At 43.1% G+C, this 72089-nt stretch overlaps 2 pseudogenes; one reads left to right on the top strand and one right to left on the bottom strand.

Moving 5' to 3' along the window:
* The first annotated feature begins 37368 nt into the window (after window positions 1-37368).
* LOC131816216 (ATP-sensitive inward rectifier potassium channel 12-like) lies at window positions 37369-41093 on the top strand (annotated as a pseudogene).
* Window positions 41094-59035: 17942 nt separating this feature from the next.
* LOC131815642 (cAMP-dependent protein kinase type II-beta regulatory subunit-like) lies at window positions 59036-61763 on the bottom strand (annotated as a pseudogene).
* Window positions 61764-72089: the final 10326 nt, after the last annotated feature.

The raw sequence follows: 72089 nt of genomic DNA, 5'->3' as shown, positions 1-72089 counted from the left end.
AATGAGTGTTAGTGCCTCTCCCTGTGTCAGGGGACAATGAATGAGTGAATTGTGTCAAGTAGATAATTGAGAAATGACACAAAAGGAAAGTATACACGTGATTTTTTATATGCTTTGACCAAATTATATAACCACCCCTTTATACTTGCTGGCATTCACATTCAAGATCTTGCCTTGAATACAGCAAACCAAACTCAACACGCCTGACACCATGAGCTACTATGGCAACTACTATGGATGCCTGGGCTACAGCTGTGGAGGTTTTGGTGGCCTGGGCTGTGGCTGTGGTTGGGGATGTGGCAGTTTCCTCAGGCTGGGCTGGGGCTGGGGAGGTTACAGATGTGGCTGCTTCTGCCCTCGGTGCTATGGAGGATATGGATTCTCTAACTTCTACTGAAATCCTGCCCTGGAAGTCCAACGTCTGAGGCCATAATGTGCTTAACTTAAATTAACCAAAATATGAACGAAGCAACATCAGCTGGGACCAAGCCAAGATGAAAAGTATTTCGCATCTTAGATTCTAGGAATATGTATCATCTTTTATTTGCCTGTTTCTTGTATCCCATACATGCACTTTCATAACTGTAGAATTTCTTAGTTTCCTTTGTAATAAATTATCCTAATTTAAAATGGAACATGCAGCTTAATTTATTCATTTATTTATTTATTTATTGACTGAATTCTGACTTTATCTTTCACAGTGCATTTCCCATCTTGCGTCCTTTCAAAGAAATAGTCCTGACATTCTGGTTACATGTTCCTGCAATTATCATAGCAATATAAACACAGAGTTTATGAGGATGCATCTGCTTTCCACATAACCACCTAATTTTGGTTAGTGGTATTAGTTTTGATTTAGAATCTTGAAGCTATTAATCTCTAGTTTATCTGGATCTGAAAAAAAAAATTAGCAAGCAATGCTAAGATCAAATGCTATTTAAAATAATTAAGGTAGATTTGAAAGACTCAAATTTGTTTAATAAACATAAAAATAGTTTTGTTTAGCCAGATAGTAAGGTCTACCCTTTCAGTCAAACTACTCTTAGCTTATTAGCTTTACACTGGCTAGATCAGGGAAAGTAATAGCTTGATGACTTCACTGCATGACTATACTATTTAGCTTGACAGAGTAAAACAATAGCTATTCTATTTTCTTAATGCTTAATAATAGTTCTCCAGATTTTAGATAAATGCCTTCTGTAGCTATAAAGAAGAATAATCAATACCATTACTTGGAGCGGATATTTGACATTCCTAGTATTATACTACATTATTAGTATTTGAAATGACTGTTTTTATGTTTCTCTGCTAGATTTGGAGAAATGCTCCAGCCCATCTTTATTTCCAGGGAAAAGCTATTGCTTATGTTAAAGAGAACACCTCACAGCTTGTTCACCAATCCCAAAAGTGAGGCATATTTTCAGAGTCAAATAGGCAGAGTGTCACATAGAGAATGAAACCTGTTTGACTTATTTATAATTTTATTGCTTCAGCTTGGCTGAATGGGCATGAAATATTCAAATTATCAACTATTTTTATTTTTAGATTGACCAATGGGAATGAAAAAATTCTGGAAAAAAGGAGACAAAAATAATTAACTAACTTTGTGTGAGGTCGTCAAAAATTTTATTAGAACCAAAAACATTAAACATTAAAAAGATGAATAAATTAGATGTTATTATGTTACAACATTATGTTTATATAGAGAGAGAATTTAAAGTGGAAAAATTCCAAGTCATATGCTAAGTGGAAATAATTTTAATATATAAATCTGACAAAATGCCAACACCCAAAAATGTAATGAGTTCCTAACAAATTATAAAATATTGATTAATTGATTAATAGCAAACAAACCCACTTAAAAATGAACAAAATACTTGAACAGGCATTTCAAAAGAGAGGATATTTAAGTGGCTTATAAGCTTATGTAAAATTCTCAATGTCATCATTGATCAGGAAAACCAAATTAAAATAATATTCAGATATCACTATGTTCCCTAAAGATGATCAAATTAAGATGTTGAAATGGCCAATGTGGGTAAGGTTGTGGAACAACTAGAACTTTCATAAGCTGCTGGTGGTATTGTGAATTTAACAACTGTATTGGAAAACTATTTAGTAGAATCTGCTGAAGCTAAATATATATAGTATAAATTAGCAATGTATGTCCCATGCATACCCAAAGTAAAGGAACACCTAGGTCTACAAAAAAACCACTAGTAAAAGGTATATAGCAGCTTTATTCATACTAGGAAGGAAAGAAGGAAGGAAGGAAGGAGAGCAGGCAGGCGGGAAGGGAGGAAGGAAGGAAGGAAGGAAGGAAAGGAAACTACACAAATATAGATTTACCAGAGCAAAATAGTATTTTTTATACTATAAATATAGTATAATATATTTAATTTATATATAATATAAATTTATAGTATAAATTGTGCTTTAGTCATACAATGGGCTACTTTGCAGCAATGAATACAACAAAACTAAAGTTATATGCAACAACAATTTATCTCACAGAGACAGTGAGGTACAAAATCATTCAGGAGAGAAAAGCTGCCAGTATACCATCTGATGCCATTCATGTGATGTCAAGATGGGACAAACTTCTAGAGAGTAATACTAACTTGGTAGGGCCAAGAGAAAATTTGGGAAGCTTGAGTGTGATCAATGTAGGTGGTCTGTCAATAAAAGCAAAATATCACTAACTTGTACACTTGGGACTTGTGTATTTTATACTATATTTTAAACAACAACAACAAAAGCAAATGAAATGATGGCTTTATGTTCCTCTAAATCAGGAAATCTATTTGAGACAATTCCTCCTTTAAACCCTCAGATGCATTTATAGAGATATTCATGTCTATGGAAGACATGATCTTTACCTGTAAGAACCTTAGAGTGCATTCACCCATTTAACTCACCTTTACTGGTTTTCTGCAGCATGCTAGTAGTTGTTCAGCAGTCAACGAGTCCAACTGGGAGAATACATAATTTCATAACTGCTTATAATCTCCAAAAAGCTGGATGGCATATTTGAAGCCATGAGAGTTTGAAATTTAGATTTTAACTCAAATTAAAAATGTATCTAAATGGACTGGGGAGACAAGATGGCGGGGAAGTAGGAGGAGGTGCCTTTTCAACCTGTACCCTAAAGTGAGCTGATTACCTACCAAAGAATTCTTATCACCCATGAAAATAGCCTGAGATCAGAATTATACACGTCTGGATCTCTACAGGGGCAGAAGACGCCAGTGGGCAGGTAAAGCAGAGTGGGAACTTCAGACTTATATTGGAAGATAAACAAAAGGGGGAGGGAGCCACCAGAGGCAACTGATTGGAAAGTAATACCCCAATCCAAGAGTGCCCTGCGTCTGGGGACCAGCATTAACTTGGAGTCTGGTTGAAAGCACTCAAAGAGAACAAAGGATTGCAGGGGAAATTGCAGGAATTGGGGCAGCTAGGGACAGGGGCTTAAGTCCCCAGGCACAGGACAGCCTCCCCTGGTTCTGAGCCAGAGAAAGTGTGGCAGAGAAACCAGGTCTTGGTCCTGAGCTGCCAGCACACAGGAGATCACGTGGGGTCTGGTTCCTGTGAGGGGCTGGGAACCTCGCCAGAAGGCAGAGGCTCCAGAGCCAGAAGGAAGCTGCTAGAGAGCCTGAGATGCGCCCCCCCCCCCCACCCCGCGTGCTCTTAGACCCATGCCATTCCACCAGAGCCTGAGATGCACGCACGTGCGGGTGCACCCCACACACTCCCCTGACAGAGGTGCGCGCGCAAGCTCAGTGCTCTTAGAGCCAGAAAGACCAGTCACTCCCAGCCTGGGCCAGCGGGAAAATCTCAGCATGCAATCGCTGCTTGGAACCTCTCTGGAAGTCTGGAGCTGCCCAGACAGCCACTGTTGCCGTGTGGTTTTGGGTACAAACAGAAGATCCTGCATCCCCAGGGACCGCAACTCAGAACCTGCTCTGCCAGCAGCCAAGGGGGAATTTATTTGGGCTCTGCAGCCAGACTGAGGCTTCTCTCTCAGAGGGAGGTCAGGGTGCAATTTGCTTTCCTCTAAACCTACAAAAACCATCAAAAGTGGTCAAGGCAAGGGGGAAAAAAAAGTGAACAAACATAAAAACTTCCAGAGAACAAAAGCCTGAAAAAAACAGTTTCCTCAGAGCCCAACCCCTTGAGGGGGGCAGGAGGACTTAACTCAGGGAACATCATTGGCTGAAAACCCACGTGGCAGGCCCCTCCCCCAGAAAACCAACCAGGAAAGGAAAAAATTTTAAAAAAAGACAAGAGAGCAACCACTACTACTTCATAGGACAACTTTTATTTTTAACTCATTCCCACTATTCTGGTTCATTTTTTTAATATATACATAATTTTTTAACCTATTTACCATCACAATGAGATGTCCAGTACATCAAATTCCATAATAACCTTCTAATCTGAACTTTTTGATTCATACACCTGTGTTTTTCTTTTGCATTTCTATTTTTTTATTTTTCTTTAAATTTTAGTTTAGTTTAGTTTAGTCTAGTTTATTCCTTTTTTATTTTTATTTTCTAATATTCATATACAGTTAAACATCAAGGTAATCCCATTTCCCCAATCAATGCTACCCCTATAGCTAAACCAATTTTTAATCCCCCTTTATCTTAGGAAAGTTGAGGCCTATAACAAAGATATCAAGATACATCCAGGAAGAATCAAAACAACCTTCCTCGCCCACACTGAGAATTTATTACCACTCTCCCATCTTTTTCTTCCGCTGGTGTTTCTGTGCTTTTGTGTTTGTCCTGATAGTATATAAATCTTATACTTGGGGTTCTTTTTGATGAGGTTCTTCCTCTATTTGCTTATATATATATATATTTTTCCTCTCTCTCTTGCCATATACTTTTATCAGTCTTTTGTTTGTCTGTTTTTGTTTGTATAATTCCTAAATCTTACCTTGGGGCCTATTTGGGCTGAAGCTTCTCTTTTATCTTCCCTTTTTTTCCTGTATTTCTCTATCTCTCTTTTTCTTTTCTTTTTTCTCTTGTTTGGGTGGGGAACTCTGATTGCTCAGAAATGTTCCAGGGTGCACCTTGACTGCACCACAGCCAATACATCCAGCTACATCCGTTCAGTCATCTCTCACCAAAATGGCTATCAGGAGGAATGCCCAACAGAAGAAAAATACAGAGGATGGGTCTTCTGCAACAGAGCTAATGGCTATCAACATAGACAATATGTCGGAAAGAGAATTCAGGCTAACAATTATCCAGGCAATAGCTAGGTTGGAGAAATCCATGGATGACCAAATGGAATTGATTAGGGCCGAACTGAAAGTGACCAGGGAAGATATTCACAATGTTAGGGCTGAGCTGAAAGCTACCAGGGAAGAGGTTCACAAAGCTCTCAATGAGTTCCAATCTAATCTAAATTCTCTCAAAGCTAGGGTAACTGAGACAGAAGATAGAATTAGTGATCTGGAGGACAAAAAGATAGAGAGAAAGGATCAGGAGGAAGCCTGGAACAAACAGCTTAGAGGCCACAAAAACAGAATAAGGGAAATAAATGATGCCATGAAACATTCCAATGTCAGAATTATTGGAATCCCTGAAGGGGAGGAAAATGAAAGAAGTCTGGAAGACATAGTGGAACAAGTTGTTCATGAAAATTTTCCCAATCTCACGAATGGATTCAGCGTTCATGTACTAGAGGCCAAACGGTCTCCACTCAAGATTATAGATTCCAGAAAAACATCAAGGCACCTGATAGTCATATTGAGGGATCATAATTGTAGATAAAATCTCTTGAAAGCCACTAGGACAAAAAGGATCCTTACTTACAGAGGAAAGCCCACCAGAATAACGTCAGACCTGTCCACAGAGACCTGGCAAGCCAGAAAGGGCTGGCGAGATATATTCAGGGCACTAAATGAGAAGAACATGCAGCCAAGAATACTTTATCCAACAAGACTGACATTCAAAATGGATGGAGAGATAAAGAGTTTCCAAGACCGGCAAGGCTTAAAAGGCTATGCAACCACCAAGACGACACTGCAGGAAATATTAAGGGGGTACTATAAAAGAGGAAAAATTTAAGAATAGCATTGAACAGAAATATAGAGACAATCTACAGAAAGAAAGAGTTCAAAGGTAACACGATGTCAATAAAACGTATCTATCAATAATCACTCTCAATGTGAAGAGGCCTAAATGTGCCCATAAAACGGCACAGGATTGCAGATTGGATCAAACTACAGGACCCATCCATATGTTGTCCATAAGAGACCCATTTTGAATCTAAAGATACACCCAGACTGAAAGTGAAGGGATGGAGAAGCATCTTTCATGCCAATGGGCCTCAAAAGAAGGCCAGGGTAGCAATTCTCATATCAGACAAATTAGATTTTAAACTAAAGACTGTAGTCAGAGATACAGAAGGACACTACATCATTCTTAAAGGGACTATTCACCAAGATGATCTAACAATTGTAAATATCTATGCCCCCAATATGGGAGCAGCCAATTACATAAGAAAACTGTTAATCAAGATAAAGAGTCATATTGATATGAATACATTAATAGTAGGAGATCTTAACACGCCTCTCTCAGAAATAGATCATCGAAGCAGAAAATCAATAAAGAAACAAGAGCATTGAATAACACACTGAACCAGATGGACCTCATAGATATATATAGAACATTCCACCCTAAAACAACAGAATTATCATTCTTCTCAAGTGCCACGGAACCTTCTCCAGAATAGACCATGTACTGGTCTATTCACAAATCAGGACTCAACGGATACCAAAAGACTGAGATCATTCCCTGCATATTCTCAGATCACAATGCTTTGAAACTGGAGCTCAATCACAAGGAAAAGTTCCGAAGGAACTCAAACACCTGGAAGCTAAAGCCCACCTTGCTTACGAATGCATTGATCTACCAGGAGATCAAAGAAGAACTGAAACAATTCATGGAAACCAATGAGAATGAAGACACTTCGGTCCAAAACCTATGGGATACAGCAAAGGTGGACCTACGGGGGAAATATATAGCCATCCAAGCCTTCCTCAACAAAATTGAAAAATCCAGAATACACCAGCTGTCTCTACACCTTAAAGAACTGGAGAATCAACAACAAATCAAACCAACTCCACACATAAGAAGGGAAATCATCAAGATTAGAGCAGAGATCAATGAAGTAGAAACCAGAGATAAAGTAGAACGTATCGATGAAACCAGAAGCTGGTTTTTTTTTTTTTTTGAAAGAATCAATAAGATCGATAAACCATTGGCCACACTAATCCAAAAGAAAAGAGAAAGCCCAAATTAATAAAATTATGAATGAAAAGGGAGAGATCACAACTAACACCAAGGAAGTAGAAACAATCATCAGAAGTTATTATCAACAGTTATATGCCAATAAGCTAAGCAACCTAGATGAAATGGATGCATTCTTGGAAAACTATAAACTCCCAAAATTGAACCAGGAAGAAATTGACAACCTGAATAGACTGATATCTAGTAATGAGATTGAAGCAGTGATCAAAAACCTCCCAAAAAACAAGAGCCCAGGTCCTGACGGATTCCCTGGGGAATTCTACCAAACTTTCAAAGAAGAAATAACACCTATTCTCCTGAAGCTGTTTCAAAAAATTGAAGCAGAAGGAAAATTTCCAGACTCTTTCTATGAAGCCAGCATTACCCTGATCCCCAAACTAGGCAAAGACCCTTCCAGAAAGGAGAATTTCAGACCAATATCACTGATGAATATGGATGCAAAGATTCTCAACAAGATCCTAGCAAACAGGATCCAACAGCCCATTAAAAAGATTATCCACCATGACTGGGTGGGATTCATCCCTGGGCTACAAGGATGGTTCAACAGTCACAAATCAATAAATGTGATAGAACAAATCAATAAGAGAAGAGAGAAGAACCACATGGTCCTCTCAATTGATGCAGAAAAAGCATTTGACAAAATCCAGAATCCGTTTCTGACTAAAACATTTCAAAGTACAGGGATAGAGGGAACATTCCTGAACTTCATCAAATCTATGTATGAAAGACCCACAGCAAATATCATCCTCAATGGGAAAAAGCTTGCACCCTTCCCGTTGAGATCAAGAACACGACAAGGATGCCCACTCTCACCACTCTTGTTCAACATAGTATTAGAAGTCCTAGCAACAGCAATCAGAAAACAAAGAGAAATAAATGGTATCCAAATTGGTAATGAAGAAGTCAAACTCTCTCTCTTCGCAGATGACATGATTCTTTATATGAAAAACCCAAGAGACTCCACCTCCCAAACTACTAGAACTCATACAGCAATTCAGTAATGTGGCAGGATACAAAGTTAATGTACACAAGTCAGTGGCTTTCTTATACACTAATAATGAAAATACAGAAAGGGAATTTAGAGAATCGATTCCATTTACTATAGCACCAAGAACCATAAGATACCTGGGAATAAACCATACCAAAGAGGTAAAGGATCTGTACTCGAGGAACTACAGAACACTCATGAAAGAAATTGAAGAAGACACAAAAAGATGGAAGACTACTCCATGCTCTTGGATCAGAAGAATAAACATTGTTAAAATGTCTCTACTGCCTAGAGCAATCTATACTTTTAATGCCATTCCAATCAAAATTCCACCAGTATTTCTCAAAGAGCTGGAGCAAATAATCTTAAGTTTTGTATGGAATCAGAAGAGACCCCACCTTTAATTGCTAAGGTAATGTTGAAAAACAAAAATAAAACTGGCAGCATCACATTGCCTGATTTCAAGCTTTACTACAAAGCCGCAATCACCACGACAGCATGGTACTGGCATAAAAACAGACACATAGACCAGTGGAACAGAGTAGAGAGCCCAGATATGGACCCTCAACTCTATGGTCAACTAATCTTCGACAAAGCAGGAAAAAACATACAGTGGATAAAAGACAGTCTCTTCAATAAATGGTGCTGGGAAAACTGGACAGCTATATGTAGAAGAATGAAACTCGACCATTCTCTTACACCGTACACAAAGATAAACTCAAAATGGATAAAAGATCTCAACATGAGACATCAGAATCCTAGAGGAGAACATAGGCAGTAATCTCTTCGATATCAGCCACAGCAACTTCTTTCAAGATATGTCTCCAAAGGCAAAGGAAACAAAAGTGAAGAGGAACTTTTGGGACTTCATCAAGATCAAAAGATTCTGCACAGCAAAGGAAACAGTCAAGAAAACAAAGAGGCAACCCACGGAATGGGAGAAGATATTTGCAAATGACAGTACAGACAAAAGGTTGATATCCAGGATCTATAAAGAACTCCTGAAACTTAACACACACAAAACAGACAATCATATCAAAAAATGGGCAGAAGATATGAACAGACACTTCTCCACTGAAGACATACAAATGGCCATCAGACACATGAAAAAATCTTCATCATCACTAGCCATCAGGGAGATTCAAATTAAAACCACGTTGAGATACCACCTTACACCAGGTAAAATGGCCAAATTTAGCAAGACAGGAAACAACATGTATTGGAGAGGATATGGAGAAAGGGGAAGCCTCTTACACTGTTGGTGGGAATGCATGTTGGTGCAACCACTTTGGAGAACAGTGTGGAGATTCCTCAAGAAATTAAAATCGAGCTTCCCTATGACCCTCCCATTGCACTACTAAGTATTTACCCCAAGGATACAGATGTAGTGAAACGAAGGGCCATCTGTACCCCAATGTTTATAGCTGCAATGGCCATGGTCACCAAACTGTGGAAAGAACCAAGATGCCCTTCAACTGATGAATGGATAAGGAAGATGTGGTCCATATACACTATGGAGTATTGTGCCTCCATCAGAAAGGATGAATACCCAACTTTTGTAGCAACATGGACGGGACTGGAAGAGATCATGCTGAGTGAAATCAGTCAAGCAGAGAGAGTGAATTATCATATAGTTTCACTTCTTTGTGGAGTATAACAAGCAAGGAGGACAAGGGGAGATGGAGAGGAGAAGGGAGTTGGGGGAAATTGAAAGGGGAGGTGAACCATGAGAGACTATGGACTCTGAAAAACAATCTGAGTGTTTTGAAGGGGCAGGGGGTGGGAGGTTGGGGGATCCACGTTGTGGGTATTGGAGATGGCACGGATTGCATGGAGCACTGGGTGTGGTGCAAAAATAATGAATACTGTTAGGCTGAAAAAAAAATTAAAAATGTATCTAAATGTATCTAGTGGGGCTCAAGTAGGATTCAGGTCAGTCTTGCATTTAAGGGATTAACTTCTTGGAGTGAGCTGAAGGACTTTTTGCCTTCAATGGTTCTTTTACTCTACCCTGCCTTTTTACATTATACTTATATTTTTGGAGATTCTGAAGACATTTCCAATGTTAAAACCTCTTTTTCACAGGGTATTAGGTATTTTTTATCAGTGTCTAAGATCTTAATAAGCATTTCATATATTAGTAGACAGTTAACTATTTTCTGAGACAGAAAACAAAACACAAAATAGGTAAAAAGATGTAATGAGTGCTGAGTATTATATGGAATTGGTGAATAACTGAACTCTACATCTGAAACTAATGATATACTATATATTAATTAATTGAATTTAAATAAAATAAGATAAAAACATAGGCAAAGAGAATACAAAGACAAAAATATCATGGTAAGAGTGAAGATATATATGGAAGAATTTAAGTATGAATTGTATAAATAATGGAGGGAAGCCAAAGAAAAATTGTATATATTTCATTATTTCCCCTATTTCCCAGACCCTACTGGGGACTGAGAGGAACTGAGACAAAGTGATATTTGAAAACTGATTGGATAAGGAGGTAAATAATGGATTAGGGAAAAGGGAGGAAAAAGTGCCTATACAACAGGAGGCAGATGTAATCTATTTTTGGATAGAAGATATGCCAGAAAGGGAGTCTAGGTGTGAAAAAAGGAAATTTTGAATAATCTTTAATGTTGCTTATGATTTTTGATTACTCTGATTTGTCTTTAATATTTATTACTTCATGTTGTTAATCCAAATGTTCATTTTCCAAACTAGTATGCAAAATCAGAAAAGAGAATATTTTTATGGTGGCCAATGTTATAAAATAAGAGAAAAATGATAGCTTTATTTTAACTTCTTTTTTTTTCCCCTGAAATTCTATACTGGTGTGCACCGTAGGTGAGCTGATGCCTCCAGACTTTCAAATGTTTCTTTAGCTTTGAAAAAAAGTAGTAGATGCCTTTGAAGGGATATAGTAAATTTTAACTCCTTGAATTTAACCAATTTCTTTCATTTAATCTTAAATGAAGCATAACAATTCAAGATAAGCCAGAGATGATGCAATATTTAATTTTAAAGCATAACACTTCCAAATGTGTTATTTAATATCCCTGGCTATAATGAATTTTATTTTGTCTGGGGTGTCCAGACTTTGAAAATACAACAATTCTTTCTCATAAAAAGGATGCAGTATGTTTAAGGGACACCGTGCCTAGGCAACAATGCAAATTCAAACACTTTCGTGAGTTTGAGGGGCTCTTCATATGTCAAGATTGTGTCAGACAGGGGTAACACATAGAATGACTCAAAAATAGGTGGTATGTATTTTACCACATGATCTGCTCAGGGGATATAAGCATCACTCTATACATGTTGCCATTGATACTCAAAATCTTCTTTGAACAGCAAAACAACTCACCACCCTTGATGCCAGGAGCCATTGCACCAACTACTATGGAGGCCTAGGTTGTGGCTGTGGAAGCTTTTATGACCTGGACTGAAGATATAGCTGGGGATGGGCCAATTTCCCCAGACTGGACCATGGCTGTGGCTGGAGGGGCCACAGATATGGCTGCTGTCTCCCACTATGCTATGGAGGATATGGATTCTCTGGCTTCTACCAAACTCCTGTGTCATCTAAAATTACAAGGGACTTGTAATTTTACCAAAACTGAGTGCAGTATCTGAACATTCAATATCATTCTGGGATTATTTCCACAAATATATTTATCTTTTCAGAATTTTGGACTTTTCAATATATTCCTACATCTTCCTCATAACTTCAGAATCCTCTTCTTTTGCTTTTATAACTGATTAGATTATCTGTTCCCCTTCTAATAAAATATCACCTTTGAAAATGAAATATAGTTTTTATTTTGTTCATGGAACTCAAGTGTATGAAAATGATATACTGCTATTATTTTTAGCCCTATAAGACACATCCACAGACTTTGGAACTATTACCCGATTAAGTGTGAAGTGATGGAGCCACATTATGGTTATTTAACTGCTCTGTATGTTGAGACTCCACAAGACCCAGATGGGATCGACTGAAAGGAAAATGCTACTCAATTGTCAATGAGGGAAGCAATTTCCCTGGTTTAGAGCATTCTTTTTCATATACCTCACAAATGTGCATACAACTAGATGTAAAAACTAACTCTAGACTGAAATGAAAAAAAGTTTAAATGGTTAGTAATTTAATATTTTCCAAACTCTTGCTTTTATTTAGATAATGTTTAGATTTAAGTCAACAACAAAAAGCTAAGGCAATTTAATATATCTATGTATTTATTTATCAAATATATGTGTTTTATATAAGTCAAATCACATTTTAAATTCAGAATAATGCATAATAAATCTTTCCACTTATTCAGAATTCATTTGGCTTTTTTTATTTTAAGGACAATCAAATGATAATAGATGAAACATTTTCACTAGTCTAATTATAAAATAAACCTCCTTTCCAAGAGTTTTTGAATTTGAATAATCTCATCCTGTGTATCATACTCTTCAGCACATTATTTCATTTGACATTTGCATCAAGCAGCTGACCTATAAGTCAGTAATAAATCGGGGTAAATTTTTTCCTGTGAGATCATTTAACTCAAAGCATTTTAAGATTTTTTAGTTAGTTCTCTTACATTCTTACTGTATTTTCACAACTAGACACGGCATTCTTCTCTACCACCATTCTCATTTTGAAGAACTTTTTCAGCTCAATAAGGAAAGAAACAACAAGACATAATTTTGAACTAATTTATTTTTTAGCTTAAACTGATGTTAAACACAGCTGAATCTTCAAAGTCTTCTAATAGATCTGAATTTTCTCTGATAAAATTAAGCAGAAGTGGAGATCTTACTGATGAAATAAGAAAAAAGATATAAAGAAATACCAATTTTTTCCCTAAAATCAAATGATATATTCAGGTAACAGTAAAAAATTAAGACATTTTTTAAATGTCAAAATTGGTAAAGTATATTTGATTAAATTAAATAACAGGGCCATAAACTTTCCAAAACTAGACATTAAATGACAGCAAAACTATGCATCTTATCTTTCAGGTAAACACACACCCACACACCCACACACCCTCAAACAAACACACACACTGAGTAAAGTAATAGGCTTCTATAGCGTTAGGTAGGCTCTAGTAACAGAATCAGGACCAAGGCCAACGTCTTCTGAATCTAGGTGCAACAATGTAGCTTCCTCTGCCCTGTGTTTTCTCCCTGTATTTATTTTTTAATTTTTTTATAAACATATAATATATTTTTATTCCCAGGGGTACAGATCTGTGAATCAACAGGTTTACACACTTCACAGCACTCACCATAGCACATACCCTCCCTAATGTCCATAACCCCACCACCCTCTCCCAACACCCCTCCCCCAGCAACCCTCAGTTTGTTTTGTGAGATTAAGAGTCATTTATGGTTTGTTTCCCTCTCAATCCCATCTTGTTTCATTTATTCTTCTCCTATCCCCTTAATGCCCCATGTTGCATTTCCACTTCCTCTTATCAGGGAGATCATATGATAGTTGTCTTTCTCCGATTGACTTATTTCACTAAGCATGATACCCTCCAGTTCCATCCACATCATCACAAATGGTAAGATTTCATTTCTTTTGATGGCTGCATAGTATTCCATTGTGTATATACACCACATCTTCTTTATCCATTCATCTGTTAATGGACATCTAGGTTCTTTCCATAGTTTGGCTATTGTGGACATTGCTGCTATAAACATTCGGGTGCACATGCCCCTTTGGATCACTATGTTTGTATCTTTAAGGTAAATACCCAGTAGTGCAATTGCTGGGTCATAGGGTATTTCTATTTTCAACATTTTGAGGAACCTCTATTCTGTTTTCCAGAGGGTTGCACCAGCTTGCATTCCCACCAACAGTTTCTCCACATCCTCGCCAGCATCTGTCATTTCCTGCCTTGTTAATTTTAGCCAATCTGACTGGTGTGAGGTGAGGTGATATCTCATTGTGGTTTTGATCTGTATTTCCCTGATGCAAGTGATATGGAGCACTTTGTTATGTGTCTGTTGGTTGTCTGGATGTCTTCTTTGCAGAAATGTCTGTTCATGCCTTCTGCCCATTTCTTGATTGGATTATTTGCTCTGGGTGTTGAGTTTGCTAAGTTCTTTATAGATTTTGGACACTAGCCCTTTATCTGATATGTCGTTTGCAAATATCTTCTCCCATTCTCCCTGTATTTTGAAAGTTCTGCTTAGCTTCTATGAACATACGTGCCTTTATGAGGATGTGAAGGATTACATTTTTTAGATAGAAAAACCACTACTGTGGGCACCTGGGTGGCTCAGTGGGTTAAGCCGCTGCCTTCGGCTCAGGTCATGATCTCAGGGTCCTGGGATCGGGGCCCGCATCGGGCTCTCTGCTCAGCAGGGAGCCTGCTTCCTCCTCTCTCTCTCCACCTGCCTCTCTGCCTACTTGTAATCTCTGTCTGTCAAATAAAATAAATAAAATCTTTAAAAAAAAAAGAAAAACCACTACTGTAACATTTTGTTGTTATGATGTAGAGAATTTAAACTTACTTTCAATGTTAGTTTGATCTGTATTTCATCTATATCTCTATGCATCTCTCCATCTCTATTAGAAATCTTCCTTCAAAGGCAGAGACTTATTCAGTCTACATAAAAATAACTTTTCTTGGCCATCAGTTATCACTTAGTCTTTTAGTTAATCCAGTCTGGGTGTTGTGGACTATCAGTGTACATAGCAAATGAGATACAGTTGTAGAGCTCCACTATTTCAGACTTGACGAGGTAATAGTTCCACAGTCTATAAACATTCCCTAGAAGGCAAAACACACACACACACACACACACACACACACACACAGACACACAGCCATCTGTGTCATTAGATTGAGAAACATTGTCTATGACACTCCTAGTAAGGTGCATTATCATATACTAGTACACCCTATTTTATGATTTAATTATTTTTTGTCTGAGAAGGAAAAATATTTTGAGTTTATAACAGAAGTGCCACTTTGGAAAACAGTGTGAAGATTCCTTAAGAAATTAAAAATAGAGCTTCCCTATGACCCTGCATTTGCACAACTGGCCCAAAGATACAGACTAGTGAACAGAAGGACCATATGTACCCCAACATTAATAGCAGCAATGGTCACAGTCACCAAACTGTGGAAAGAACCAAGATGCCCTTCAACAGATGAATGGATAAAGAAGATATGGTCCATATATACAATGGGGTATTAAGCCTCCATCAGAAAGGATGAATACCCAATTTTTGTATCAACATGGAGGGGACTAGAGGAGATTGTGTTCAGTGAAATAAGTCAAGCAGAAAGAGTCAATTATCATATGGTTTCACTTACTTGTGGAGCATAAGGAATAACCCATAGGACATTGGGTGAAGAGGAGGAGAAGTGAGTTGGGGGGATCTGGAGAGAAAGATGAACCATGAGAGACTGTGCACTCTGAGAAAAATACTGAGGGTTTTGGAGGGGAGGGGTTGCAGGTTTGGGAGGGGTTGCCTAGCAGTGGGTATTAAGGAGGGCATGTATTACAAAGAGTACTCGTTGTAGTGAATAAACAATAAAACTTGGAACACTGAAAAAATCCAATTAAATGAGAAAAAGTGTCCTTACTTTCAAATAAAAACTATAATTTGGCCAGTGGAGAATATATTTTCATCATTTCATACATCAGTACAGGATCTGACTTTCACATCAAGTCATTGTTTCCTTGTAAAAAGTTCCTGAAAAGAGAATGAAAAAGAACCATCTAAGTCATTGAGTCCACCAAATTAAGAGAAAAACAAACAAAAACTTAAAAAAATACATTTCTCAGTTTTCAAAGATAATCCATATTCAAAGGAGATTACCATTTTTCATATTTTTTAACTCAGGAAAAAAGCAATAAAAATATTTAGTTAATATATTTGATAGTATTTCACAACTTCTTATTCTTAATCACATACTCCTTTTCTTCTTTGAAAATATATCAATAAGGATACATTTCATTTTTGAGCTTTTTAAAAAAACTGTGAAATATGTTTATTTTTGTCTTATATGGACATAGTTATTTACATTAGAAATAAGCACATAAATTAGTCATCGCAGTCAAACAATCTAGTAGATTCATTTAACCATTCATGGGATTCTTAAACTCATTAGATTTCTTTGTGACTGTTTGGCTTCAAAATGACTCTTTGAGAATTAAAAAAAATTTTCCAACTCTTTTTTCACAATGAAAAGTAGAAATAGAATAAATTTTGATAAGAAGGAAAAAGGATTTAACAGCCAAGGCAAATACTGGGTTAAATATTTCTTTAAAACTTGAAAACTGTGGCACCTGGGTGGCTCAGTGGGTTAAAGCCTCTGCCTTCGGCTCAGGTCACGATCCCAGGGTTCTGGGTTCAAGCCCCGCATCCGGCTCACTCCTCAGCAGGGAGTCTGTGTCTTCCACTCTCTCTCTACCTGCCTCTGCCTACTTGTGATCTCTGTCTGTCAAGTAAATAAATAAAATCTTAAAAAAAAAACCTTGAAAACCATTTTAATCCATATTCCATCTTAGAGAATAGCTACAATTTATAGCATGTAGAATACAACTTTTCATTAATTCATCAAATGTTTTTGTTTGTAAGAACAATTAACAAATCCAGCTGGGAGAATGAATTATCAAAAATGGTATTGGAGCACCTGAATGGCTCAGTTGCTTAAGGGTCTGCTTTATGCTCAGGTCATAATCCCAGGGTCCTGGAGACACTCCAACATTGGGCTCCTTACTCAGCAGGGTGTCTTCCTCTCCCTCTCCCTCTGCTTCTCTGCTTGCTCATGCTCTCTTTCTCTCACTTTCTCTCTCTTTCAAATAAATAAATAAAATATTTTAAAATGTTACAAAAACATGAAGTCAGGAAGTTCTGTGCACCCCATGTTCTTTGCAGCATTATTTACAGTAGTCATGTGTGTAAGCAACCTGTGTCCATCAATGGTCAAATGGATAAAGAAAGAATAATACACACACACCACACACACACATGCATGTACACAAAGAATGGAGTATTACTCATCCATAAAAAAGAAGGTAATCTTGCCATTTATAAGAACCTGGATGGACCTTGATGGCATATGCTAAGTGAAGTAAGTCAAGAGAAAGACATATATTTTGTGATCTCATGTATATGTAGAATCAAAAAAACTAAATACTGAGCTCATAGATTGGTAGTTGCTAGAAGCAGAGGATGGGGGGGTAGAAGTAAAAATGGGTGAAAGGGGTTAAAAGGTATAAATCAGGTATAAAATAAGTGAGTCATAATAACTATTATAGTTATAAAATAAGTAGTCATGATAACTATAGCTAATACTACTGCATTGTATATTTGAAAATCTCTAGAAGAGTAAATCTTGAAAGTTCTCATCACAAGAAGAATTATAACTGTGTATGGTGGTCAGTGTTATTTAGACTTATTGTAATCATTTCACAATACATACAAATATCAAAACATCATGTTGTATACCTGAAACTTGTGTAATATTATATGTCAATTACATTTCAATAAATAAAATGTTACTTATAAATTTCAAACCAAAACAATACAATACAACAATAACAAAACAAAATGTTCTGTAACATGTCTAAGGTCATGTTAAGTAAACACACTGTTAAAGACCCAAGTCCAAGATCTGATCATACTCCACTGGGGCTTAAACTTTGTATTTGGTTTACTATCTTCACAGAGTGAGCTGAGCAACCAGTGAGCACTGGCCTTCTACCTTCCTTGTTTCCTGACTCAGTCATTTCCTAATTGCACATTAATACCTGGGGATTTTCAATTAAGAGTCTCTGTTAAAAATGTTATATGATTTTTAAGAGTATATATGTTAAAAAAAAAAACTTGAGCCTTAATAAATGAGTAATAGCATTAAAAAAAAAGTTTTCTTATTGCCTGAGAAAAAAATAAAATGTGGACCCACGCATAATTGGTAGAGAAAATATAAGAATAAAGATACCATGATGAAATTAGGGGTATGAACAGAGGGATGAAATACTGAGTGGGTAAGAACAAAAGACCTAACTGCTGTGATTATGTATTGGAGAGGAATATAAAATGAGATTGTGAGATTTAAAGAGAGGTTTGACAAAAGATATGACATATATATTATGAAGAAAGGTGAAGAAGAAAAAATGATTACTGTAAACCATGAGCCAAGGTCATCTTCATTTTAAACTAATACTTTAGGGATGGCCTAGTCTAGACAAATGAGTAATGTGTAAAGACAATATTTTTGGACTGCTTATGGATTGATTGATTGAGTGATTGATTATAAAAGTGAGTTTAGTCTCTTGGATGGTCTCTCAGTTTCTGAAATAAATTTTCCTATGTTGATTAACCAAAAGTATGTTTTACAAGCTGATGTATAAAGTCAAAATAGTTTTCTTTTTAGTGTGTGTGTGTATTCAACTTGAGCAATAAATTTGACATTTGGAGAATTTGATAGATTTAAGAATCTTAAATGTGATCAGTAGATTTTAATCTAGATGGAAGTAAGATACAAGTACCCACAGAGTGATATGAAAATGGGAAATAAGAAAATAACGAGAAAACACCATCAAATATGAATGATGCAATATGTTTAGTGATGAAGAAATATATGTAGGGAATTTTTATTTTGTAACATTGAAGTCAGATATCTTTTCTCATTAAAACAGAAAGAATGTAATGAGTTCAAGGGTGTTCTAATGAGGCAGCTAAGCAAGCTCAGAAATGTTAATGAGTGTGCACCTCTCCTTGCATCAGCAAACAGATTAATGACTTGCCTCAAGTGAATGAATAATTTGAAATGATACAAAGGAATGGCTCCATGTTTTATCACACTTTCTGCTCAGGGGATATAAGCATAGCCATATAATATCCACACTCAGTATTTTGCTTTGAACAGCAAACCAGCTCATCATTCCTGACACCACGATTTTCTATGGCAGCTACTACGGAAGTCTGAGCTATGGCTTGGGGGTTTCATAGTCTGGGTTGCAGCTGTGGCTGGACATGTGGCAGCTTTCACAGATGGGGCTGGACCTGGGGCTGGGCTGGGGAGACCACAGATATGGTTGCCATTGCTCATCATGCTATAGAGAATATGGATTCTCTAGCTTCTACTAAACTACTGCCCTAGTAACCTGAAATCTTTTGCCATGAGCGATTGACCACATGTTTTTCAGTCAACACACTGTGATTGCCCTGGGTTATTTGCCAAGAGAAATCTAAGAATTTCATATAATTCATTATTTTAAGGTATCTGCATTATGTCCAAGTTTGGGCACTAACAGATGATTTATGTTGAATACCAATAAATGACCTAACTTGAAATAGAAAATATGGTTTAGCATGGTAGGGGGGTTGTTTTACTCAGTTATATGCACATACTTACATGTAAGTTTTGCTCTTTACAATTAGAAATAGAGTACACACAATTACAGATGTGTGTGTACATATTAACGTATGAAAAAGAACTCTTGTTTGAGAATTACTAATTCAAAACAATAGAACGTTAATCTTTTTCTTTACTTTAGTTCCAAAGTCGAATTTGGCAGCAAAAAAATCAACTGTAGAGTGTTAAATCTTCCTGTATTTTAAAAAATATAGTTGTTTTACATATTTCATATTTATCTATTTCTATGTTTTAATAGAGTTCAAAATTTGCAACTAATCTTCCATGTATATTGCCTTCCTTTATTTTGTCTTATAAAGTCAAGTTCCATCTAGATGTTTGTAGTTGCTAGACAACCACACCACTACAACTCTAATCAGAGCAAACTTTCCACAAATCTCATAACAGAGTAGAGACCCTCAACTATATGGTCAATTAATCTTCAAAAAACAGGAAAAAATATACAGTGGAAAAAAAGACAGTCTCTTCATCGAGACTAAATTTTCATAGAAAATAAGCTCCGCCCATTTTTTTATATGATTGTCTCTTTTGTGTGTGTTGAGTTTGAGAAGTTCATTATAGATCCTGGATATCAACCTTTTGTCTGTACTGTCATTTGCAAATATCTTCTCCCATTCCGTGGGTTGCCTCTTTGTTTTCTTGACTCTTTCCTTTGCTGTGCAGAAGCTTTTGATTTTGATGAAGTCCCAAAAGTTCATCTTCACTTTTGTTTCCTTTGCCTTTGGAGACATATCTTGAAAGAAGTTGCTGTGGCTGATATCAAAGAGATTACTGCCTATGTTCTCCTCTAGGATTCTGATGGATTCCTGTCTCACGTTGAGGTCTTTTATCCATTTTGAGTTTATCTTTGTGTACGGTGTAAGAGAATGGTCGTTTCATTCTTCTACATATAGCTGTCCAGTTTTCCCAGCACCGCTTATTGAAGAGACTGTCTTTTTCCCACTGTATATTTTTTCCTGTTTTTTGAAGATTAATTGACCATATAGTTGAGGGTCTCTACTCTGTTCCATTGGTCTATGTGTCTGTTTTTATGCCAGTACCATGCTGTATTGATGATCACAGCTTTGTAGTAAAGCTTGAAATCAGGTAACGTGATGCCCCCCATTTTATTTTTGTTTTTCAACATTTCCTTAGCGATTCGGGGTCTCTTCTCTAGTAAAGACATACAAATGGATCAGACACATGAAAAAATGCTCATTATCACTAGCCATCAGGGAGATTCAAATTAAAACCACATTAAGATATCACCTTACACCAGTTAGAATGGCCAAAATTAGCAAGACAGGAAACAACATGTGTTGGAGGGGATATGGAGAAAACGGAACCCTCTTCCACTGTTGGTGGGAATGCAAGTTGGTGCAGCCTCTTTGGAGAACAGTGTGGAGATTCCTCAAGAAATTAAAAATAGAACTTCCTTATGACCCTGCCATTGCACTCCTGGGTATTTACCCCAAAGATACAGATGTAGTGAAAAGAAGGGCCATCTGTACCCCAAAGTTTATAGCAGCAATGGCCACGGTCGCCAAACTGTGGAAAGAACCAAGATGCCCTTCAACGGACGAATGGATAAGGAAGATGTGGTCCATATACACTATGGAGTATTATGCCTCCATCAGAAAGGACGAATACCCAACTTTTGTAGCAACATGGACGGGACTGGAAGAGATTATGCTGAGTGAAATCAGTCAAGCAGAGAGATTCAATTATCATATGGCTTCACTTATTTGTGGAGCATAACAAATAGCATGGAGGACATGGGGAGTTAGAGAGGAGAAGGGAGTTGGGGGAAATTGGAAGGGGAGGTGAACCATGAGAGACTATGGACTCTGAAAAACAATCAAAGGGTTCTGAAGGGGTGGAGGGTGGGAGGTTGGGGTACCAGGTGGTGGGTATTATAGAGGGCACGGACTGCATGGAACACTGGGTGTGGTGAAAAAATAATGAATACTGTTATGCTGAAAATAAAAAATAAAACATAAAACATAAATAAATAAATAAAATCTTTAAAAAATAAATAAAAAGTTAAAATTCAAAAAAATTAATTAAAAGCCTTTAATCATAGTTACATGCTCTGACAGAGCCACACAAGGAGACTGTGGAATCCTTAATGCTATGCAATTTATTCATAGTTCTAAATGATTCATTAAAAGTAAAAATATTCATTCTATCAATTGGCTGATTTCTGAAATGAGGAATAAAAATGGAATGCAGTTGGGTTAGAATAGCATGGAGATTAAAGACTAATATTGGGGTTAGTGCCACTCTGAAACCAGAAAGCCTTTTGGAACTCATGTCAACTGTAAAACATTTCCTACAACAGCAGATCAGTTGCTTAGGTCATGATATGCATGATCCTTGCTTTAATACCAGTAAAAGTCATACAAGTCTTTCAAAAAATATTGAGTGCCAACTAAATACTAGGTTTTATTTAGAAACTAGTTCAGGTCAGTGGAGATATCCATCCAAAGACTGTGTCATATTACTTATAAATCTCAGCAAAAGCTTTGAAAATGGTTACTGACATAGAAAACAAGTTTCTGGAGTCCCAGGTGTCAAGGTATGGGCACGTTTGCATAGGGCTTTAGGTATCACTGACTAACTCTCTGGGCTCAGGTGAGGAACTCTGTGAATATCGGGCCATCTGTTTCTAAAGAGTAATTCCTTATTTTCTTCTTTATTTTCTTATTTTTATTTTTTTAAGTTTTAATTTATTTGAGAGAGAGAGAGAGAATGCATGGTAGAGGGAGTACATACAGCGTAGAAAGGCAGAGGGAGAGGGAGAAGGAGACTCCCTTCTGAGTGGGACCCCCCCCCCCACCAAAATGGGGCTCAATTCCAGGACCTTGAGATCATGACCTGAGCAGATGCCCAACCAATTTAGCCATGCAGGCACCCATCTTGTCCTTCTTTAAAATCATTTCACACATGTAGGAAATTTCCTACATATTCCAGGTTGTACACATTCTTCTAAAATTTAAGATGATTTTGAGAGTTTTAACAACATTGTCAATATCCTAGAAAGTTCTAGTTGATATCTCAGGAAAGACAAGTTAGAAATTACCTATAGAGAAAAAATGGGCCCAGACTAACCAAAGTGAAGACAGAGGCAAAACTATAGTATTGACTATGGAAATCTAGGAGGAAGGATGCTGTGTTCTTTTGAACATAGAGTTAGAGCCAAAACCATTTTTCCCACTTCATAGTTATATCTGGATGCAGTAGTGAATCATGGAGGAAGAAAGTTGGGTGATGTTTGGAGTAAAATTTGAGAAAAATCTAAGGTACATAGATAAATGATGAAGGGCAGAGAAAGACAGGGAAATGATGTAGGGAGGCAAATATAATTTGCACTTGTGGCGGCAGGAGACTAGAACATATTCTGGAGAAAGGGCCCACGATTTAAAAAAAAAAAAAAAAAAAAGTACTGCAGGAAGGCTTCCCACAAGACGGATTTTTGATTGCTGTGATAGGCTTTCCATGAGTGATTCTATTCCATATTTAAACCCAAACAAGTATGCTGGCATTTAAAGCCAAAAATAAATCTATTAATTGTACATGGCCAAAAATTTAAAACTCTAGAAGTCAGGTGCCCTTTTGTGGTGGTTGTTTTCTCGTACACATGACAAGTGAATGAAATCTGTCTTGACAGAGAGTGTTCTTTCATATTCTAAAAAGCAGTGCATCTTTATTTCTCATGATACAAAATACATGCACCTTTTAAAGAAATTGATAAACTTAAGAGACTTGACTTTAATTATTATTTTGTGTGTGTGTTTTGTAGAACCAATTACAACAACCCTCAAATGACAGTGAGGAGAAGATATTTAATTAGAACTTCAACAATATTTAATGTGACTGATGTCAAGTGACTGGCAATCAAATATTTTATTTAGGCTGTGGTATGTCAATACTTTGAAGAAATGGCAATTCATTCTAAGATTATAGCAGCAAGCTCTGCTCCACAACCTGACTATGTAGCCAGGCAGGTTCAGATATTCTTATGTCTGTGGTTGGGGGACAACAGATTAATTAATTGTGTCAGGCAAATATAATTCAATGACACCAAAGGAGGGGCACATGTTTTGTCACATTCTCTGATCAGACTATATAAGTCTCCTTGTAAAAAGGTCGACATTCACACTCTGATTCTTGCATTGAACCAAAAACCAACTCATCACCCTTGATACCATGAGCTTCTACTACAGCAACTACTACAGAGGCCTGGGCTATGGCTATGGAGGCTTCGATGGCCTGAGCTATGGCTGGGGAGGTTTTGGTGGCCTGGGCTATGGCAGTGGCTGGGGATGGGGCAGCTTCTCCACACTGGGCTGGGGCTGGGGAACCCAAAGATATGGTTGCAGTTACCCACTTTGCTATGGAGGATAAGGATTCTCCACCTTCTACTAAAACTATTGTTGAAACTGGATGCAAAGGGAAAGCCTCCACATTTATTTGGTCCTATTTTTGTACTTCAATTCTCAAAACATCTATCCTATCTTCTCCAGGACCAATTGATAGCTATTTATCAATGGTTAAACTGCTTTACAAATATTTGATGCTTTTACCTCCAGAGCCCAATATATTTTTTTAAAGATTTTATTTATTTATTTGAGACACACACACACACACACACACACACAGAGAGAGAGAGAGAGAGAGAGAGATCACAAGCTGGAGGAATGAAGGAATGGCAAACAGAGGGAGAGGAAGAAGCAGGCTCCCCATGGAGCAGGGAGCCCAATGCGAGGCTCAATGCAATCACAACCTGAGCCAAAGGCAGATACTTAACTGACTGAGCCTTCCAGGTGTTCCCAGAACCCATCACCTTAAATGAGTATTCAATATAGAAAGCCATCTGAATTTGCCCTCCTCATTTGGTTTATTTCTCTTCCCACCATTACCATAATGGTATCTTTCTAGAAGATCTTAAAGAAACTTTGTATTTTGCTTTGTCCAATAAAATGGTTTCTCAAAATCTAAATACTTTGATTTTGTTTGATGTTTTAATTTTTATTAAGTAACAGCTTCTTTTGCAACTAATATAAAAAATTTCTTATGAAGCAATAAGTTCTGTGGCTATTGGTATACAGAGTATGATGCAACAGTTTCTAGTTCACCACATTATACAGGCTTGAGAACACATAAGGAGTAATACTAAGTTAATGAAAATGACTTGCCCTATCTCTCCTTTAACATGTGTGTGTGTGTGTATCAGTCCTCTCAAATGTCCTATAAGTGTTTCTGGAATGGGGCGCCTGGGTGACTCATTCAGTTAAGCATCTGCCTTCAGCTCAGGTCGTGGTCTCAAGGTCCTGGGCTGGAGCCCCACATGGAGCTCTCCCTTTCTTTCTCCCCCTGCTTGAGCTTGTTCTCTCTCTGTCAAATAAATAAATAAAATATTCAAAAAACAAAAAGTGTTCCTGGAACTACTAAGGATTGTGTCATTCTCATATTTCCATTCAAGTACATGTTTCTGTGTGACATTGCTACTAGCTAAATATTTTCTTTCTTTTTAAGGCATTCTGTTAGTTTCACAATGTAACCAAGAGGAAGGTACTGAGACTTCCTACATACCCTCTGCTTCAACACCTGCACAACACTCCCCAATATCAATATGCCCTGCTAGAGTGGTATATCAGTTATAACTTATAAACCTGCAGAGACACATTACCATCACCCAGCCCATACATGAGTGTTGATTCTTGGTGTAATACATTCTATGGGTTTGGGCAAATATACAATGACATGAATCTATCATTATAATATCATACAGAATATTTTTATTGTTCTAGATATCTCCTTTTTTAAAGTTTTTTTTTTAATTTTAATTTTTTTTATTTTTTATAAACATATATTTTGATCCCCAGGGGTACAGGTCTGTGAATCATCAGGTTTACACACTTCACAGCACTCACCAAAGCACATACCCTCCCCAATGTCCATAATCCCACCCCCTTCTCCCAAACCCCCTCCCCCCAGCAACCCTCTGTTTGTGAGATTAAGAGTCACTTATGGTTTGTCTCCCTCCCAATCCCATCTTGTTTCATTTATTCTTCTCGTACCCACTTAAGCCCCCATGTTGCATCACCACTTCCTCATATCAGGGAGATCATATGATAGTTGTCTTTCGCTGCTTGACTTATTTCGCTAAGCATGATACGCTCTAGTTCCATCCATGTTGTCGCAAATGGCAAGATTTCATTTCTTTTGATGGCTGCATAGTATTCCATTGTGTATATATACCACATCTTCTTGATCCATTCATCTGTTGATGGACATCTAGGTTCTTTCCATAGTTTGGCTATTGTGGACATTGCTGCTATAAACATTCGGGTGCACGTGCCCCTTTGGATCACTACGTTTGTATCTTTAGGGTAAATACCCAATAGTGCAATTGCTGGGTCATAGGGCAGTTCTATTTTCAACATTTTGAGGAACCTCCATGCTGTTTTCCAGAGTGGCTGCACCAGCTTGCATTCCCACCAACAGTGTAGGAGGGTTCCCCTTTCTCCGCATCCTCGCCAGCATCTGTCATTTCCTGACTTGTTGATTTTAGCCATTCTGACTGGTGTGAGGTGATATCTCATTGTGGTTTTGATTTGTATTTCCCTGATGCCGAGTGATATGGAGCACTTTTTCATGTGTCTGTTGGCCATCTGGATGTCTTCTTTGCAGAAATGTCTGTTCATGTCCTCTGCCCATTATTTGTTCTTTGGGTGCTGAGTTTGCTAAGTTCTTTGTAGATTCTGGACACTAGTCCTTTATCTGATATGTCGTTTGCAAATATCTTCTCCCATTGTGTCAGTTGTCTTTTGATTTTGTTAACTGTTTCCTTTGCTGTGCAAAAGCTTTTGATCTTGATGAAATCCCAATAGTTCATTTTTGCCCTTGCTTCCCTTGCCTTTGGCATTGTTCCTAGGAAGATGTTGCTGCGGCTGAGGTCAAAGAGGTTGCTGCCTGTGTTCTCCTCAAGGATTTTGATGGATTCCTTTCGCACATTGAGGTCCTTCATCCATTTTGAGTCTATTTTTGTGTGTGGTGTAAGGAAATGGTCCAATTTCATTTTTCTGCATGTGGCTGTCCAATTTTCCCAGCACCATTTATTGAAGAGGCTGTCTTTTTTCCATTGGACATTCTTTCCTGCTCTGTCGAAGATTACTTGACCATAGAGTTGAGGGTCTATTTCTGGGCTCTCTATTCTGTTCCACTGATCTATGTGTCTGTTTTTGTGCCAGTACCATGTTGTCTTGATGATGACAGCTTTGTAATAGAGCTTGAAGTCTGGAATTGTGATGCCACCAACGTTGGCTTTCTTTTTCAATATCCCTTTGGCTATTCGAGGTCTTTTCTGGTTCCATATAAATTTTAGAATTATTTGTTCCATTTCTTTGAAAAAGATGGATGGTACTTTGATAGGAATTGCATTAAATGTGTAGATTGCTTTAGGTAGCATAGACATTTTCACAATATTTATTCTTCCAACCCAGGAGCATGGAACATTTTTCCATTTCTTTGTGTCTTCCTCAATTTCTTTCATGAGTACTTTATAGTTTTCTGAGTATAGATTCTGTGTCTCTTTGGTTAGGTTTATTCCTAGGTATCTTATGGTTTTGGGTGCAATTGTAAATGGAATTGACTCCTTAATTTCTCTTTCTTCTGTCTTGCTGTTGGTGTAGAGAAATGCAACTGATTTCTGTGCATTGATTTTATATCCTGACACTTTATATCCTGACACTGAATTCCTGTATAAGTTCTAGCAGTTTTGGAGTGGAGTCCCTTGGGGGATACCTGCACTACCAAGGATCTTTCTGTGGCTCATCTTACCCCAGTAACCTGTTCTGCAGCACTAACCTCCAGTCCCCTGGCACATACCAGCTGGGCTCCTCCCTCTCCAGTGGCTGTCAAGAGACCTGCTGTGAGCCCACCAGCTGCTGGATATCCTACCTGGTGTCCAGACCTTGCCAGACATTCTGCTACCCCTCAAGGACCTCCATGCTCTTCAGTTCCTGCCAGACAACTTATACAGGGTCTCTGAGCTTTGGCTCCAGTGGCATTCAATCTTTTGGTTGTGGCTCTTCCTCTCTGGGCTTTGGATTGGGTGGTTTCCAGTCAGTGGGCTGTGGTCCCAGTGCCTTTCATCCTTCGTTGTAGATCCATGTTTTATCATCCACTCTACTACTCTTCTAGAAGCTGCCAGTCTGTTTTCTACCAATCAACCTGTGGATCTGGCTTCTACTAATCTTTTTTTTTTTAAATATTTTATTTATTTATTTGACAGGCAGAGATCACAAGTAGACAGAGAGGCAGGCAGAGAGAGAGGAGGAAGCAGGTTCCCGCTGAGCAGAGAGCCCGATGTGGGGCTCAATCCCAGGACCCTGAGATCATGACCTGAGCCGAAGGCAAAGGATTTAACCACTGAGCCACCCAGGTGCCCCTGGCTTCTACTAATCTTATGTTGGAACATAATACCTACTATTTCTAGAAACTTACCACAGTATCAACTATGTCAAGATCCATGCTATCTATCGATGTCTGTCCTTATGATTAGCTTACAAATTTTACTTCTATTGTGACCTTCTATGGTTTAGAAATAATTTGAATTCCAGTAATTGGAAAATATGTTCATAGAAGAAAGATGTTGAAACAACTTTCTTATAGTTATATATGCAATATTGAGACATATTTCTTTTTTAATCTTTCTTTATATTTCCTAGTTATTTCTCCTAGTACATTTGTTTCAAATTTTACAAAATGGAAAAATCTAAGTTTAAATAAAAGTATGTTACATGACATTCACATATATGTTTTTGTGTTATTTGTTTACTCTGTGTCTTCAAAAATACTTCTAAATATCTGACTGGATATTTCTGTATTTGTATTTATCATTCAAATTTTTTTCTTATTTAAGGGATTCCTGGGTGGCTCAGTTCATTGAACATCTAGCTCTTGATTTCGGTTCAGGTCAGGTCCTGATCTCAGGGTTGTGGGATGGAACCCCATGCTGTGCTCTGTACTTAGGTCAGAGTGGCCTTCTCCCTCTCCCTCTCATGCTCTCTCTCTCTGATTATATATATATATATATATATATGTTTGAAGTAAATATATATATTTACTTCAAAAAAATAAAATCATCAAATGTCTTTTTGGTTTGAAAGAAATTGTTTTATCTTTAATGTACACTTCATACCTTCATATGATAAAACCTAGAAACACATTTTTAAGACTACAAACCATTGTGGTCTTTTGTTCTGTATGGAGTTAGAAATTTCAGTGTTTTTATGTAAAATAATTATGAATTATAATGGATATTAATTACACTACAGAATTTTGGAAGGAAGGCAACTCTAATAAAATACATCCTAAAGTACATGCAAAAGTGAAGTGAAGCTCTCCAGTCAGAAGTTAGATGTTAGTGAGTTAGATTTTGTGAGGTTCCACTCACCCCACTCAACTGACATAGGAAACCAAGTCTTGAGTGTTTAGTCACTATATGGTACACTTGAAACTAATGTAACATTGTGTGTTAACTATACTGGAATTAAAATTAAAAGTAAATAATAGTAATAAGGATAAAAAGAAATCAAGTCTCTAAATGACATATCTAACACATTCCAACATTTATTGGTAAGTAGCCCCACTATAGTCAGTCCTGTAGGTCTGATGAAATCCCAACTTGCTCCTGTTTTTTAGTTGTTCAGTTAATAACACTTGTTTGAAAGCAACAACAAAACAAAACTCAAGACCAGTGCAGATATTCTGTTGTTACAGCATTCAGCTAGACATCCAGGCAACTGATGACCTGGGAATCAGTTCTGCCCCAGACTTTTATCCACTAAGTCAAGAACACTACTAAAGGCACAAATAACTAGGTTCTCACCCACAGGGTAACCGTATGTCTTGGTTAATTGTTTGTCTCAGCATCCTGTCTCCTCTGGTAATGGTCTTAGATTTTATTTTTTTACTTTTTATTTATAATAAGTAATAATTGAATTAACATAAATGAGGTTGGTTTGGGAGACCTCAAACTTCAGTCATGCTTTTAGTTCATGGAGCATAAGATATATGCATAGTGAGCAGTGGTTTTACTTTAACCAATGTTAAATCTGGAAGAAGACATGCCTTCTTCTGTCCTTCCTTTGTTCATCCTTTTTTGAGTAAAATATAACTCACTTTTCTGTCAAAGACAGTGTGCAGAGGGATTATTGAAAGACAAATTACACTCAGATACAAGGGATAGGACCACTTTAACATTCATATCCTGGTGGCAGGTTATTTGTTGGTCTAAAGCAGCCCTTAAATACTGATAGGGTTCTTTCCATAGGCTACAGCATGCAATAATATACACCAAGTGACCAGTAAGTAGGTGGAGATAGTGAGGACCTTGAGAATTAGCAATAGGCTGTGCATGAAGTAAGAGCATGAATTTGAGTCTGCCACACAGCATAAAAAGAATAATTTACATGCTTTTGCTGGAGTGGCTTGACAATATATCATATTGTTTAAACCTGTAACTACTTGTTTTGTCTGGGAATATCTTTCTTCTTTAAACTTTACAAAAAATTATTTTTAGGAGCAATGAGGTAAAATGGAAGAAATTCATCTTTAGTGAAAAAGTGAATAGGTAGTTTCTGTTCCTAAAGCAAGTTGATGGTGAATATTTCATTTGTACAACAATTTGATGTCATTTACTATCTACCATGGGGGTCAGCAATGTCATGGATCACATGAAAATTCAGAGACAATTTTGCTGAGAAGCAACAGTAACCAGTTCAAAAGAAAGCAGAAGTGTTCTTTTTCTTTTTCCTATGTACCCATGTGTGTATTTACTTATTTTGTATTTGTGTAAGTGAGTATGTAAGTAATCTTTACACCCAATATGCAGCTCAAACCCATGACCTGCAAATCAAGAGGTGTATGCTCTTCCAACTGAGCCAGCCCCCCGAAAGTAGTTGTTGTATTTTTAAAGGTTGTGATGAAAGAAAAACTCTCTAAGGAAGCAATTTTAGACTTCTTTCTAAGTCAGCATGACTGTATATAAACTTTGCTCAAACCACAAGTTTGATTTATGGCCCACCATGCATGCATTGTACATCTGCTTTGTGAATGAGTAGCCTAAAGGAAAACCATCTTGCCCTTGACATATCAATCAGTGCTCCTACTCTCCAGATTCCTTGATGTTAAAATTTAGGATTTCTACCTATATGCTCACCTACTTTTTTTTCTTTTTAGCTTTTCCAAGAAGTAGAAAAGCATATTATCCTGTAAAGACTGTTCATTCTCTGGAGCACTTTCTTTCTCCTGAAGATACTGTTTCCTGCAAGATGGGATTGGGAGGGAGACAAACCATAAGTGACTCTTAATCTCACAAAACAAATTGAGGGTTGCTGGGGGGAGGGGGGTTGGGAGAGGGGGGTGGGGTTATGGACATTAGGGAGGGTATGTGCTATGGTGAGTGCTGTTAAGTGTGTAAACCTGGCGATTCACACAGACCTGTATCCCGGGGAATAAAAATACATTATATGATTATAAAAAATTAAAAAATTAAAAAAAAAATACTGTGTCCTGGGCAGCTGTCCTAATTGGGTCTCTATTCTTTTTTCCATATTGGAGTTGTCTTTCTGGTAAATTTACATCACCAGTTGCTTCCAAAGATGATGACTTATCATTAGCAGTTGCAAAAGACTGTTATTAGATCACTGAGATGCATACATTTTCATTTAGGTCAAATAACACTTCTAAATGATTTTCACTCACGTTAAACCCTAAATTTTCCTGTGCACACAAAACAACATATACACAAAAGCAATAACTGTTCGTGTGCTCTTCTATTAGCAGAAGAAAAACTTCACTAAGGATTAGATGAGGGCAGTTTTATGTCCATATTATCAATGGCTTACATAGAAAATGAAGTAATTCTAATGACAATTTGATTTCTTCATCCATTTGAATCTGCTACTTCAAAACATGCCTCCTGTCCTGGCGATTATTTTAAGCTGGGTATTTTTAAGAAAATGCAGACACAAAAGAAGATCTGAAAATTGACTAAAAGGTACCCTTTTATAAGAGACATTTATATTCATAAGGGAAACCTCTGTTTGTAAGAGTGTCTCCCTCCTTGTGCCAGGAAAAGGGGAAGGACTCAATAGTCCAGAAATCTCAATATGCATAATAACTTCAGCCTTCTTTACTGGTCTTTTCCTAGTCATCTCTATAACTGACTCCCTATCCCCCAAATCTTCCTTTGTCTTGAGCTACAGATGGTATTTAAGGTGATGGCTTTGGTCATTTCAAGGGGTTACTCCCTACCTTGCAGTTATACAATAATTATTAAACTTTTGTCTTACTCCAGTTCATCTGTTTTATTTATTTTTAAAAATTTTTTTGAAAAGATTTTATTTATTTATTTGACAGACAGAGATCACAAGCAGGCAGAGAGACAGGCAGAGAGAGGAAGGGAAGCAAGCTCCCTGCTGAGCAGAGAGCCTGATGTGGGGCTTGATCCCAGGACCCTGGGATCTTGACCTGAGCCAAAGGCAGAGGCTTAACCCACTGAGCCACCCAGGTGCCCCAGTTCATCTGTTTAAATCAATTTAATTATTAGACCAGCCAAAGAACCTCAAGAGTAGAAGTAAAATGTTCCTCTCCCCAGCACAGTACAAAGAATCCAAGTAAAGTTCATAATGCTCTATTTGACAATGTTAATGTAAAATTATCTAAAAAGGTCAACATCAAAGATAAAATTATTGCTTGACTCAGTAATAATAAAACGTGCAAATCTGGAGAAGGACAACATCTTGGTAAAGACAGATAAGATTCCTATGAAGAAGAAGTAACAGTTGCAAATATTGCAAACAAATAACTCATAATTATATCCAAACTGTAGTCATCTACTAATGAAAGAGGAAGTTGTAGTTTTAAAATTTTAAAAGGATTCATGAATATCCACAGTAGGTTAGTTTGGCAATCAATGCTTCTCTTTACCTCATAAATCACATCTGTTATATTATTATCCTTGTGCCTTTGTGTTGCTGGTTTTTAGGCTCTTAGTATGCTGTTTTATATAACAAAGCACACACAAGAGATTTTCTTCTGATTCTTGATTGGGCTACTACTCTGCCATGCTAGATTCTAAATCTTCCCCTCCCCGCCCCCCAAACACACCTATGCTACTTCTGCTTTTCTCTACTCAAGGACTTTCCCATGATTTTACTCAGATTGCTTCCACTCCTTCAACCTGACTCACCAAATGGGACTGCAGTTTACAGTTTTGGAGAAATATCACAAGATTTTGGCAATTTTACTGTTTCTCTTTAAAATTTCATAGAAAAGTTTCTAGGAACAGCAGTGTTTGAATTGGGGAATTTGAAAGAAAATTAAGAAATCTGCCAAGTTACATAAGAATCAACTTTTATCTTTTTATTCATTTTATTTTTCAATTTAGGGGAAAAAAGGATTTTATTTATTTGACACACATAGAGAGACATAAACAGAGAGTAGTAGAGGGAGAGGAAGAAGCAGACTCCCCTTGAGCAGGGAGCCCAATGTTCAATCCCAGGACTCTGGGATTATGACCTGAGCTGGAGGTAGATGCTTAATGACTGAGCCACGCAGGTACCCCATTTTTAAAAGTTTAAACAAGAAGTTGATCATCTCTAATTGCTGGTATTGAACTTGAATATACCAAGTGAAGTGTGAGAGTACTTTTTTAAAAATTATTTTTGTTCATGGTGTTAGTATTAAAGAAGGGAACATTGTGATGTGACACTAATAATAATAATTAAAGTAAGGAATATAGGATTTGTCATAGCACTCAGGATTTCCAGGGATCTCTTCCTGAGAGGTAGTCATATATTTTTCTCTCAGTCTTTTATTAAGTATTATAGTTAATACAAATATTTTAAAATAAAATTAGCTCACCCTTCCTTCATGCATTTCTCCTAAATGCTAAATTTGTTTTCATTTCTACTCTTTATTCTGGGTACTATTCATGAGGCTAATGAAACAAGATCCCATAGGAGTTAAAGCTTATTCATATGAAGGAATTTCTGTAGTACCAGGGGTACTCAGCTACTCTTCGATTAAATGAAGAATTGCATATTAAAACAAACAAACAAACAAACAAAAACCAGAAAAAACAATAAATGATAGATTCAAGAGGACAGAATCTATAAGATCTTTGATTTATAAACTTTGGCAAGCTTCTAATCCTTTGGAGTTTTTATTCCCTTGTGTATGGAAAGGTCTATAGGACATAATGTTTATCTTTCTCACAGGAATGGTTGAGGATTAAATGGAAGTGGTATATCTAATATCTCTTGTGCCCTCCTTTATACCCTCATTCTCTCCGTGGGTCCCAGGCACAGCTATAGTGAACAATTTCACCCAGACTCCCACTCTCTTCCACCCAAACACAGCATTTCCTTCACTCTCTCCCTGAACTTCTCTGAGATCACAGTCAGGAAAACAAATGGAACCCATGAGAATCCTCCTCTGTATACTGAATGACATTTCAGGAAGTTAACATACTTCTGGCTACAACACTGAACCACTGAGAGATGGAGCTGATGGATAAATGCTTCTACCTGTTGATCAGATCCTGGGGTAAATAATTGTGAGAGTCATTCTATAAGTCCCTAAAAAGGTAAAGAAAGATTACGTTTCCATTGCCCACTGTAATATTAACTAAAAAATGTGTCCGTTTATGAGATTTTCCTCCCTGATTCTTTAACCTTTCATTATCTCCCAAACCTGCTCCCTAGGATCCTTATACCAAGGGGCCATGGAAAGTTCTTGACTTCAGCTCTATTTTGGGGAGACAGTGATCAAGGCTAATATAAACATAAATGTTTGTTCAACATTGCTCAGGTATGTTGCTCTTAGCTTAAAAGGCTGAACCTTGGAAAAGCATCAGGAAGTTATTCACACTTCCTTAACCTTTCTTAAGTAGGTACTCCCTACCTAAGATTTCAAAACTCACATATGTTTATACCTAAGGGTCAGGAACACACCACCTGTGGTAGGCAGGGATCATGGCGCTTAGACTAGCCAACAAAGAGCATACATAGCATCTATCCTGGGAGTTAAGGCTCATCTTTTTTTTTTTTTTTTTCTGAAAACCCACTCAGATGCTAGACTTTGAAGTATGTGTCTATTGATGTATAAGTTTACCTTATAAATTATATCATATTCTTGTTGTCTGCATTTCCAGTTTATGTACCAATTTCTTTGTTTTCCTTTATCAGGAAAAATACATGACCTTTATTCTCAGCTGTGTCACTGACATTGAGACATGCAAAATATGGATCTTCAGGAAATGAATACTTCCCAACAAGAAACATAAAGAATGTCAACAAATATTTCCTCAAATCTATCATATTGTGTGTCCAAATCCAGTCTCAGAGTCATATTGATCTTTACAAAAATCTCCCAAATCCATGAAACACAAAACTACAGGCAAATAATAATAATAAAAAGAAGATCAACAATATATTTGAGTGCCAGCTTACAAAAATTTATTAGATTAAAATGTTCATTTTTATGAGCCCTGCTCAGACCCTCAGTCTCCTTGCCTGCATCTTGAAGATTGGATTCATCAAGCTATCTCGCTAAAGATGTCAGCATTCCTAGAGTAGGAGAGTTGCGGAGGCTGTCCCAGGACACGGGGGAGGTGGTGGCAGCTGCCTGCAGGCCACAGGCTGGCTGTCCAGGCACCACGGGATCTGCGAGGAGTTTTTTTCCCATTGTAGGCTTTGATCACTAGGTAGTGAGTGCCCTTTCCATGACATTCCAAGCAAGGGCCCTGGGTCAGGGGCACCCATGAGGGGCTCACCTCTGCTTTCAGTGCCAAGATTTGGGGCTGTCTGTCTGTCTTACTGGCACACAGTTTGGGGCCTGAAGGACTGAGACAGGAACTCAGTGTCAGGCTTGTGGTCTGACCCTGAGGCCTGGGGGCAACGGAGGTCGGTTTCTCTCCCACCTTCTAGACTGGGAACTTGCTGCTTAGGAAACATGTGATCCTAGGCAAGTGACTCAATCTGAGCTTCAGTTTCTTCAACTGGAAAATGAGGCTAATAGTCATAAGGTTGTTGCAGGGATTAAGTGAGGTCACTGGGGCTCCTTCAACCAGGCCAGGCACGCAGAGAGCACACAACTGGCACTGATCAGTGCACTCCTGCCTCCAAAGTGCTCCAGCCAGCCTAAAGGCATGGGGGGGAGGGGCTTCAGTTCCTCCTGCTCTTGTAGCTAGTGCTTTCTTGACATCTGAGACTGGGCCCCTGCTTTGCCCTCTTTCCCTGCCAGATATTGCCAAAACCTGAGGTGCCCAGAGCCTCAGGGGAGAGGTGATGGGGGGTCCTGCTCTATCCAGAGGCACCTCCCAGTAACTTCTGGGCCCCACCTTTGGGTCATGTGGTAGCTGCCTCTCTAAAAGCTCCCAGCCCAGGCCCTGTTGTGCTCCAAACGCCTCAATGGCTGGGAGTCTATCTGTGTCCACAGAGCTGTGGCCAGCAGAAAAGTGAACTCAAGAGACAGCAGGGCTGGGGACAGCTTCTGCATCTCCCGTTGGTGTCTGGTCTGTGCACTGCACCATCCTCTTCTCTCCTGCTGGACTTGCCTCGCTACCCACCTTCAGTGTCGAAGTCACCTTGTCTAGCTCAGGTAGCTCACCCCCGGGGCCTCTCTCCCACTTTCCTCCAGACAATGCCTCCCCACTGGCTGATCTGGGTGTCTGTCAACACTGATCCTAACCCTTGCCTTTACCATCTCATCCAAGCCCATGAACTGCTTTGTGACCTGGGGCAAGTCTTAGCCTCAGTTCTCGAATCTATGAAATGGGGAGCCAGCCTCCTTACTTGCTGAGGCCTCTTGTAGCAAAACAAATTTAATAACATTTCTTTTCTGATCTACCTGTATGCATCCACTGAGCAAGAGTGTAGGCAATAGGCCTGCACATCCTTGGTTGGGGATATTGTCCCACATTTCTTAAACTGAATCTTTAAAGATCTCAAGGCTGTGTTACCTTCTTGCCACACCTGTGTTTGTCTACGTGAAGTGTCCTTGGGATGTTTGTCAAGTTTGTGGTGCTGGGGTTTCTACTCAAGGATCCTCTTCTGGATCTTTCTTTGTGGAGTTGCATTCACCAAGAGTCTGGGAGGGGCTCCCCACACCCCTAGTGTCACTGGCACACACACACGCACACACATACATATATACACATGGCAGGATGGGGCCATGGAAAGTTGAGGACTGGACCAACACCTGGAACTCCAACTCTGTCTCTAAACCTTAGTTTCTGGGTGACTTTGGACAGTGACTCTAAAATGACTCTGCTCATAATTTCAGTTGCTAGCTGAGAAACAGGGGAGCAGGTGTGAACATGAGCTTGTGGATTTTCTGTGTGGTTTGAGGAGGAACATCAACAGAAGAGGGGTTTCCCAAGCCTGTGTGACACAGTCTGGATGGGTCCCAGGTGCCCAGCCCAGGTAGAAACACCCAGCCTGGGAAACATCCCAGCCTAGGAGCTGGCCAGATGTGGGGCTCCCCAGCTAATGGGAGCAGCACACCATGCTGGGCTCTCTGGCCTTTGATTCTTCTGTTTCTGTCCCTTGCAGGCCTCAAGCTGCTCAGAACCCCAGCTGGAGCAGCCATGACCTGCTGGACATCCCTCAAGGCATCCAGGCCACATAAACCTGCCCCCTGCAGTCCAGCGACCTGCCGCCAGCATCTAAGTACCCAGGGCCTGGTCTCCTCCGCTTGGAGTGCCCAGGAATCTGGGGCGAGCCATCTTCTCGGCACAGTACCCGGAGTCCCCACCACCCCCGGCTCCCTGCCTCCTGGCCCAGGCAGAAGCAGCCTCCACCATCACAGCCCCAGGCCTTGGAGCCTCAGACTTATGGTGAGGTGGCCAGCTGGAGTAGCTGCGGGGGGCAGTGGCAATGTGAAAACAGGCCCCTCGCAAAGCCCGATGTGCCCACGGCAGGAGACCTTGCATTAGCTAGACTGGTTCAAATTTCAGCTCTCCTGCTTAATGGCTGTGTGGCTTTGAGGAAGTCACTTAACCTCTCTGAATCTCCATTCATGGTAGAAGTAATGATGGCAGCCACCTTCTTGGGGTTTTGCAAGGAGAATTTAAGACCATTTGCTAATGTGTCTAGTCTGCTTTCTCTGCAGTTTGAGGAGTGGGCAGTAAGGGCCATGAGTGTTACATACGAGCCCGCTCTGGAGATTCAGAAACATCTGGCAATGGAGACAGACCCTAGGAGGGATGTGCAGCCTGGCTGCTCATTTGGACTTCTCCCTCACCTGTCTCCTAGGTGTTTGAAGCAGAGGTCAGATGTTGCATTCCCTCTGAGGCCCTAGCTGCACCTGGCCACACAGACAGGTGCTAAATCCCAGTGTTGCCTTCACCTGGCTGTGTTGCTTCCTGTTTCTGGGTTTCTGGTGGGTGCTCAGCCACCTGCCTCTGCTTCTGGAATGGCTTACCTGGGACCTTCTTATCTGTGGCCTCATTGTCTTCTGGGCACTTGAGGACTCCCAGCCTTGTCTAACGGTGGCCTCCTGGTGTGATCGGGTGGGGATTTGGGGTGGATGGGGTCCCCAGTGGTGGAGGGGAGTATGCCCGAGTCAGCATCCTGGCCAGGCCAGTCGGCCAGGGTTCTCCCCCTCCTTCCAGCTCAGCCCTGCTGAGCCAGGCTGAGGGCCTGAGCACCTGCAGCCCTGACACTAAGGGCTAGATGGCCTCAGTGCCCACAGGGCCAGGCAGCACCATGGTCTCTGGCCTGCAGGTGCCTCGGCCTGGCACCAATAGGCTAGCCCGAAGGCTGCAGGGCCCTGGGGGAGGGGCCACTGACAGCCCGTCTGGAGGCTGAACGTGGGCTGTGGGCCTGAGAGCAGTGTGTCCGGCTGCAGGTGTCATGCCATGGGACATGCCTGAGACAGCTTGGTGTGCGTGCGACAAGCCCACCAAGTGCTCCCCTGAATGGGCCAAGGACAGTGATTCTCTGAGTGTTCCCTACATGCTGTCATTTAGAGCTAAGAAAGGCAGTGATGGGAAAGGCCACTGGGATGGGGTCAGTCAGTAACCCCTCTGGGCACTGACCCGTGGACCCCCTCCTAGTTATGGATGGAGGCTGTGATATATGGGCGCTGAGAGTGGGTGCCGTGGGGCACAGGACTTGAGCATCAGGAGGGCATCCTTGGGGCCAGGCTCTACTCAAGGCCTGGGGAGTGAGACAGCAGTGAACCACACAGCAAACTCATGACGCTCGGGAGGCCAGTGGTCTCACAGTGGGATTGGTGGGTGAGTAAGATCCCAGGCCTGTCCTTCCGGTTACTGTTACTACAGTTACAGGGTCAGAAGTCGGTGCTTTGGGGTTACCGGGAGGACGTGGGTGAGGGGTTACAGTCTCCCATAGGTTTAGGAAACTGCTCCTGGGCACGGAGGCCAGGGACTGAGGGAGGTGAGGCAGCGGAAGGGTGTCGGAGCCGAGAGTGTGAGGGACCGTCCTGAGGAGAATTGCACAGGCTAGGAGCTGCAGCAAGTGAGCGAGGAGCCTGGACCTGAGAGCTGAGGGGTCCCGGACTCCATTCATGCAGGCCTCACAGGTGCCAGCAGAGACCGGCTTTGAGCACAGGACAGCCAGTCTTCCCCGCTGCCTCTGGACCAGGGTGGGGGCCGCCATGTGGGTCCAGGTGGATGATGACGGGGACTCAGGCCACAGCAGTGGGAGAAGAGGTAGGATCATAAATACACTTTGGAAGCAGAGCTTTTGGTAAGGGGACACTCAGATGGGCTGAGGATGAAGCCAAGGCTTTTGGCAAGAGCTCCTGGGAGGCTTGAGGGTCTGTTTTCCAAGCCAAGAAGGAGGGTGAGGGGCTGGCTGAGGAGGGAAGATGGAGAGCTCGGTGGGCGGTGAATTGGGGTGAAGATGGCCACCAGCCACGTCTGAGGGCCCGGGGTGGGGGCAGAAGCCTCGTCTGGGATGGCCTGCTCTGCCAGCCCCTGTCTTCTCTGTTGCAGGAGCCACCCCCCATGAAGGCAGCCCAGGGGCGAGCCAGGGCCCCCCCATCCCCATGATGACCTCGGCTGGCAGGGCCAACCCCTACAGTATCGTGTCATCGAAGGAGAACGGGCTGCACCTGGTCACCATGTCAGGGGCCAATGGCTTCAGCAATGGCAAGGTGCACACACAGCGCCAGTGCCAGAACCACTTTGTCAAGAAGAACGGCCAGTGCAACATCGAGTTCACCAACATGGATGAGAAGTCGCATCACTACCTAGCCGATATGTTCACCACCTGCGTGGACATCTGCTGGCGCTACATGCTGCTCATCTTCTTGCTGGCCTTCCTCGCCTCCTGCTCCTATTTGGCGTCATCTTTTGGGTTATTGCTGTGGTGCATGGCGACCTGGAGCCAGCCGAGGGCTGTGGCCGCATGCCCTGCATGATGCAGGTGCACGGCTTCATGGCAGCCTTCCTCTAGACGCAGACCACCATCAGCTACGGGCTGTGCTGTGTGATGGAGGAGTGCCCGGTGGCTGTGTTCATAGTGGTGGTGGTGCAGTCCATCATGGGCTGCATCAATGACTCCTTCATGATCGACGCCATCATGGCCAAGATGGCTTGGCCCAAGATGCCGGCACAGATGCTGCTGCTGTTTAGCCACAAGGTGGTGGTGGCTCCGCAGAACAGCAAGCTCTGCCTCATGTGACACGTGGGCAACCTTTGCAAGAGCTACATCGTGGAGGCGCACGTGTGGGCCCAGCTCATCAAGCCTTGGGTCACCAAGGAGGGTGAGTACATCCTGCTGGACCAGATCGACATAGATGTTGGCTTCGACAGGGGCCTCAACCGCATCTTCCTCATGTCCCCCATCACCATCCTTCATGAGATCGTCGAGGCCAGTCCTCTGTTCGGCATCAGCCAGCAGGACTTGGAGATGGAAGACTTCAAGATGGTGGTCATCCTGGAGGGCATGGTGGAGGCCACAGCCAGTGACCACACAGGCCCAAAGCTCCTACCTGGCCAACGAGATCCTGTGGGGCCACCGCTTCGAGCCTGTCCTCTTCAAGGAGAAGAACCAGTACAAGATTGACTACTCCCACTTCCATAAGACCTACGAGGTGCCCTCCACACCCTGCTGCAGCTCTGAGGACCTGGTGGAGAACAAATTCCTGCTGCCCAGTGCCAACTCCTTCTGTTATGAGAACGAGCTGGCTTTCCTGAGCCACGATGAGGAGGAGGATGAGGCAGATGGAGACCAGGATAGCCGCAGCCCCAGCCCCCCGCAGCCCCGGCATGACTTTGACAGACCTCAGGCCAGTGGTGGTGGCCTCGAGAAGTGGCCTTACAGATGGGAGTTAGAGATCTGAGCCACAAGGAGGGTGAACGTGGGCCAACGTGCAGCATCCACCCTGCCAGGGAGAGGCCCAGTGTCCTGCAAGGGCCCTGGGTTTGAGCAGAATGGGCCAGGTGCTCCAGTTGCAGACTCAGTAGCGTTTTAAATGTTTTATGTTTCTTCGCAGTGGCCTGGTAAGGTTGGCGGGAGAATGGACGACCAAAGTTGGCCGCTGCTGGCCTCAGAGGCCAGAGCAGGTGCAGGGAGGTAGCCTCTTGGGGTCTGGGCCAGGAACCAGGGGCTTCTGTCTGAGGCTAGAAATGCAGCCTGACCGGAGGTGGCTCAGTGGCCATCTAGCCTCTGTGGGTGAAGGCTGGCAGGCTGCAGGGCACCTCGCTGGTTTTTAACTTGGGGAGAAACACTGGTTTTGGCTTTCTCAACCGTAGCTTGAGTAAGACTGTTTACCAAATAAATAAATAAATAACACATAATTGACAAAAAAATTTTTAATTTCTGGGGATTATAAAAATGGACGGTGAGAAATCCATTAGTCTGCCAAGATGCAGGCATTAGATGGGGGTTCCATGAGGTTCCCCGAGGCTGGTCAGGCCTCTCCTCCATGAAGGCTGAGTGTGTGCCAGCCGGTGCCATCCACACGCACAAGCTCGGGGCTCATCTGTGGTTCCTTCTGCTCACAGGCAGATTAGATGATGTTTGTGATGAAAAAACCAAGACCATGTTAATGATCATAATAAAAGCTTTCCAGAGTCACAGAGGTGGGGGTAGGGGCTGGGGAAAAAAAAAAAAAAAACTTTTTGAGTTTGACTTTTGTACCTTAGAGGTGCATCTCAGGGCTGGGTTTGGGACCTGCCTGCCATGGAGGGTCCATTCTCCCCACCCCCACCAGATGTTCCTGTTTTACTTCTCTTCTTTTCTGCCCGATAGCCTTTACCCTTTCCACAGTGAGGGATGCTTAGAAAATGTTGGAGTAGATGGTTCCGTGGGAAGGGAGGGTGGGGTCCCAGATGCCCAGGAAGCAGATTGGCCCTACTCCCATGGAACCCCAGTGTGAGTTGTGCCTTAGAGACCCCAGGTGGACCAGCCCCAGTTGTTTCTGTTTTTCTCGGACTTGCCGGTCCTCCCAGCTGCCCCCTGATTCCACCATGAAGTCCGCACCAGCCTGTGTGTCTGCAGAGGCGGACAGCCTTGGCTGGCTCTCTGCACCTGGGGCAGCCTAGGTGAGTGTAGGGGCGTCCCAGCCAGGCTGTCCCAATGAAGGGCGGAGGAATGATCTTAGAAGAGGTGTGCAGTTGTCAGCCAAGATGACCAGGAGTGGCACTTGCATACTGGCAGCCTCATCAGGAAGAAGTTTGCAGCTATTGGTTCTGCTGGCCCAAAAGCAGGCCCCTGGGCCATGGGCTGCCCAGTGTGGGCTTGTTCCTGGTAGAGAACACAGCTGGCAGGTATGGAGTGGGCCAGACCCTTCCCAGGACAGCTAAGACTTTTGTCCTCTTGAATGACCAGGCCTCTAAGGAAGTACTTAATTAGAAAGCCTGTATGTCAGATGTAGTGAAAAGAAGGGCCATCTGTACCCCAATGTGTATAGCAGCAATGGCCACGGTCGCCAAACTGTGGAAAGAACCAAGATGCCTTTCAACGGATGAATGGGTAAGGAAGATGTGGTCCATATACACTATGGAGTATTATGCCTCCATCAGAAAGGACGAATACCCAACTTTTGTAGCAACATGGACAGAACTGGAAGAGATTATGCTGAGTGAAATAAGTCAAGCAGAGAGAGTCAATTATCATATGGTTTACTTATTTGTGGAGCATAACAAATAGCATGGAGGACATGGGGAGTTAGAGAGAAGGGAGTTGGGGTAAATTAGAAGGGGAGGTGAATCATGAGAGACTATGGACTCTGAAAAACAATCTGAGGGGTTTGAAGTGGCGGGGGCTGGGAGGTCGGGGTCCCAGGTGGTGGGTATTATAGAGGGCACGGATTGCATGGAGCACTGGGTGTGGTGAAAAAATAATGATACTATTTTGCTGAAAATAAATAAATGAAAAAAAATAAATAAATAAAGCCTGTATGTGTCTCCTTAGCCACCCCAACCCATGCCCTCCAAGACAGGTAGGCACCCAGGACCCTGGCCCAAGTGGGGAAACTGAGGCAGACTGCAAGATCACGAAGTGGGTGGGTGGGTCTTGGGAGGCCAGGAGAGGCCAGGGGCTGGGGTGATGGCTCTTGCCTCTCCTCTCCTCTTCTACTAATCCCCATGGCAGCTGGAAACATGGCCTGAGGTCAGAGGCTTTGGAGGGTCTGAGCATGAGCTATCGGTTTCCACCCATAGACACCCCAGGTCTGTGCCCTGAGGGATGCCTGACTCCCAGCATCCTGCCATAGCCTCAGGCCCCAGCCTCATTTCCCGCTGGGGTGCTTCAGGCTCTGGAGGTAGCTCTTTCCTCTCAGGATCTGCTGAAGGGGTCTCAACTCCTTCCCAGCCCAGGGCCTGGCTTCCAGCCCTCAGCCTGGCTGGCTTTTCCCACTTCAGCTCTGGGGGGCAAGGGTTTAGTAGATATGAGAAGGCTCACCTGCCCGCCCCCTCCCAGACTGTCAGGCTGAGCCAGGGAGGGATGAGGTGGCCCCAGTCACTTGGGGCCAGCAAGAGGCCTGTGTTCTGCTCTGCCTGGTGGCAGGAGAGCCTTATAGGGCAGGGTGGGCAGGCTTCCACTGCTACCATCTGGAGCAGAGCCCAGAGGCTCTGGGTCCCCCAAGACCCTTGCCATCTCAGTGGCTTGGTACACCTCCTCTCAGGCCTGTCACCCTCCCAGGCCCACACTGGATGGTTCAGCCCCAGATCCTGTGGGAGAGCATCCATGAGCTGCTTTTCCTCTCACCAAATGCAGATGCTACATTTTCAAATTCTTCTGCCCTCTTTTTTTTCCACTTCCCTGTATTTATTTATTTATTTATTTATTGCTTGTGCTAAAGACCAAAATAGTCTCCCTCTTTAGTGCACTTGAAATGGGAAGGTGGATGGGAGAAGCCGTGTGTGTGCAGAGTAAGGATTTCATTGTCCCTGGGGAGTGTGTGCTAGATGGGGTGTGTGTGTGTGCCCATGTATGTGTGTGTGTGTGTGTGTGTGTGTGCATACATGTGTGCATGTACGTGTGTGTGTGGAGAGCACCAACCCTCTGAGTGTGCCACATGCCATGTGTGGTCCGTGTGCCAAGCACAGGTGAGTGGGAAGCATTTGTGCACCTGAGTGTGTGTGTTGGATGTGCGTGTGTGTGTGTGCGTGTACGTGGTGTCTGGTTTGTGTGCTGTGCAGGTGTGTATAGCCATATACTCCCATCCTTACCCTCCCAGGCACTGGGATTTCCAAGAAGTTTTTCGACAGCCAGAACCAGGAGGTGTGGAGGTTGGAGTGGGCCAAGAACGTGGCCGCTGGTGCCCTCCTCCCTGACACCCTGAGCTGCTTACGTGGGAAAAGGGCTGTTCTGGAGTGTGTGTGTGTGTGTGTGTGAGAGAGAGAGAGAGAGAGAGTGAGCACCAAGTGTGTGGCATCACATGTGCCATCATCTCATCTCTGTTCAAGCAAATGTGTGCAATTATGGCTTTGCCTGAGTGCACAAGGTGTGGGCCCACAGTTCATGGGAATGTTGTGCAGGTGTGTGCCCATGAGGATCTCCCTGTGTGTGTGAGTCTGGGCTGATGACATATACACGGTATGTACGTGTGTAGAGATACACACATGCATAGTTATCTCTCTGTGTATTTGCTGAAAGGCATGTGTGTGTGAGTATGTGTTTATATGCAGGTTTGGTGTACTGTTCGCCAGGCTATGGGGCCAGGCACACAGTGAACAGGACAGACAACAGCTGTGAACATGTGCATGACTGAACCCAGCAGTCCCACTGGCCCTGTGCTCTGATTATGTCCACACGGGAATGTGTGGAATTTGTGTGCCTCCATGATGCTTTTGTGCACGTGGACACGAAGTCCTATCTGCGTGTGTGGGTGAGTGCTGCGTATGGACAGCGTCTGCGTCTGTGTGTGTGTCCCCGTGAACACGCAGGTGCATGTGGTGCATTTGGGTAGTCATGGCGTCCAGCTCTGTGCACAGGGCTGGTGCCTGCCAGCTGGGGGCTATATGCATGGACAAGTGGGAGAGCGTGCACACGAACGTGTGTGGAAGTAGTATGTCCACGTGCACACCTGCGCATGCTACTTGGGACATGGTGGCCGCCCCCACCCCTGTGCCCTGCTGGTTCTGTGCTTCCCGTTCCCCGCCAGCGTGAGGGACTCCAGAGGGTCTCCCCCCGCTACCAGCAGCCCTGGTTCTCACCACGGTGACAGGACAGAAAGCCACGGCAGGCAGGCAGAGGGCCTGAGGACCCCTACTCCAGCCTGGCTTGGTGACGGGGAGGAATCGGAGTGGTGTTCACCCTGGTGAGGCCGGGGTGAGGAAGCCACAGGGCAGACAGGGGCCGCCGATAGGGACAAGAGGACACGCAGGGAGGAAGACATGCGAGGCCCATCTAGGGGAAAGGAGAATTTTATCTGTACCAAGCGCTCAGTCTCTGGGGTGTCAGTGGCCTTCTGGCAGAGGCCCACAGAGAGAAAATTCTTTCCTTTGCCCCAGCTCATTCCTTCACTGGAGAACTTCTCTGCATCAGAGAAGGACGCCAGGGATGCTTCATTCTGTAGGATTCAGGGGATGATTCAGGATAAGGAGCTCAGGCAGAGGTGCCATGCAGGGATGAAGGAGAGGAGGTCAGGAGGGCTGGGGGCAGGTCACAAAGGCTTCTTGGAGGTTGTTCGTCTGGGTTGAACCTGGAGACAAGAAGACCATGAAGGTGGTTGGCTTGATCTGGGGGTGGGGGTTGGGATCCCTGCTCCTAGTCCCGGAGCTCTCCTAGATACCCCAATACTGGAATCTAAGCCAGTTGGGACCAATGAGCTATGGCCTCCCCAGTCCTCTCAGTACTAGTTCCTGTAGACAGGTGTAGGGCCCCAGTCAGCACAGGATAAATGTCTATGACTCTAACCAGGTGGCACTGGAGTTCAGCAGTCTTGAGGTACCCTCTCTCCTGCCTGTCACCCTCGGTTAGAGCCCAGGTCACTCTCTTGCTTGGTGACCTGTACTAGATTCATTTTCCCCTGTGCTCTCAGTTTCCCTGTCTATAAAAAAAAGGGGGGGTATTCATAAGATATGCTAGTTCGCACCCTTGTGGAAAGAACAAGAAGGAGCAAGAAGGGACTCAGCAGCCACCTAGCACATACTGGGCCGGATCCCTAGAGGTGGGGTGGGTGACCATGAAGGCGGCTCCTGGTTGCAACACCAGTGTGGGTGCAGTGAGCCCATAGCTTACCCTGCACTTTCTGCCTCCCTGAGGATGAGATGAGTCCAACTAGGAAACTACATTTAAAAAGGTGGAAAGGGGGTAGGGGTGGAGAATTCAGTGATGAGCGTTTGTTGAGCACTCCCTGAGTTCACGTGGGAGGTCCCCGAAGGACCGGGTGCACCTGTTTTAGAGGAAATCAGTCCAGGGACACTAAGGGACTTTCCAGAGAGGTGAGTTATCGGAGCTGGGATCTGATCCCTGCCTGGGTCCCCAAGTGCTCCTTCATTTAACTCAGATGCCACTACCCTCACAGTCTCAGCCAGTGGAGGGAGGATAGCCCTGCCAGACAGCCTGCCCCGGACTCAGTTTATCCTTTCAAAAGTTCATCTCCTGCAGTGGAGGGCTTTGATGACTCGGAAGGGAATCTGGGTTTCCCCTCAGTGTGGAGGCGCCAAGATCAGAGCTGTCTGCAACCCAGGAATAGTGGGGGGCTTCAAAGGGTATACCCCATCATACTACAGCCCACCATCCACCCAGCATGAGGGTGGTCTTAAAGTCAGAATCAGGCCCTGTAACCCCACTGCCTGCAGCCCTCCCTGGCTTTCTGCTCCACTGAAAGTAAACCCAACTGCTTTCCAGCCTCTGAAGTCCTGTTCCATCTTGGCCTGACCTCACCCAGCTAATCCTCTTCTCCCTTTCCCCCTGCCGCTCTGCTCTAGGCACCTCACCTCCTTATAGTGCTTTGAGAACACTACATTTTCCTCTTCACCCCAGGACTTTTGCATATGTTATTCCTCTGCCCAGAGCACGTCCCCTTCAGATCTACCTCCTCCTTGTTCCAGCCTAAGCCTTCCCTGTCCCAGGATAAGGTAATCCGTGAAGGCAGAGATTGTCATCTCTTTCACTCGCTGCTGGATCTCCAGGGCAGGCTGTGATATGTGCTTCATGTGTATTTGCCTCATGGATGCTTGGGAGGATGGAGTACAGGTCCAGTGGGCCTCCTCTGCAGAGGGGTCTGCGGGTCTCACCAACCTACAGCCCTCACTTCGTCCCACTGACCCAGCTTGGGCAGAGCCGACTGTGCCAAGCAATGGCAGTATGGAGTGATCCCTGAGTGGTAAAGGGACACATGCAGGGTGCCACGGGAGGAAAAGCAGGGGAGGCCTGATTAGGGGAACCAAGGTGGGTCCCCCAAGGAAGTGACATTTCTTCTGAGATCTAAGGGATGAGTCAGACTTTTCCAAGTATGTGAGGAGTTCCCAGGGAAAGGGGCTGACACAAGCCAAGGCCCTGGGCTGGGAGAGAGCACAAGAAGGAAAAGGAAACAGCTTGCTGGGGGTGGGGTGTGGGGAGGGGCAGGGAAGACTAGAGCGGGGCCCAGCCCCCTTTCCTGGCACTCAGCGGCTCTCAGGCTGTGTCGCAGCCTCACTGCATCTGCCTCCTGGAATGTCAGCCTCTGGAGAGTAAGCACCGTTGTTCTCCCTGGTTCACGGCTGTGCCTAGTGCCCAGAACGTTGAGACCCGGCACCCAGTAAGTGCTCAGTCAGTCGAGTCTCCCGCAGCTGTGAAAGGTCAGTGGTCAGCAGGGCTGCTGTCAACCATATCCCTGCACCAGCAGATCTCCAGCCTTGGGGTGTAGGGACCTGCCACACACAGGCTTTTACAGTCTTCTGTGCTATAAAAACAAATTCAAGTAAAATTTTGAAATGCACAAGATAAAACACATAAGGTTACATGGGAAACCTGTTCTGTTGACACACAATCATCACCGTAGGGGTGAATACATACATGGTCTGCTAGCAGCTGTTTCCTCCCCAACCGCCCCTGAGCGAGAGCATGCCCATCCATGCCCAGGGGGTTTCCCTGCTGCCATCTTCCCTGGGGGCTGAGCTCCCAGCAGCACTGAGGGGCGGGGCGATGCCCCCCATTCCGCGGGTGGTGCAAGGACCGCCCTTGGTTGCCTCCATCATAAAAGGAAGGGAAGGCTAACTTTCTCCTGGAGGTCAAGTGACGTGGAAATGTCAAGTCTTCACATCCAAGTTCAGGCAGCCTTCATTTAATTCACGGGCCTTGAGGGCATGGAGGCCCCGTCTCAAGGCCCTGCAGTTTCCGTTTATGGACTGGTTTGCTGCTGGGAGGCAGGGAAGGCAAACTCTGTCTGCAAAGGATGTGCGAATAAATATTTCAGAAATGTGCAGACTGTGAGGTCTCTGTTGAAGTTGCTGGCGCTGTGGACGTGGGACAAAAGCCGCTGGAGATGGCATATACACTAATGGCTTGCAATAAAATCCATTAGCTATTAGGGAGTGTGTTCCAATAAAACCTCATTTATGGACACTGACATTTAAATTTCACAGTATTTTCCCATGACATGAAATACAACTCCTCTTTCGATTCCTTCCCCTGTCGTTAAGAAATGCAGCAACGAGTCTCAGCTGGAGGGCCCGCCAAAGGCAGGCAATGGGCTCCGAGCGGCCGGTGCATCAGAAGCCTCACCTTCTGCCATGGCAGGCCTGCAACAGGCTGGAAACATCTCCAACAAGTTCCAGATGGGACTCTGTTGCTGTGGGGACCCCACTCTGAGAATGGCTCTTCCTTATTAAGGGAGATACCTGTAGTGCCAGGGAGATGGAGCCCCAGAGGTCTGGGAGTAAAATTCCTACCCTGGGCTGTCATCCCCCTTCCAGGTGGGGATTTGCAGGCCTGGGTTTCCCTACGGAGATGCCCGTCGGTGATGCAGGAAAGGAGACGCCTTCTTGCTTCTGTCCTCCTAGTTTCTGTACCTGCTGCTCTGCAGATGAGATGGACAAGAGATGAGTACAGAGAGCAAAGCAGACAGGAGTTTATTAACCCGTGTGTCAGACACACACGGGGAAGTCAGGGATGAGGAGCTCAAAAGGACACTGAGACAGCCCCCTGGAAATGTGGTACAGATGAGGAAATGAGTTCAAGGAGCAGGGGAGTGAGCCAGCAGCCTGTCTTGTGGGCAAGCCAGATTTTTGATGCCCCTTTCTCTCGCCTCACTCCCTGCTCTAGCATCACATACTGACATTTTTAATCTCTACAACTTGTTTAGCCCAAATCCGTTTCTCCGTCCCACTGCTGCTGCCTGCTCCAGGCCTCCATCGATGCTTCTTGGATGACTGCTGGTCTCCTCTCTGGCTCCCAGGCCCCTCCTGCTCTTCTTCGCCTGGGTAAGGTTTTTGAGTCCCCCGGCTCTGGGTCAGGGGCACCGGACTCCCTGACACCCATGGGTCCCCTTAGGCATGTCCGTAGGAGGTTCTGGCAGGCGGAGAGTTTGGCTGGACAAAAAGGAGCAGACAGTGACCTGGCGCCTGGTTCCATCCTCCTGGATGCTGCGAGCTGCAGCCCCTCCTTGGGCCCTGTCTGCAATCTGACTTCAAGCAGTGATGCTTTCTTATGCCACAGAGATTTGGGCCAGCCAAGGGGCTGGAGAGCTCTTTCTTTGCCTTCCTGGATCAATGCTGAGATCATTCCTAAGGCCTGGGGCCATTCTCACTCCCAGCTGATACTTGATACTGAGATTGAGCTGGAACTCCCAGAGGGTAGCTTTGGGCTGGGGCCAGCCCCCAGGCCAGCTTCCACAACAATGCAGTTGCACAAGTGTTACACGACACAAACCCAGCACTGCCACTCACAACAGAGACACTTGTGCAGTCTCTGAGGCCTGCGGCCTCTCCTTGCTGCCTTGGGGCTCTGGAGGGAGCTGCCCACGGACTCGATGGGGTGAGATCCGCAGCACAAGCAGACCAAGCAGTATAGGATGGGGAGGGATGGGGGGCCCAATGGTGACTGATTCTGCAGGTGCCACCAACTTGTGAACTCAGTGATGAGCTAGAACATGTTTGAAAGGTGGTCCAGGCACACAGGCCAACACAGGCATACACATACGCATATAACTGTGAATGGAATATTACACAGCCATGAACAAGAATGGCCTCCTGATGCATGGAACAGTGCAGACAAGCTCAGTTAAAATGTCAAATGAAAGGATCCAGACACAAAAGGATATATGTTGTTGAAGTCCATCCATATGAAATTCTAGACTAGGCATTAATCTGTGGTGCTAGACATTAGGATCCTGGTTGCCTGTGGGAGCAAGTGGACCACCGACTGACTTTCCTGTTGGCGCAGGTGGCTGGAGCTGGACTCGGAGGACAGGCAGTTCCTGCATCAGGAGGAAGGGTCTGACAAGGGCAGGTTCTGTGTCCATGTGTCCTGCTCAGCTGAAGGTGGGTTTCACAGTTAAAATTTGGGGTGAATGATTTGCCAAAGGTCACATTGTCTGTACTTGTTACTGGCCACTGCTAGCAGCCGTCATCCTGTGGGCTGAGGCTGCAAGGGGCAGGTAGAGAGAGGCAGGGAGGCTGGTGGCTGGGATGGGGCTGTGCTGGCTGCTGGTGGAGGATGGGGATCTGGTGGTCAGAAGGGTGAGTCTGCAGTGACTTGAATAATGGGGGGTTTCAAAGGATATACCCCATCATATTAGGGCCCACCATCCACCCAGCACTTGGGTTGTCTTAAGGTCAGAATCAGGCCCTGTAACCACACTGCCTGCAGCCCTCCCTGGCTTCCTGATCCACTGAAAATAAAACTCAACTGTTTTTCCAGCCTCGAAAGTCCTTTCCATCTTGGTCTGACTCACCCAGCTAATCCTCTTCTCCTATCCCCCATCCCTCTGCTCTAGGCACCTCACCTCCTTTTAGTTCTTTGAGAATACTACATTTTCTCTTTACCCCAGGACCCCTGCCCAGAGCATGTCCCCTTCAGATCTACCTCCTCCTTGTTCCAGCCTAAGCCTTCCCTGTCCCAGGGTAAGGTAATCCATGAAGGCAAGGTTTTTCATCTCTTTCACTCGCTGCTGGTCTCCAGTGCAGGCTGTGATATGTGCTTCATGTGTATAAGCCTTATGGATGCTTGGGAGGATGGAGTACAGGTCCAGTGGGCCTCCCCACCCCAGAGGGGTCTGCAGGTCTCACCAACCTACAGCCCTCACTTCTTCCCACTAACCCAGCTTGGGCAGAGCCGACTGTGCCAAGCAATGGCAGTATGGAGTGATCCCTGAGTGGTAAAGGGACACATGCAGGGTGCCACGGGAGGAAAAGCAGGGGAGGCCTGATTAGGGGAACCAAGGTGGTACCCCAAGGAAGTGACATTTCTTCTGAGATCTAAGGAATGAGTTGGACTTTCCCAAGTATGTGAGGAGTTCCCAGGGAAAGGGGCTGACACAAGCCAAGGCTCTGGGGTGGGAGAGAGCACAAGAAGGAAAAGGAAACCGCCTCCTGGGGGTGGGGTGTGGGGAGGGGCAGGGATGACCATGGCGGGCTCAGATCTTGGGCCATGTCACAGCCTCACTGCATCTCCCTCCTGGAATGTCAGTCTCTGGAGCGCAAGGACCGTTGTTCTCCCTGGCTCACGGCTGTGCCCAGCGCCCAGGAAGTCGAGACCCAGCACCCAGTGGGAGCTCAGTCAGTCAAGTAGTGCTCAATCAACCTGTGGCTCTCCCACAGGTTGTAAAAGGACCCCATAGGTCAGTGGTCAGCAGGGCTTCTGTCAGGCGTATCCCTACACCAGTAGATCTCCAGCCTAGGGGTGTAGGGACCTGCCACACACAGGCTTTTGCAGTCTTCTGTGCTATAAAAACAAATTTTATCAAGTAAAATTTTGAAATGCACAAGATAAAACACATAAGGTTACATGGGAAACCCATGTTTCATTGACACACAGTCATCACTGTAGGAGTGAATACCTACGAGGTCTGCTAGCAGCTGTTTCCTCCCCTACTGCCCATGACCGAGAACACCCCCACCCATGCCCAGGTGGCTTCCCTGCAGCCATCTTCCCTTGGGGCTGAGCTCCCAGCAGCACTGAGGGGTGGGGCGATGTCCCCCAATCTGCAGGTGGTGCAATGGCCCGCCCTTGGTTGCCTCCACCATAAAAAGAAGGGAATGCTAACTTTCTCTTGGAGGTCAAGCCACTTGGAAATGTAATGTTTTCACATCCAAGTGCATGCAGCCTTCATTCTATTCACGAGCCTTGAGGGCATGGAGGCCCTGGCTCAGGGCCCTGCAGTTTCCCTTTGGGGACCTGCTTGCTGCTGGGAGACAGGGAAGGCAAAATCTGTCAGCAAATGATATGCCAGTAAATATTTCAGAAAAGTGCCTGCTTTGAGGTCTCTGTTGAAGCTGCTGGCCCTGTGGCTGTGGGACAAAAACCGCCAGAGATGGCATATACACTAGTGGCTTCCAATAAAATCCATTAGCTATTAGGGAGTGTGTTCCAATAAAACCTCATTTATGGGCACTGACGTTTGAATTTCATACAATTTTCCCATGACATGAAATACAACCCTTCTTTCAATTCCTTCCCCCATCGTTAAGAAATGCAATAAGCAGTATTAGCTGGAGGGCCTGCCAAAGGCAGGCAGTTGGGCTGCGAGTGGCAGGTGCATCAGAAGCCTCACTTTCTGCCCCGACAGGCCTGGGACAGGCCGGACACATCTCCAACAAGTTCCCAGATGGGGCTCTGCTGCTGTGGGGAACCCATTCTGAGAATGGCTCTTCCTTATCCAGGGAGATCCCTGTAGTGCCAGGGAGATGGACCCCCAGAGGTCTGGGAGTGAAACCCCTACCCTGGGTGTCATCTGCCTTCCAGGCAGGAGATTTAAGGGTCTGGGATTCCCTATAGAGATGCCCATCGGTGTGTAGGAGAGCAAGAGTCTTCTCCCATCTCTCCTCAATTGCTCAACTATAAATTCCATGCTGTCAGGCCAAGCACACACTACTCTGTTTACCTACAAGATTATGTTCTATGTAGGACTCCCATTCCTTCTGATCGACCTACAAGACCCATGACTAACATATAACCTCCTCCTTTGTTGATTGTTATCTTGTATCTAATAAATACGGGACTAAGGCGTTTTTTCAGGGTGACAGTCCTTTCAGCTGTCCTCCCTGCTCCCTCCCTCTCACAGGTGAGTTGTTTGAACCTTATTTTTCTCCCAAGTGCCATCAGGAAACAGCACCCCAAATGCCTGAGAGAGGGAAGAGATGCACTGAGGGAGGCCTGGTACTTGTATGAAGTGGGATGTCACTCAGCGCTCAGGGAGCTGTCATACCCTTAAGGCAAAGCTGTCCTCCTTCGCCCTGAGCCACAATGTTTGATGCCAAACCCATACTCTAGGCCAGGAGTTTCTATAGATTGCCCTAGGGCTGTGAAGCAGAAAGATTCCATGGGTCCCCAGTGGGAGAGAAGCAGCACTTCCAATAGGCAAGGGTGAGTCTCCAGGCTTTGCCCTCCCCAGGCCATTGTTCTCCCAGGCCCATCCCCGAAACTGAAAACCTATTCTCACTCTTCAAGGGTTCATCCTTCTAGCCCTATACCCTCTGCTGGGCCATGGAAACCTGGAAATGATGGCCTCTGGCTTCCCATGCCAGCACCCATTTGAGTCCCAACTTTTGCACACTTGACCCACAGAAGAGAGTCAGGAGAGCTATGCAGAGAAACTAGAACAAGGCTTTAATTAATGAAATGGACAACACCTGAAGGTTCTGGGAAGACCATGGGGAGAGCGGAGTGGAAACCTGTGGGGAGCGGCAGGAGTCCTGGGTGCTGTGGGACACAGGTCTCATGTACTGTCCCAAAGCCCGTGGCCCCTGCGATCACAGACAATGGCCTCAAGCCACCACCTGGGTGCAAAATTGTGGGTCAGGGATAGGGAAGGTTCCAGAATGTTGTCTGGCTGGCTGGCTGGCTGGTTGGGAGCCCGGTTTTGCTCCAGGACTGCAAAGGCCGGGGCTAGATGTGTGTCTCCCATTCCACACTAGTCGTGATCCGGTATCACCTGGAAGGAAGGGCAACACTGGCTACCTCTCCAGGAAGCTATTGGCTCAGATGAGCATATGTCTCTTGGGCCCCAAGGGAGTGGGCTGTGATGTGGAGGAAGATGGCTTGTTGCATGGTGCAGCTCTTTGGCATCCAATGAAGCCCTGGGCAGGGGATGAGGTGGTCTTGGTGGCAAGACTGCTCTGGGCCATGCCGATCAGCGAGGTGGAGCTGCTAGGAGGAGAAGCCGGGATGCCCCCGCCCCCACACATGGCCTTGGTGGCAGTCCTGTGGCCATCTGAGCTGGACCCCTGCTTGGACAGGTGCCTGGGGGTGTGACTGAAGGGAGGGGCATTCAGGGCTCCCAACAGGGGGTGGTTTGTCGTGCTGGTTCCAGCGGTCCCTGACAGGGTGCTCTAGCATGGGCAGCTCCCTGTGTTATGGCCCAGGCTTGCCCTGGAGCCCTGCGAGCTGCTCAGGGCCCTGCTGGTTCCTGCTGTGATGCTGAGAGCCCCAAAGCTGGAGCACAGATCTGCAACATCATCTCCTCTCTCCAAACCTTGGGGTGCTGCCAAAAACCCCATGCTGATGCTGGCCAGCATTGTGCTGCCACGCTGCCACCTGGGAGGCGGGGCTGCTGGCTGTTGGGCCCAGCATGGGGCACAGCGCTGGGCACCTGGGGAACAGCTGCCAAGCAAGGGGCAATGGCCATGCCAGGGGCGAGTACAGCAGGGGAGGCAGCCGAGCCTGGTTCTGCAATGGCATGGGTGCCCTGGGAGGCAGATGCGGGTAAGGGAACCACATAAGTCACCTGGGTGCCACTGCCCAACGATAGCTGGGCTAGAGCTGTGCTCAGGGCCTGGACTGGGTCTGAAGCCTGAGCTGCCGGCTGCCCATGCTGGGGAGAGCTGTGAAGGTGCTGGCTCCAGGCCACTGCCCACCAAGAGCCCCTAATGGGGCCTGGGCAGTGGATCCCAGGTTTCCACTACCCCCAGACAGGGTAGGCAGGCCTTGGGGAACTGTGACTGAAGCCATGTTGTCCCTGGAGGGCATCGAGAGGGCCTGAGTAGATGGAAAGGAACTCCCACTGCAGCCAGGGTAAGACTGCAAGAGGAGAGGCTGAGAAGGTGGGGAGCAGTCCCTGCAGGTGACCTGGCTGTCAGAGGCTGGCTGGGGAGTCAATCCTGCAGAGGAGCTGCTAGAGGGGCTGGAAATGACAGCAGATGGGATGGAGAGGCTTATGGAAGGAGAGGCACCAGGACCCATGCTGGGAGGGCAGCTCTGGGAGGAGGGAGCAGGAGAATCTACATATTTGGGGCTGGGGGTGCTAGGAGCCCCAGGGGAGGCACAACTGGCATCTGCTACCACTGTGCCCACTGCGTACAGTGCCCGAGGCTCTGGCTTGCAAGGAGCCTCTGCCTTCCTCACCATTCAGAAGGGAACCCCTGATGGCCTTCTCTATGCAGGGGGACAGAACCTCTTCTGTCCTGCATTTGCAAGAGCAGACCAACCAGGAGTTGGGCTTCTCACTGCACAGCCCAGTCCTGGTACCAAGCTGGAAGCAGGACCTGAGGGATTTGGGGACTGGGCAGCCAGGGCAACTGGTGAGTCCTGCTTCTCCCCACAAGTCTTCCTCTGTGCATTCAGGCCAGGGTCTTGCAGGGGATCAGCCGCTGCAGCAGGCAGGGCCAAGGCACTGGATGGCCACAGCTGCAGGTGGTCTCTGTGTCCCTTCAAAGGGCATCTTGGATGCCCTGGAGAGCAGCTCTCTTTTTCTAGTCCAGGTCCTCAGCAGTGACTCAAATCTGCAGTTCAGGGGGTTGCAGCAGACTCAGAGGCTTCCTTGTCCTATGTGGCAGCAGAGAAACCTTGCATTTTGGGGGCCTGGAACAGTCAGCTGGAAGCGAGCTGTTCTTCCGCATTGCCTCCTGCCCGGAGGTGCTATCTGCACCTTTTCCAGCTGGCTCTTCTGGCAAAGTGTAGGCACTCCCGCAGGACACAAGGGGCTCTCTTGGCTGACTTTTTTGGGGAAACTCATGGGCCGCAAGGCCTGACTTGTGGCCAGACCCCTCCTCCTCTGCACTGGGTGGAAGCCCCTGGTGGAACTGTTAAGAACTCGTGATGGCATTTCGAGTGGGGCAGGAGCTCCTATGGGAGCTGGGGGACTTCTTATTGCATGGGTCTTCTGAGCTCTCTTCCCGGGGGGATGGCTCTCTGCAGAGCCCTGGGCCTGGGCACAAAGGAAGAGAGGTCTCCCTGGAACCCCAAAGGGCATAAATGCCCCCTGTGTGGCCCCAATGCCTTTAGGGTTCTTTCTCTGAGTCTTTTGCAACTCTGGGACTGTGGCGTCTTCCTCAAGCTGGGCCATCCCTTTGCTGCTCTCTCTAGGGTCCCTGCACACCGTCTCCCCTGTGGAGACATCATGGACATTCCTGGGTGCTGAGGGTGGCAGCCTGGTAATGACCCGCTTCTGCAGCACACAGGAGGTGACTGTGTCCACGATGGACATGCAGCGGGGGCGGCAGGACACCTGTGATCCAGGAACCCACAGAATTGACTTCTGCCCGTGGCCCGGCCTGTAGATGAAGGCGAGGAGCCCAGGAGAAAGTGCAGGGTCTGTAGGATCACTGAGTACCTTCTGTAAGCTGCTAGGACTGAACATGGATGCCAACTCATGGGGTACTTGGAGGACCACCTGCGAGTGGACCCCAGGGTGTGGGCGGCCTGGTGAGCCATGCATGCCAAGAGTAGTCCACAGCCACAGTGAGCATGGTGGGGGCAGACCAGCCCTCCTGGCAGGTGCGGACCCTGCAGAGCCCAGGGTGGGGGGAGGCCTGCCCAGGGAGGTGCCCATAGAGCAGTCAGGTAAGGCCAGCGCTGAGATTAGCAAACTAGGCTTGCAACGCTCTCCTTCAGTGGCCAACTAGGTGGCCGAAGGCCAAGAGCACAGCGCAGGGCCTATTGCCAGGACACAGCTTTGGAACCTGGGAGCTGAGGTGCACAGTGCACAGTTTCTGTTGGGCCACCGCCCAGTGCGTGATTCCAGCCTGCAGAGGTGATGCGGAGAGGTTGACTCCCTTGTTCCCCACCCTCCGGGATTCACAGATTTCCTGGGCTGAAGAAGAGGAATGGGTGGGCAGTAGGGGGCTGGCCATCTCCCCTGGCCGGGCCCCAAGCCTCAGGGACAGGAGCTGGTCCCATAGCCATGCCCCTGTGATCCCTTCAGCTGAGCATTGCAGGGCTGGATGCATCGTCTCTTCCCTCAGCAAGTGCCCACATTGCCTTCTTCTCTGGGTGTCAGACCCTTTGGTTCTGGGTGACATCCTGGACAGTGGACTCACGGTGTTGTGTGACTCTGGCCTCCAGGAGACACTCTGAAGACCTTTAGGGTTCTTTCCCCATTTGATTCATCAAGAAACATAATGGAGGTCCAAGTATGCATTCCATCTTGCCTTTTGTTCACCATTCTTTTTCCAGCGCCCTTGGCCCACCCCTGCCATGTTCTTCGGGTGCACCTGGCACACCTATGCCTGAGGTTACCTTCACAGCTGAGTCACTCATCTACCCTCTCTGAAGGTATGAGGTACTGGATTCCATTCACAGAACTTTCCTTACTTTCTGACAGCACCCGTTGGGGAGCCTCCTTGAACCATCCCCCCAAGCACCCACTGAAACCCAAAGGGCAATCCTTTCTGGTAACACCCTCTTACTCTAGCGGTCCCCTGGCATGAGTGGGTCCACACAGCAATGGTTGTAAGCCCCTGGTGAGCTACAGCTGCGATCCTAGTGGTCTCTGGGCTTTTATCTCATGCTGCTGCTGCCTCTCAGAACCGAATTCTCACCACTGACAAGGACAGTCACTGCGCCAAGTTTTTCATGTCTGTTCATCCCTATCCAGTCCTCAGAGGCACAATAAGAAGGAGGGAGTCTTCTCTTCCCTGTTCTGTAGTTGGGGACGCTGAGACATGCAGATGATTCACTGCCTGTCCCAGATCATCCAGCTGGTAGGCTGGTACCAGCCTGAGTCCATGCTGAGAGCTGGGTCCTACAGGATTCCAGTCCTGGGTAGAACTCAGGCCCTGACCTCCCCACATCCATGTAGATCTTAGAGCTTGCTGGAGAAGGGTGGCAAGGGGGAGAAGGTGCTGAGCAGTTCCCACACTAGGCCTGGGGCCTGAGTAGGGCCTGTTCCCTGTACCCTGGCGCTGACCCCGACAGCTACATTTGCAGTGTGTCCCATAGGCTAGGTGGACCCCTGACCCCCACTGGACTCACTTGGCAACTCTCCCAGGAAGTACAACTTGGGCTTTAAGGAGGTGGCCTGAGTATGCAAGAAATGTAGCCCAGGGTGTGTACACTTGGGGTCTGAGGGTTAACGCTGACTGCCCTGGACACAGTGGCAGGTAGTTGGGAAAGATGGAGCAGCAAGTAGACAGAGAGGCAGAGAAGGGACAGCACTGCAGGGGGAGGTGGAAGGAGAGAGGAACAGGGGACTGACAACACACACACATGCACTCACACACATGCACACACAGAGACACAGGGCAGGTAGGAAAAAGAGGAGGAGAAAAGACCCAGAGATATAGTGAGGCCATTTAGATTCTGCCCTCTCCTGCTGGCTGCACATGAGGTCCCCAGTGGGCAGGTCACGCCTGCTGTGACCGCCTAAGTCCGTTCCTCATCTGTATAGCAGTTGGGTGAGTCCCTGTTTCTGCTTGCATGAGTGGGTGGCAGGTACTGTCCCCTGTGTCCAGAGCTGGCCTGGTACTAGCGCTTTCATCTGCTCAGGGCCAAACCCACACCAGGAGCACACAGAGAAACTTCAAATAATGATTGCTCCCAAGGCCACAGAGATGCTGCTGGGGGCTCAGGAGGCTGAAAACTTGGCCGGGGAAGAGGATTTCTTTCCCTGGCAGTTTGCTGCTGAAAACGATCCCCCCAGGCCAGGAGCCCGCAGTTTTTTTGAGACCTCTCTTCCACTTCTGATTTACCCTTCCTTTTCAGAGTGATTTTCATATTGCCTGACTCCATGATGAAAAAAGAATCTGCCAAATCTCCCTGAGCAATCATTTGCTCTCCGTCGTTGTATACTTTGGTGCCTATCACATCTACCTCTTTCAGGCATCAGAAACCTCCAGCGATTTAAAGAATGGTAGTGACTCCATAAAGCTTTCCTACATTTTTCTCTTTTTGTCATCATTTTTATAATTATTCTCCTGAAGGTTACCCTGTCCAAACGCCACAGAGCACCAGGAGAGGCAGCAGTGATTGTGGCCACTCTGGGTGTGTTGTACATTAAGGCCAGTTCACCAAAGCTCCCGCAGTTGTGGTTGCCCACACACCTTCCGACACCATCACATTTCACATAGATGTCAAATATTCCTCTATGGATCACCTAGAAGTTGTCACAATCAGTTCCTTGATCAATTACATGCTCCCCTTCTTTGACCAGTTTTGCAAACATGGCATCTAACACTTGAGACATCTGCTTGATGGAGGTTCTTAAACAGCAGGATGTCCTTGCAAGCCTCTTGCAATCGATTATTTGATCATCAGTTTTGGGATGTATAATCCTGGACTCTGCATCATATTCTTCATCAGGATTATAAGTTTCTGCACATACTGAGGCAGCCTTGTGAATCAGTTTATTACCCAAGCATTGAACGCCACCGCGTCCACAGCTGCCTCTTCCTCCTCCTCCCCATTCTCAGAGTCAGTGTACAAAGTTTCCTCAGCGAACTTGACCCCTTACTGGGGTGCTGCCCCTGGTGGCCCCCAGGTCCTGCTTTCATGGCCAAAGCCCACGGAGCCTTTGCGCTCATTCTTCTGCTGCAGGTGCGTGAAGTGTAGCAGCTGGAACTCCAGAAGGTCCACAGGCTGGTGCCTTGCACCTCCACCATGAAGCCCTGCAGCAGCTCCCTCAGTCCCAGAGATCTTGATGCTCATCCTGCCTGCGTGGGGTGGAGGGCGGTGCCTGGACGCTGCCCTCCGCACCTCCCTGGGCCCCTGCAGCTGGCTGGCGGGTCTTGCCACTCCAGGTGCTTGGCTGCTCTGTGACGGGGGGGGGGGGGGGGGGCTGAGCAAGTGCAGCACTGGAAGGGAGGGCAGCATCTCTGGGTCCTCGCCCTCCATCCAGGGCGGCTCCTCTCCCCACCCCTCCCACTCTCAACCATTATTTATTTATTTATTTATTTATTTAAGATTTGTTTGTTTTAGAGAAAGTTCACAAGTGAGTGCGGCCAGGGAGAAGGTTAGGGGAAAGAGAGAGTCCTAGTGGACTCTGCACTGAGCACAGATCTTGACTTGGGGCTCAATCGCAAGACCCTGAGATCAGGATCTGAGTCAAAACCAAGAGTTGGGCACTTAACTGATGGTGCCACCCGGGTGCCCCTAAGCTGTTTTTTTAAAAATTTCTTGAGACTTGTTTTATGGTCTTGAATGTGGTTTACATCAATGAGTATTTCCTGCGTCCTTGTGTATTGTGCATTTTTGGGGCATTGTATTCGAGTGCCAAACAGGTCAAGTAGGTTGACCTTTTCATCACTCCAGCCTTCCTGAATTCCAATCTCTATTTCCCCACACCAGTAAGACTCTCATCTTTGCCTTGGAATCTCCTCCATACCCCCACCATCCAGAACTCCTCCAGGGGAAAAACTGAGTTAATCCTGGGGCTCAGTTTGTTTGTTTGCTTGTTTTCCTTTTCACAGGGATCACAAATGTGTGTTCCTTTTCAATGTTTTAAAGAGTTAGATATATATATATATTTCCAATTCCCCATGTGTTTATGATTGGTTTCTAACAAGGTTTGTATTCGTTTTTCAGGGCTGCTATAACAAGATACCACAAACCTAGTGGCTTAAACAATAGAAATCAACAGTCTCACAGTTCTAGAGGCTACAATGTTGGTAGGCCAAGCTCCTTTTGAAGGTATTAAGGAATACCTGGGAGAGAGGCTCCAGGCCTCTCTCCCAGATTTAAGTATTTCCCTGGCTTTGGGCTTCTTCACATGGCCTTCTCCCTCAGTGCATATTTGTGTATCCCAAGTTTCCCTTCTTATAAGGACACAAGTCATATTGAATTAGGGGCCCACCCTCCTCAAATATGACGTTATCCTAGCTTGTTACGTCTACTGTGACCCTATTTCCAAATAAGGTCATGCTCCCAGGTGCTGGGGTTTAGGACTGGGGTAGTTTTTATGTCATTTATATATATATATATATATATATATATATATATATATATATATATTTGTTTATTTAAATAAATATATATAATAAAATATATATATGTATATACATATATACATATATATTTTTTATTTTATTTTATTTTTTTGCTAATAAAACATTTTTGTTTAGAATATCAGTCTTCCTTCCTTTCATTACAAGGTTATTTGCATGCTTTTGGGGCCTACTGAACAATTCTACCACCACTACCTAATAAATCTCCATGAAAGTTATTGTTACCTAAAGTCGTATGCCATCTTTTTAAAAACAGTTCGCATCTTTTTGGCGTTTACAAGGTTTTTTTTGGTATTTAATATCTGTTTATGTGCTGATTAAATTGACTTTCAAACCACTCCTTCCTTCTGAATTTCTTTTTGTTAAAGTAAATTCTCTAGTGTTTTAAAATAAGGATCTATAAAAACTAAATGGTTATTCTTTCTAAGTCTATTTTTTTTTTCATTTTGAATGTACTTTAAGTGGCCAGAGATTTTGAGGCTGATAGCATTTATCAGCATTTTAAAGATATAAAGGGAAAAAATGTGTTTTTCAAAAGGGATATAAAAATGATGAAACAAAAAAAAATTGCAAGACAACAGACAAAAATTTAGTGGCTCAGTAATGTCATGAAATGTAAATGGGTTTAATACTCTAATTAAAACGTTAAATTTGTTAGATGGCATAAATACACGCATACACACATAAAGATATGCTGCTTATAAGAGGAATATAATAAGTTCACCAAGGCAGAAATAAAATTTTGTAATATTGAACACTTAAAATTGAACAACTAATCTACAAAGCTAGAAGTGGACATCCTAGTCAGTGAAATAAGTTATGGAGGAAAAATTAATGTTATAACAACTGGATAAAATGAGTAAAATTTGTATAGAAAGATAATCTAAAAGAATGTACAAAGTAATAGAATCAGTAAGGGAATTAATCAAGGTCATAGGATATAAGTTAAAAATTAAGAAAAATTCATTTGAATTCTATGAAATACAAACAAATGTTCAAAATAATACTTATGAGAGCATCAAAACTAGGACTTAATCTATAAAAAGACTTTATACTGTCTCTACATAGAAAGTCTCCACACAGAAAACCATAAAATATTACTACAGGGATTTTATGACCTAAATAAATGGGATGTCAGATATGTTAATATGTTAAATATGTTACTATAACATGTTCATAGATTTGATAATCAGTATTGTAAAGTTTCAATTATCTCCAACTTGATTTAGAGATTCAATGCAATCCCAGTTTAATTTCTAGTAAGTGCCTGTGTACATTGATAAGCCAATTCTTATATTTACATGGAAATGAAAAGGACTAGTAATTATCCCAGAAATTTGAAGAATAAAGTGAGAGCAAGAGTGAGGAAGAAAGAGAGTGAGAGGAGAATCTAATGGGATGGGATTTATTACAAAAAGACTATTGAAATAACCAGAGAAAACAAACAAAAAAGGGCAGAGACAGATTTTGACAAAGTATTGCTAAATAAGTTGAATATCCACATGGAACAAAATAGCATAAAAGTCAATTCCAGATTGATGTAAACTAAATATGAAACATGACATCATAAATTTTCTAGAAGGTGAAATAGGAAAATACTTCCAGGATCTGGGGGAGGTGGCAAAAATTAGTTAAACAAGACACCAACAACATTAAGCATAAGAAAATTGGCAAGTTGTACTCTACTCATTAAAATGTAAAAAAAAATTCTTGCCCACCAAATGACAAGACTAAAACTATGAAAGGCTATATTGATATACCAACTAAGTAACTGTATACAAAAATATATAGGATAATTATGAATCAAAAAGAAAGGTAGGTATCTTAAAAACAATGAAAATACTTGAACAGAAATACCCCAAAGAGAAAAAAAAAATCAGCCAATAGACACATGGAAAGATTGATAACATCCTCAGAGATCACGAAGGAGCAAAAATTAAAAAAAAAAACAATGTGTTAGTGTTAACACGCATAAGACAGACCAAAAAAAGTCTTGATTAATAAAACGTATTTAATAGGTAATGTAGTGGGGCACCTGGGGGGTTCCTATGTTAAGGGTCTGCTTTCTGCTGGGGTCCTGATCCCAGAGTCTTGGGATCAAGCCCTCACAGGGCTCCCTACTCAGCGGAAGCTTGCTTCTCCCTCTCCCATTCCCCCTACTTGTGTTCCCTCTCTGCTTGTGCTCCCTCTCTCACTGTATCTCTCTTTCTCTAAAATAAATAAATAAATAAATAAATTCTTTAAAATAAATAAGTAAAAATAAAACAGAGATACACTGGGTACTAATTTTTTTAAGATTTTATTTATTTGTTTGACAAACAAGGATGAGAAGTGGGCAGAAAGGCAGGCAAAGGGTGGGGGAGGCTCCCTGCTGAGCAGAGAAGCCAATGCTGGGCTCAATCCAAGGACCCTGGGATCATGACCTGAGCTAAAGACAGAGGTTTAACCCACTGAGCCATCCAGGCACCCAGTTTGTTTGTTTGTTTGCTTTTTAAAGCCAGAATCAGCATTTTTTTTTTTTTAAGATTTTATTTTTACTACAAAGCTGTGATCACCAAGACAGCATGGTACTGGCAAAAAAACAGACACATAGACCAGTGGAACAGAGTAGAGAGCCCAGATATGGACCCTCAACTCTATGGTCAAATAATCTTCAACAAAACAGGAAAAAATATACAGTGGAAAAAAGACAGTCTCTTCAATAAGCGGTGCTGGGAAAACTGAGCAGCTGTATGTAGAAGAATGAAACTCGACTATTCTCTTACACCGTGCACAAAGATAAACTCAAAAGGGATAAAAGACCTCAATGTGAGACAGGAATCCATCAGAATCCTAGAGGAGAACATAGGCAGTAATCTCTTTGATATCAGCCACAGCAACTTCTTTCAAGATATGTCTCCAAAGGCAAAGGAAACAAAAGCAAAAATGAACTTTTGGGACTTCATCAAAATCAAAAGCTTCTGCACAGCAAAGGAAAGAGTCAAGAAAACAAAGAGGCAACCCACGGAATGGGAGAAGATATTTGCAAATGACAGTACAGACAAAAGGTTGATATCCAGGATCTATAATGAACTCCTCAAACTCAACACAAAACAGACAATCATATCAAAAAATGGGCAGAAGATATGAACAGACACTTCTCCAGTGAAGGCATACAAATGGCTATCAGACACATGAAAAAATGTTCATCATCACTAGCCATCAGGGAGATTCAAATTAAAACCACATTGAGATATCACCTAACACCAGTTAGAATGGCCAAAATTAGCAAGACAGGAAACAGCATGTGTTGGAGGGGATATAGAGAAAGGGGAAGTCTCTTACAGTTGGTGGGAATGCAAGTTGGTGCAGCCTCTTTGGAGAACAGTGTGGAGATTCCTCAAGAAATTAAAAATAGAACTTCCCTATGACCTTGCAATTTCACTACTGGGTATTTACCCCAAAGATACAGATGTCGTGAAAAGAAGGGCCATCTGTACTCCAATGTTTATAGCGGCAATGGCCATGGTCGCCAAACTGTGGAAAGAACCAAGATGCCCTTCAATGGACGAATGGATAAGGAAGATGTGGTCCATATACACTATGGAGTATTATGCCTCCATCAAAAAGGAAGAATACCCAACTTTTGTAGCAACATGAACAGGACTGGAAGAGATCATGCTGAGTGAAATAAGCCAAGCAGAGAGAGTCAATTATCATATGGTTTCACTTATTTGTGGAGCATAACAAATAGCATGGAGGACATGGGGAGATAGGAGAAGGGAGTTTGGGAAAATTGGAAGGGGAGGTGAACCATGAGAGACTATGGACTCTGAAAAACAATCTGAGGGGTTTGAAGTGGCGGGGGGGTGGGAGGTTGGGGTACCAGGTGGTGGGTATTATAGAGGGAACAGATTGCATGGAGCACTGGGTGTGGTGTAAAAATAATGAATACTGTTATGCTGAAAATAAATAAAAAATAAATTAAAAAAAAAGAAATTGATCTAAAAAAAGATTTTTATTTATTTATTTGACAGGAAGAAACATCAAGAGAGGGAACACAAGTACGGGGAGTGGTAGTGGGAGAAGGAGGCTTCCTGGCAAGCAGATAGCACCTAAGATGCAGGCTTGATCCCAGGACCTTGGAATCAAGACCTGAGCCAAAGGCAGATACTTAATGACCAAGCCACTCAGGCCCCTCAAGTCAGCCATTTTTAATTCTGTGTTTAAGAAAACGGCTGCCTCTGTAACTGATAGATTTTCTTCTCAATTGTAGGTGAAATCAAACAAAAGAATACGCAATTTTTCTTGTTCACTACTCCAGCCTCCACCTCCTCCCAAACGTGTTTAAAAATCAACTTTATCAGGAACCCATGTTCACACGTGTTAAATGAAATATCATTTATGGGACCCCAAATCTGAAAATATCTACATGACATTAAAGAGTTAATAATTGGTTTTAAGAAATCAACTCACAGCTTTAAAAATGGGTTATTTCTACCTGGTTTTCTTTGTTCTTGTTGTTTTATTTCTTTAGTATAAAATCTATTCCTTTAATCTTATAGATCCTTCTTGAGTTCATGGTTCATTCCTGGTTTAATCTGCAGAATTTGGGGTCCTTTAAAATAATGTGAACTTGGGGTACTTTAAAATAATATTATCACAGCAAAAAGTAAAGTACCATCATATGCATTGGTCACTGGCAACTTTAGAGGATACTGATATACTTTTTAATATCATACATAAAGGAGAGGGACTAAAATTTGGGGGTTACTAGGTAATGAGATTGTGAACAGAATTGTTCACTGAGTGACTGCTATCTATACGAACATTTAGCCACTTTTTGGAAAATGTATTTTATATTAGATGCTATGATAAGTGTGTAACATTTATTATTAGTGCATATGCTTTTTACAAGATTCTAAAATGAGTTTCCTCATTTTAGAAGTGATGAGATCACAGCTCATAAGATGAGGAGCTAAAGGGCCCAAAATGATGGTCTAGTAATTAATTATATATAAATTAGAGGGTGAAATATCTACACAACTAGAAATGGTAATATCAAGTAAAACCAGTCGTCTCTCAGTCTACTTTTTCCCTACAACTGGGTTTTCTTACAATGCCAATATCAGACTATTGACCATGTAAACTTTTTTTTTCCCCCAGTTTTGTCATTGTAATAATTCATCTGGAAAAATGCAAACTGCATAAAGGATCTGCAACTTTGCTAAAACACTAGTTAAAGTAGAATTGGAATACATAAATCCTGATTCTCAGGGGATTGTCTCATCATTTGACTGCATATGTTCATGATTCAATTTTAGAGACTTGGCCAATTCAAATTAAAACATTACAGTTTGCTAATCACCCTCCAGGAATGACTGCCCAAGAGATGGGGGAACCTATGCTGGTAACTGATTGAGCCTTATCTTGCTCCAACTACATTTTATTATAAATGAAAAAATTTATGTGTAACAATTACAATGATTCCAACCATTATTTTCAGAACAGCTTTTTTTCCACTAAATGTCAGGAATTTAATCACTTATTTTATCAAAATTACATGTCACTGCCACAGAGCTAAACTCACTTTGTAAATTTGCTGGTCATACAGTTTGCTGGTTTGAGGTAGTCTGAGTGTAGACTGTGCAATCAAATAAACTAATTTACATTTTTAAATGTGTTTTATGTTTATTTTCATTTTCTTCATGTTAATAATATTGCATTTCCTTATGGGTGGTGTACCACAGGCAGTACATAAATTACTGGATTTTATGAATATTTAACAAAGAATAGCTCTTTTTTGATGATGTCATCTCTTTTCAATACAATAAGGGATTAAATTTGTAGAAAGCTTTTTTTTTTTGAAATTTGTAGAAGTTTTAAATAGATGTTTTATACTGATTATAAAATCTTAATGTTTGAAGGGAACTTAAGAGAGTCCTATTCCCTTTTGGATACAAAACATGATATTTTCCCCTCATTTTTTAATACAATTGTCAAGTGTAGAAAAGGTTAGATGAGCTATCTAAATTCACACAAGAATTGTTAGTCACAGAAGAAAGATAAGCATGCAGTTTTTCTGTTTTCTTGTATATTTATTTGTTATTTTTTAAAAATCTGATATAGTGTCCTAGTTATCCACAACTAGTATGATTATTTAAGATTAAATGGTAATACTCTTGTTATACAATGTTCTGTTTGCAAGTCAGCTGTCCTTGACTAAATTTTGCAACCTGTGGCTGTAATAGAGGGGAATTAACTTGCTGTCAAACACAGTGAAACTGGAACTTCCTATCAGTGAGTTTAAAAATATTGTTATTCTAAATAGTGAGCTACTTGACTTCAGGAGACATGATTTCCATGGATAATTGGGAAACTCTGGCTGTGTTAATTTAAAAAAGAAAGAGAGGGGAACCTGGGTGGCTCAGTGGGTTAAAACCTCTGCCTTCTTCTACAGTCATGATCCCAGGGTCCTGGGATCAAGCCCCACAGTGGGCTCTCTGCTCAGCAGGGAGCTTGCATCCCTTCCTCTCTCTCTCTGCCTGCCTCTCTGCCTATTTGTGATCTCTGTCAAAATAAATAAATAAATAATTTTAAAAAATAAAAAAGAAAGAGAGAAAATAAATTTTAAAAATAAATAAATAAATGACATAAACAGTGATATAAGAAACAGTATTATTAAATAAAGAATTGTAACTACTATTTTAAATTCATAATCTTGGTAAGGAAACTGGTTGTTTTAAATGATACTTGAAAGTCTATACAGAGTTCTGATTTATTCATGGTGATTGAAATAGCATAGATATTTGATATAATTTTAGAAGACAGTGATTTTTCAAGGGTGTAAATTTCCTTAAAGGTAAAAACACCAATTTTGCTTTCATTCTAATTTCCTCTAATTCTTTTTAATTTTACTTGAGTTTTTTTTTTTTTAGAAGAGATCAGGTGGAAGCTAAAACAGTATTTGTCTAAAAATATAAACCATTAGCATTTATACATCAACTCACATTTTTTTTACTGCAATATCAATAAAATTTAGTATTTTGTATTTTCAGGAAACTTTTATTCTAAATTAAATATTTTATTCTAAATTAAAGGAAAGGGAAATTGTTACTATAATCTCAATGAATTTTCTAGAATTCACTCTTCCTCCAAATATAAACTGAATGTCTACAAATGTAAATATTCTTATTTGCACTTGCTTGTTTTCTAAAAGTGAAAATATGTATCGTGTGTCATTTTTTTAAAGACACTGAGTGCTCAAGATGAATGAGTATTCTGTTGTTTTAGGGTGGAATGTTCTATATATATCTATGAGGTCCATATATATCTATGAGGTCCACTGTGTCATTCAATGCTCTTGTTTCTTTTTTCTGCTTGGATGATCTCTCTATTACTGAGAGTGGCATGTTAATATCCCCTACTACTAATGTATTCATATCAATATGACTCTTTATCTTTACTAACAGTTGTCTTGTGTAGTTGGCTGCTCCCATTTGGGGGGCATAAATATTTACAATTGTTAGATCTTCTTGGTGGATAGATCCTTTAAGAATGAATTTGTGTCCTTCTTTATCCCTGACTACAGTCTTTAGTTTAAAATCTAATTTATCTGATATGAGAATTGCTACCCCAGCTTTCTTCTGAAGCCCATTGGGATGAAAGATGCTTCTCCATCCCTTCACTTTCAGTCTGTATGTATTCTTACGTTCCAAATGGGTCTCTTGTAGACACCATATGGAAGGGTCCTATCATTTTATCCAATCTGCAACCCTGTGCTGTTTTATGAGAGTGTTTAGGCCATTCACGTTGAGAGTAATTATTGAAAGATACGTTTTTATTGACATCACGTTGCCTGTGAAGTCCTTGTTTCTATAGATTGTCTCTGTAAATTTCTTTTCTATGTCACTATTGAGTTCTTTCTTTTATACAACCCCTATTCATATTTCTTGTATTGCTGGGTTGGTGGCCACATACTTTTTGAAACCTTGCTGGTCTTGGAAGCTCTTTATCTCTCCATCCATTTTGAATGTCAACCTTGCTGGATCAAGTATTCTTGGCTACATGTTATTCTAATTTAGTGTCCTGAGTATGTGTAGCCAGATCTTTCTGGCTTGCCAGGTTTCTGTGGACAGGTCTGACAATATTCTGATGGACTTACTCTGTGTGTAAGGAATCTCTTCCCCTAGCTGTTCTCAAAAGCTCTTGTCTAAAATTATGATTCATCAGTCTTGCTATCAAGTGCCTCAAGGACTTTCTAGATTCATTCATCTTGGGGTCTGATCTTTCGATCTCTAGGACATGAACTCTGGTTCCATTCCCCAAATTGGGAAAATTTTCATGGAGAATTTGTTTAACTATTTCTTCTAGTCTTCTTTATTTCTCTTCCCCTTCAGGTATCCCAATAATTCTGACATTGGAACATTTCATGATGCCATTTATTTCCCTAATTCTGTTTTCATGGCTTCTAAGCAGTTTGTTCCAGACCTCCTCCTAATCCTTTTTCTCTATCACTTTGTCCTCTAGATCACTAATTATATCTTCTGCCTTGGTTACCCTAGCTGTTATTTAGATTAGATTGGCTCTCATTGGTAGCATTTTTAACTTCTTCCCAGGAGGCTTTCACTTCTGCCCTAATTGATCCCATGTTTTCACTAATGGGTTTTTTTTTTTTCCCAAAGTAGCTACTGCCTGGATAATTGTTACCCTGAATTCCCTTTCCCACATACTGTTTATGTCCATATCCAGTAGCTCTGATGGAGAGGGCACAGTCTCTGTATTTGTCCTCTGTTGGGTGTTCCTCCTCCTAGTTGTTTTGGTGAGATATGGTTAAAGGGATGTGTAGCTGAATATATCAACCAAAATCCAGGCAAGGGACACCCTAGAACACTTCTGAGCAGTTGGAAGTCACCACCAAAAAGAAAGATAAAAGAAAAAAAAAGAGACACAGAGAGAGAGAGAGAGAGAGAGAGAGAGAGAAGACCCAGCCAGAATGGGCCCCAAAGGTAAAAAACGGACAAACAAAAAGATCACATACTGTGTCACAAATCAGGGTTCAACCAATACCAAAAGATTGAGATTATTCTCTACATATTCTCAGACAACAATGCTTTGAAACTGGAACTCAACCACAAGAAAAAGTTTGGAAGGAATTCAAACACTTTGAAGTTAAAGACCACCATGCTTAAGAATGATGGGATTAACTAGGAAATCAAAGAATAACTTAAACAATTCATGGAAACAAATGAGAATGAAGACTCTTTGGTCCAAAACCTATGGGATACAGCAAAGGCAGTCCTACATTGGGATATAGCCAACCAAGCATCCCTAAAAAAAAAGAAGAAGAAGAAGAAGAAGGAAAGAAAGAAAAACTGGAATACACAAGCTCTCTTTACACCTTAAAGAATGAGAGAAACAATAACAAATTAAGCCAACTCCACATACAAGAAGGGAAATGATCAAGATTAGAGCAGAGATCAATGAAATAGAAACTAGGGATATTGTAGAACACATCAACAAAACTAGAAGCTGGTTTTTTGAAAGACTAAATATGCTCAATAAACCATTTACCAAACTAATCCAAAAGAAAAGAGAAAGGACCCTAATTAATAAAATTATGAATGAAAGGAAGAGATTATGACTAACACCAAGGAAATAGAAACAATCACCAGAAATTATCATCAACAGTAATATGCCAATAAGTTAAGCAACCTAGAATACATGGATGCATTCCTGGAAACCTATAAACCTCCAAAACTGAATCAGGAAGAACTTGAGAAACTGCATAGACCTATATCTAGTAACGAGATTGAAGGAGTGAACAAAAACCTCCCAAAAAACAAGAGCCCAGGAGCTGACAGATTCCCTGGAGAATTTTACCCAACAATCAAAGAAGAAAGAAATGTTCTCCTGAAGATGTTTTAAAAGATAGAAACAGAAGGAAAGCTTCCAGACTCTTTTGATGAAGCCAGCATTACCCTAACCCCCAATCCAGTCAAAGACCCCATCAAAAAGGAGAATTTTAGACCAATATCCCTGATGAATATGGATGCCAAGATTCTCAACAAGATCTTAGCTAATGGTATCCAATATTATATAAAAATATTATCCACCATGACCAGGTGGGATTTATCCATGGGATGAAAGGGTGGTTCAATATTTGCAAATCAATCAATGCGATAGAACAAATCAATAAGAGAAGAGAGAATAACTACATGGTCCTCTCAATTGATGCAGAAAAAGCATTTGACATGATAAAGCATCCTTTCCTGATTAAAACAATTCAAAGTATAGGCATAGAAAGAACATTCTTCAATTTCATAAACTCTATGAAAAACCCACAGTGAATGTCATTCTCAAAGGGAAAAGGCTGACAGCCTTCCCTTTGAAATCAGGAAAATGACAAGGATGTCCACTCTTGCCACTGTTGTTCAACATAGTACTAGAAGTCCTAGCAACAGCAATGAGACAACAAAAAGAAATAAAAGGTATTCAAGTGGGCAAATAAGAAATCAAATTCTCTCTTTGCAGATGACGTGACACTTTTTATGGAAAACCCAAAAGATTCTTCCCCCAATCTACTAGAACTCATACAACAATACCATAAT

Source organism: Mustela lutreola, chromosome 15 (assembly GCF_030435805.1).
Source record: "Mustela lutreola isolate mMusLut2 chromosome 15, mMusLut2.pri, whole genome shotgun sequence".
Lineage (NCBI taxonomy): Eukaryota > Metazoa > Chordata > Mammalia > Carnivora > Mustelidae > Mustela > Mustela lutreola.
Note: the sequence above shows the minus strand (reverse complement) of the source record. Positions and strands in the feature narration are given on the sequence as shown.